A 68,944-nucleotide genomic window follows, 5' to 3' on the forward strand; every position below is an offset into this window, starting at 1 on the left:
GACACCTTTCTTGCACACACCATAGTTGTTTTATGTTAGTTTTCACCAGGTTCAGGGGTGCTGTGCGCTTTGTGTTTTGTGTTTTTTCAAATGCTGTAGGTTAGTGAGCTTTTGGTTTATTCTTGTTTTTGTTAGTACCTCTGTAAGCAGTAATCCTCCTTTTGAGGATCTCCTTTTGTTATAATTGTTTGTTGATTTCCACAGCACCCATTGGCCCATCCTCTGTTTGTGCTCCACTTGCGTTATTTCAAATAAATATCCTTTCAAACCAACAACATCTGGTTTATGTTTATGTCCCTATATCCCTAGACACCTCGGGACGTAACAACATAAATGTATATATTTTAATTAGTGCCTTTACTTATTCACCTTTGTTATAATTACCTTATTTATTTATTCTCCGTTATAATCTTCAACTTTATTAACGTTATTAATTTTTTCACATGCAATCCTGTTACGTGCATCGTGCGCATTTCGCGGGAGCTCGCATTGCCAACATTTATATACTACTCTCATGTACTTGAAACAGAAATTGTAATTCATTCCTTTCCATCCACGTCATCTGAATACCACTGATGAACACAGAAAATGAACGCCAGCTCTGCTGAGCTTTTCAGCCTCTTTGCAGCTCATTGTTATGGTTGTTTGGCCCGCAGGCTCCACTCCCATCAGCATAGTTCCCAGTTGAGGCAGATGGCTGCCCACCTGGAGTCATGGTTCTGTCTAGGTTTCTACCTGCTTGCCTCTGTCGCCAAGTGCTTGCTGATGGTGGGAATTGTTGGGTCTCTGTAAATAGTATTACAAAGAGTACAGTCTAGACCTGCTCTATATAACTGCAGTGAGATAACTTCTGTTATGAATTGGTGCTATAGAAATAAAATTGAAATGAACTGCTAAGCCCACTGTATATAACCTACTCTGCAGCAAAAAAAAAGGAGACAGACACAGTTAGAGACTAGCTGGTGAACACAGTGGAGCATTCAGGAGACCAAATCAGGCCTAAAAGAGAGTGAGGAACACAACTGCAAATGAATGTTAATGTGGCTCTATGTCTGCTCGATGTACAGACAGTGTTCAAACTGCCAAACATGTTGCCCATAACTTTGCAAAAGACTGAATATTAATCACTATATGATGTTTTCACTCCCTGTGTGGAGAAGACACCCGCCGGCAGATCATAGCAGCCTGTTATCGAACTCCGTGCTGGCTCCTGCTCTTCTCTGCTGCAGCCCCACACAGTGTGTGCAGAGAGCTGAGAGCAGAGAGCTGAACTAGAGAAGATTTAAACATCAGCAGAATGAGGTTTGGTTGTCTACACAGGGCGGCGTCTGACCTTCAAAGCGATTGCAAAATGTGGAACGAGTGAGGACAGGAAAGACCAGGCAAGAGCAGAGGAGAAAAGAGAGCGTGTTTCTTTCTTGTCACTTCCAGTTTTTCAAACATTTCCAGGTTTCCTTTGTACAAACATGTGGCACTGCTTAAAGTTCCATTATTCAAGGTATAAAGGGTGTTACTGTATATTAAAAGGCATTGTTAAGTACTGGGTAGAAAACAATTACACTGACAAAACAAACATCTGAGAAATATAATACATAGTGCTGAGTAAGACATAATTGGGCTTGAGGTTACAGACAGCACATGCATTGTACAAAACCTGCTCTAAAGCACCAGGAGCACCATACTGAGAGCAGTCGAGGTTCTTTTACTCAGCAGAAAAAGCTTTACATATCAGGTGGTGTGTGATATTCCAGGCATGTGAACAGTGGTGAGGATTCTTTTTACATTTTAAAAGCCACATATAAACACACACACACACACACACACACACACACACACACACACACACACACACACACACACACACACACACACACACACACACACACACACACAGAGCTGCTAGTGAATGTGCTGGAAATGCATAAGGATGTTTTGTGTGTGCGCATACTACACTGCACGTTCAGTGTAGAAGGGAGGAGGTACTGATGTACTTACCTTTGAACTGGTATGCATTTGTGAGCACACTGGAAATAGATCCAATATGCAGTTACTAGAATTTGGTATTTTATGCAGATACTGAATTTGACCTTTTCCCAGGAGTGGCGTAGAAAATTTAAGCGTATTCATCTGATTAGTAACAATAAATGTCAAAGATATGGTAACATCTAATGTGTTTCCAGGTGTTGGGACTACTGTATACAGTATTTGACAAAAGCCTTTAGTGTCTCAGAGGGAGCTGTGTGGAGTCTGATAAAGGTCCTCATATGATGTCACTTGAGTCAGTGTGGGCTGCAGCTGAGGCTCCATTAGCTCTACTACCTTATTCATAATGCAGCCAAATCTCCGACCAAGCTGCCAGCCTGCGGAGTTGCAATGTGGGTAATGTATGCACCAGGTTTTGACAAGGAAGAATGTGTTGAATATCTCTGGTTCTGCTGATTGACTTTTTAAAGACCTGAAGTGAGGCGGTGCAGGAGAGCAATGCTAGATCAGCTGCTGAAGGACACCTCAGGAACTGAGAAGGAGCATGGTTGACATTGTGTTTCATGAATGGGCTTCTTCACAGCACAGAGACTCGATGACAGACAAGGGGACTGGTCTGTGAGAGAATGGGAAATAAAATGTTCATCAATGCAGACAGGGTGGAAGGCATACAGTGAACGGACTGATGATCCTCTGATTCCCCTCTAACGTCTCACACTGGAGCTGCTTTTAGTGTAAAAATGCTTTATGAATTACTCTTGGCTTCTCCTAACTCGGACAGTTAGGAGAAAGTCTCATCCTTGAGATAATTGCTGAATACAGATTAAAATAGGCTGATTTATATTCTTTCAACTACATATCTTGTTGTTATTGTCACTAATTGAATTTCAGTTTTATGATTATATTTACTTTGGTGTCGTTTTATTTTATTTTTCACTCTAACATGTCCCACACACTACATGTGTCATCTCCATCTTATTCAAAAATGTTTAGGCCTACCCGATGTCATGTGTTTATTTGTTAAAAGAAGATTATCTGCCATCAAAATCCAGGACTGACCAGAGGCATTTACTACGAAACAAGTTCAACATTCCCACATATATGTTCGTTATCTGGCTTCATTAACCCTAATGGCTGCCATCAGGCTCTTTGGTCAGTACATCAACCCAGGGTTTCCCTGTTCATATAAAAGAGCCACTGTTTGCAGCAGATGACCAATGGCAGACAAGGACAGGTCTACTGGCAGTTCACATAAAAGAGCCACTGTTTGCAGCAGATGACCAATGGCAGACAAGGACAGGTCTACTGGCAGCAGAGCAGCATATTTTACAAACAGCAAACAATATTAGACAGATACGAAGATTAACACGTAATCCAGCTGAAAGCATCGCAGCTGCAGCTGCCACATGCAGGACGACTGAACATCTCCCACTGTGTGAATGTGGAAGGTATCAGGCTGATATCAGTGTGCATCATCAGGGCACCAGGAGATCTGACTAAAATTACATCTGTGTGTTCAATTAAATGAACGTGTTCCTTACATGCATGCTTTAGTAGCCTTATTCTTTCAGCTGCAGTGGCTGTGTGTCAAGTTTCTACATTAAAAGCCTTGAGGGACTGAGCAACTAACTTTAAGAACTTCTCATCATTCCAGATTAATTTATTTAATGCGCATTAAGCATAAAGCTTTATAAAGCAACAAAACCAAAAATGTGTTCATGCCATAAAAAGTGCTCAAATAGTGGTGAAACAGTTACTTAAAACTCACCTCATTAGCTGCTCAGATAGCAGTTAGGTGGGTGCTACATGAACAGTCTCTATACAAGTAATAAATCCAACCTAAAGTGATAATAAACTTATTTATATTAAACTTATTGAGCACCAAAATATAGGCTCAAATTATTCAGCCTAGCATAAAAATAAAACGGACATCACTCACAGCATAAAAGCAGCATATAAAAACAGTCTCCTACAGATGGTGACGACATTTCCCAGGATAACTGATTGGTCAGTAGGCGGTGCTTTTATATTGCTGATCTCTTATCTCCAACATGAGCTGCTCCGGAGCAGGTTAGTCATTCAGCTTCAGTTACCATGGCAACGTACCCAGTAAGAAGTGAAGCACCGTTGTAGGACTGAAAACCCAGAGTTAACCCTGACATTACCTTGTTAAGCTCACTTCATAGCACAGGCCCAGGATCTTTTTGGCACATAAGATGCTCTAGAACAGCTGCAAACTAAATCACAGGAGCAATTTTGATTGACTGAGCAACAATCATTTGTAAAACATGATGAACTATAATGTGAATAAAACGTAGTTTTCCTTAAAACCCTGTGAATTTATCACTCCATCCTCTGCTCAAGCCACATAACAGCTCTCACTTTACATAGAGCCATGACCCTAAAGTGACTTATCACACTTTTTATTCCTTTTAGTGAAAGTAAGTAGTGATTGTCCACCGGGCTCTGAGCCCTGCCAGAACATGTGATCACACAGCAGCATTCTGTGCGCGACCACTGACAGAGGACCAAAGCTGCTGCATGGTGTCAGCGGGACCTGAAAAATCGCGCCCCCGCCAACACAGCCCTGTTTGTGGTGTAAAGATCCACCTGTGAGATAATGTTAGTTGGGTAGTAGTTCTATAATGAAAAAAAAAATCACATCATCACTTGGATTTTAATGGCAGTGAACAAAATCAAATGACGTTTATTTTAAAGGCCAATAGTGTCCTGAATTACCCACTTAAAGCTGGACTACAAAGTAAACTGAAAGTGGATGAATATTGACTAGATCAACTGTGATGTAGCTATATACAGTAGGAAGTTAAATATTGATTAGGTCCCATGCTCAGCGCCTTTCACCTCACTTGACTTTAAAGCATGACATCAATGATAATGATGATATGTGAAGTGAATGAGCACAAAGGGTCATGGGAAAGTCTAAATTGTAAAACAGCTGTGACTTGATGGTAATAACTACGTCCTGTGGCTGTAAATAAACCTATTGTTGACCTACAGCAGGGAATAACACAACAGCAACAACTTTACAGCAAGAGATGTGGCAGCAGATCCAGCAGCCTGTTCTCCACAACAGCACCTCACATGATTTCACTTCCATTAGCGCTGTGCAGAGCGCTGAGGAAAGCACTACTTCAAGTGAAATTTATGTAACTGCGAGAAATCATGCCTGTCAAACTGAGATGTAAGGCACCTTTTTACAAGTGCACTTGGTCACGCATTTTCAAATAAAGTGTCTGACTCATGACCACCATACAGTATAACAAGTGGAACACCGCACATTAATGACTACAGGCCAGCTGACAGTTACAGCACCAGTCTGGAGTTACATTAATATGACTACATGAGCATTTTAAAAAGAGAGAAAAAATGAAACATGATCATATTAAAAAAAGACCTGATTATTCTCTTTAGAAAGTAACAGTCTTTTGGTTTCAAAGTAACCAGATTTTTTTGCATGATAAGGCTCAGAGAAAAAAACGTGATAAAAAAATGAAAACAGCAAAGGTTTGACTTTAGTCAGATAAATAAAAATATAAAAAGCAAATCATTTCTGTGGTATGATACATGTCACAGTATTGATCATTTGGAGTTTGTCTTTGGGGAGACCATTATTACAGATAAAATGTGACTCCTCCGCTATGATAAATAAGGTGTTTCTCTATGATAGTACCTGTAACAGTAACTATATAATATGTTGTGTCAATTCTCCGGATGCTCCATCAATAAATAACCAAGCCGAGCGATCAGAAGTTCTTGAAGATCTCTAAGTCCTTTTGAGGCACGGGAGGGTCTTTCTTCCAGTCTTCCTCTGGGTAAACATCAAAGTTAGAGGTGTCCCCCTCGTGGGAAACTTTAGGAACTATGGGAGGCTGTGAAGACAGTGAAACATTTAGTACAAGTTCAAGTGCAGGTCTGAAATAGTAAAGCTAGCTGGATGTGGAGGAACATTTTTCTCTTTACTGTTGTATCATGACCATTCTCCCTGACAAATAAACTCAACTAATATAATACTGTGTTCATGTAGATGCAATGTCCTTAATAAGGGTGATTTATTCTTTGCATGGAATTTAAATAAGACCACTTTAACAGCACTCAAATGAAATGGAATTCTAACAAAAAAGCAGCTAACAGGGCTTAAGGCGAGGAAAATGTGTGTGCCTGTAATGTGTTGATTATGCAATGGTTTAAAGCTGTGCATCTGAAAGTGTAGTTCCTCTGTTAAAACACAAAAGGGAGTCTCCACCAAAGTGAGCACTAGTTGTAGTAATGATCTAGGATAGGGTTTGGGACTAGCTAACCTTCTCATATCTGTTGAGAGCTGTACATGCCCAGTATCGAGGGTGCAGGATGTAGCGACAATAGTATAAGATGCTAAAAACATAGCCTAGGGAGCTGTAAGCTATGACCCAGATGTAATTATCTGTTTCAGAAAGAACACAAAATCTGATTGTTTCTTAATGTGCCCTCACGTTAGCTTGAAAGGTCCAAATGGCAGAAAAACGCACCGTTTCCTCAACCAGAAACCATTGTCTGGTGACTGTATCCAAGTCCAAGCAAACTTTCAAAGCCATACAGAATATCCAATACAACCATCTTTCAAACTTTTTTTTTAGCAGTGGTTCATCCGTTGGTCTCTAAACGGCATTCATCTGCTTCCATTAGCTCCTGTTACGTTATACTCCATCTTTCTACTACATGCATACGACGGACATAAGGGCGCATCTACAAATAGCATGTAAAAAAAGAAAGACATAAAGCCTGAGAGCCATGTATGGCTTTATTTTATCCACCAGACTAAATTATTTCAAAATCTTAATTTTAATTATATTTTTTTTATCGGATTTAAAACTTTTTTTTTTTTTGAAATTTGAATTCAAGATTTTTTTAATGGAAAATTTAACTGATAAGTCTACACTGTATCCTGGGAACCAGTCGAATCTGCGAGCCGGTTGAATCTGCGAGCTCATTTTCGTTTCATTCACTCTGGCAGATCTGTCTGGCCCCTCTCCCGTTCAGACAGATTTCCACCCATCCATCCAATCACAACAGTTTAACTGACTGTTTGACTGGTTGAAGCCATGCTAATATATGAATCAAGATTCTGTTTCCTGCTTCAAAAGCTTTTAGAAACACATTTTTGTGAACAGTTGCTGTAATTTCATAAAGTTTGTGACCAGGCTGCAATCTTGTTGCTCTGATTGGTTGTATGTCTATCCAATTGCATCCAGAGGCATTTTGGTCTGCACCTGCTGATGACACCCTTGGAAATTAAATATGAGCATTTCAAATTTGTCTGCCGATGCCAGGCAAGTTCCATGGACCAGTCACAAACTGCTGAATTATAAATTGAACTGATTTTCAGTCATGAAAGCAGAGACTAAATTTAACACTTCTGAAAATGTCTCTCACCTTCAGTTTCCTCAGAATAACTGCCTCCCAGTCAATTGTCTTGAACCAGCGATGCTTCTTCACATCATCAGCACCGTTCTGAAACAGAACACACGGCTGTATACAGATATATTGTCCAACACAAACACTGAGCCCCACAGCTCACACTTGCTAAACATGACAAAGCATTAAGGCACATTTACAGTGCCTTGCGAAAGTATTCGGCCCCCTTGAACTTTTCGACCTTTTGCCACATTTCAGGCTTCAAACATAAAGATATAAAACTGTAATTTTTTGTGAAGAATCAACAACAAGTGGGACACAATCATGAAGTGGAACGAAATTTATTGGATATTTCAAACCTTTTTAACAAATAAAAAACTGAAAAATTGGGCGTGCAAAATTATTCAGCCCCTTTAATTTCAGTGCAGCAAACTCTCTCCAGAAGTTCAGTGAGGATCTCTGAATGATCCAATGTGACCTAAATGACTAATGATGATAAATAGAATACACCTGTATGAAATCAAGTCTCCGTATAAATGCACCTGCTCTGTGATAGTCTCAGAGGTCCGTTTAAAGCGCAGAGAGCATCATGAAGAACAAGGAACACACCAGGCAGGTCCGAGATACTGTTGTGGAGAAGTTTAAAGCCGGATTTGGATACAAAAAGATTTCCCAAGCTTTAAACATCCCAAGGAGCACTGTGCAAGCGATAATATTGAAATGGAAGGAGTATCAGACCACTGCAAATCTACGAAGACCCGGCCGTCCCTCTAAACTTTCAGCTCTTACAAGGAGAAGACTGATCAGAGATGCAGCCAAGAGGCCCATGATCACTCTGGATGAACTGCAGAGATCTACAGCTGAGGTGGGAGACTCTGTCCATAGGACAACAATCAGTCGTATACTGCATAAATCTGGCCTTTATGGAAGAGTGGCAAGAAGAAAGCCATTTCTTAAAGATATCCATAAAAAGTCTCGTTTAAAGTTTGCCACAAGCCACCTGGGAGACACACCAAACATGTGGAAGAAGGTGCTCTGGTCAGATGAAACCAAAATCAAACTTTTTGGCAACAATGCAAAACATTATGTTTGGCGTAAAGGCAACACAGCTCATCACCCTGAACACACCATCCCCACTGTCAAACATGGTGGTGGCAGCATCATGGTTTGGGCCTGCTTTTCTTCAGCAGGGACAGGGAAGATGGTTAAAATTGATGGGAAGATGGATGGAGCCAAATACAGGACCATTCTGGAAGAAAACCTGATGGAGTCTGCAAAAGACCTGAGACTGGGACGGAGATTTGTCTTCCAACAAGACAATGATCCAAAACATAAAGCAAAATCTACACTGGAATGGTTCACAAATAAACATATCCAGGTGTTAGAATGGCCAAGTCAAAGTCCAGACCTGAATCCAATCGAGAATCTGTGGAAAGAACTGAAAACTGCTGTTCACAAACTCTCTCCATCCAACCTCACTGAGCTCGAGCTGTTTTGCAAGGAGGAATGGGCAAAAATTTCAGTCTCTCGATGTGCAAAACTGATAGAGACGTACCCCAAGCGACTTACAGCTGTAATCGCAGCAAAAGGTGGCGCTACAAAGTATTAACTTAATTCAATTCAATTCAATTCAATTTTATTTATATAGCGCCAAATCACAACAACAGTTATCTCACAGCGCTTTTCATAAAAGAGCAGGTCTAGACCGTACTCTGTGATGTTATTTACAGAAGCCCAACAGTTCCCACCAAGAGCAAGCACTAGGCGACAGAGGCAAGGAAAAACTTCCTTTTAAGAGGCAGAAACCTCGAGCAGAACCATGGCTCAGGGTGGGCGGCCATCTGCCTCGACCGGTTGGGGTGAGAGAGAGAGAGAGAGAGAGTAAGAGAGAGAGAGAGATGTAAGGAGAGAGAGATGTAAGGAGAGAGAGAGAGAGTAAGGAGAGAGAGATGTAAGGAGAGAGAGAGGGAGGGAGGCAGCCTACACAATATACACACAGAGGTACACACAGTGAAGGTAATGTTGCTATAGACTAAATGAAAAATGGTACAGATATTTATAATAGTGTTAATGGTAACCATCGTAATGTTAATGATTATAATAACAATAATAACAATAAGACTAGCAACAATAGTCGTTGCAGCAGAGGGTGTCGAGCAGGAACACGGGGGCAGCAGGTGACCCGCAGCCACAGCTCCAGACTCCACAGCTCCAGAGCCAGAAAACCTGCAGGAAGTGATAGGAGAGAGGAGAGAGACGAGAAACACAAGACTACCAGAAAGGGGAGAAGTTGTGTTAGTAACATGCAATAATGGGATAAGGTTGCATACAGAGGGAGAGAAAGTAGAGGAGAGAGGAGCTCAGTGCATCATGGGAAATCCCCCGGCAGTCTAGGCCTATAGCAGCATAACTAAGGGATGGTTCAGGACTACCTGAGCCAGCCCTAACTATAAGCTTTATCAAAGAGGAAAGTCTTAAGCCTACTCTTAAATGTGGAGATGGTGTCTGCCTCCTGAACCCAAACTGGAACCTGGTTCCACAGGAGAGGAGCTTGATAGCTGAACGCTCTGGCTCCTAGTCTACTTTTGGAGACTCTAGGAACCACAAGTAACCCTGCATTCTGGGAGCGCAGTGCTCTGGTGGGGTAGTAAGGTACTATGAGCTCTTTAAGATAAGATGGTGCCTGACCATTAAGAGCTTTGTAGGTAAGAAGAATGATTTTAAATTCTATTCTGGATTTTACTGGAAGCCAATGCAAAGAAGCTAAAACAGGAGAAATGTGATCTCTTTTCCTGGTTCCTGTCAGAACACGTGCTGCAGCATTCTGGATCAGCTGAAGAGTCTTAATGGACTTTTTCGAGCAGCCTGATAATAAGGAATTGCAGTAATCCAGCCTAGAAGTAACAAATGCATGGACTAGTTTTTCTGCATCATTTTTAGACAGGATGTTCCTGATTTTCGCAATATTACGTAGGTGAAAAAAGGCGGTCCTTGAAATTTGCTTAATGTGAGACTTAAACGACATGTCCTGATCAAAGATAACTCCAAGATTCCTCACAGTGGTGCTGGAGGCCAGGGCGATGCCATCCAGGGAAACTATATCTTTAGATAATGCGTCACGGAGGTGCTTAGGCCCCAGAGCAATAACTTCAGTTTTATCTGAGTTTAACATGAGAAAATTACAGGTCATCCAGGTTTTAACATCCTGAAGGCACATTTGAAGTTTAGCTAACTGATGAGTTTCATCTGGCTTGATCGATAGATATAACTGAGTATCATCTGCATAACAATGAAAGCTTATGGAATGTTTCCTGATAATATTGCCTAAAGGAAGCATATATAAAGTGAAGAGGATTGGTCCGAGGACAGATCCTTGAGGAACTCCATGACTAACTTTGGCATGCATGGAGGACTCATCGTTAACATGTACAAACTGAAATCGATCTGATAAATAGGACTTAAACCAGCTTAGAGCGGTTCCTTTAATGCCAATGAAATATTCCAGTCTCTGCAATAGGATCTGATGGTCAATGGTATCAAATGCAGCACTAAGATCTAATAAAACCAGTACAGAGACAAGTCCTTTGTCTGATGCAATAAGGAGGTCGTTAGTAATTTTCACCAGTGCTGTCTCTGTGCTATGATGAGCTCTAAATCCTGACTGAAAATCCTCAAATAAACTATTGCTCTGTAGAAAGTCACACAGCTGTTTAGCAACTGCTTTCTCCAGAACCTTAGAGAGAAATGGAAGGTTAGATATAGGTCTATAGTTGGCTAAAACATCCGGATCAAGTTTGGGCTTTTTCAGAAGAGGTTTAATTACAGCTACTTTAAAGTACTGTGGTACATAGCCTGTTGATAAAGATAGATTGATCATATCTAGTATAGAGGTGCTGACTAAGGGTAAACATCTTTAAGCAGCCTAGTCGGGATGGGGTCTAAGAGGCAGGTTGATGGTTTAGATGAAGAAATTATTGAAGTTAGTTGGTAAAGATTGAGGGAAGCAAAACAGTCTAAACATGTATCTGGTTCTACAGCTGTTTCTAAGGTTCCTGAGTTAAGAGATAAGTCGGTGCCAATTGAGGGCAGGTCTTGGTGAATTTTGTCTCTAATAGCTAGAATTTTATCATTAAAGAAGCTCATGAAATCGTAACTACTGAGAGCTATGGGAATACTTGGCTCAATAGAGCTGTGACTCTCTGTCAGCCTGGCTACAGTGCTGAAAAGAAACTTTGGGTTGTTCCTATTTTCCTCTATTAATGACGAGTAGTACGCTGCTCTGGCATTACGGAGGGCCTTCCTATAAGTTTTAAGACTATCTTGCCAAATTAAACGAGAATTTTCCACTTTGGTAGAACGCCAATTCCTCTCAAGTTTCCGTGATATTTGCTTTAATTTGCGAGTTTCAGTATTATACCATGGAGCTAACCGTCTTTGTTTTAGTATTTTCTTTTTTAGAGGGGCTACAGAGTCGAGTGTCATTCGCAGCGAGCCTGCAGCACTATCAACAAGATGATCGATTTGGGAGGGACTGAAATTAGCATAGGAGTCCTCCGTTACTTTGTGACTAGATAATGTATTTAGAGCTGATGGAATCGCATCCTTAAATTTAGCTATGGCACTATCAGACAGACATCTTGTATAGAAATTTTTGCCCAATGGCGAGTAGTTCAGCAATACAAACTCAAAAGTTATCAAACAGTGGTCGGATAAAGAGGGATTCTGTGGGAACACCACTAAATGTTCAATTTCAATACCATACACCAAAACAAGGTCGAGGGTGTGGTTAAAACAGTGAGTCGGTTCATGAACACTCTGAGAGAAGCCGATGGAATCTAACAGAGAGATAAACGCAGTACTAAAGCTGTCATTCTCAACATCCACATGAATATTAAAATCTCCTACAATAATAACTTTGTCCGTTTTAAGGACTAAAGTTGACAAAAACTCTGCAAATTCAGATAAGAATTCAGAGTACGGGCCAGGTGCTCGGTACACTATAACAAAAAGAATTGGTTGCAGTGATTTCCAACTTGGGTGCGAAAGACTAAGAACAAGACTTTCAAATGAGTTATAGTTTAGTTTAGGTTTAGAGCTGATTAGTAGGCTAGAGTCGAAGATAGCTGCAACTCCACCTCCTCGGCCTGTGCCTCGAGGAATGTGAGTATTAATATGACTGGGAGGGGTGGATTCATTTAGGCTAACATATTCTCCATCACCCAGCCAGGTTTCAGTAAGACCAAATAAATCAATATCATAATCTGATATTAGTTCATTTACTAGTACACCTTTAGAAGAGAGAGATCTGATGTTTAAGAGTCCACATTTAACTCTCCTATTCGTTTGCACTATTGCTCTTGTGGTTTTAATTTTTATGAGGTTTTTATGCACAGCTCCTCTTCTGTTTACCTTTTTAAATAATTTCGATGGTCGGGGGGCAGACACCGTCACTATAGGATTTTCACTAAGTAACTCCTGAAATGGAGGAGCAGAGAAGTGTGTTAGACTGCGACTCTGCGTAGGGTTTTGGGTGGGTAACTGCTGAAAAAGAAGGGCAGAGAAGTGTGTTAAACTGCGACTCTGCCTCCTGGTCTCAACTCTGGGTTGTCATGGATTTGGTCCACTAATAAACTTGGCCAGATTTCTAGAAATGAGAGCTGCTCCTTCCCAAGTGGGATGGATGCCGTCTCTCCGGATCAGACCAGGTCTTCCCCAGAAAGTCTGCCAATGATCAACAAAGCCCACATCGTTTGCTGGACACCACCTCGACAACCAGCGGCGGAATGACGACATGCGGCTATACATGTCATCACTGGTCAGATTTGGCAGGGGTCCAGAGAAAACTACGGTGTCCGATATTGTTTTTGCATATGTACACACCGACTCAACATTAATCTTAGTGACCTCCGATTGGCGTAACCGGGAGTCATTACCGCCGACGTGAATAACAATCTTACTGTATTTACGTTTATCCTTAGCCAGCAGTTTCAAATAAGACTCAATGTCGCCCGCTCTGGCCCCAGGGATGCACTTAACTATGGCCGCTGGCTTCGCTAACTTCACGTTTCTCAAAATGGAGCTGCCAATGATCAGAGTTGGTTTCTCAGCGGGTGTGTCGCTGAGTGGGGAAAATCTGTTAGAAACGTGAACAGGTTGATGATGCCCCGTGGACTTTGAATGCTTACGACTATTCCTCCTTCGGACAGTCACCCAGCCCCCCTTTCCTGGCTGCACAGGGGATGCCGGAGGACGGCTACCAGAGGCTAACTCAGGCCGTTCCGCACCGACTACCGGGGACTGGCTAGCTACAGTAGCTAAAGACTGATCTACCAAGGTGCGGAGCCGGACTTCTAAATCACTGAGCCTCGCCTCCATGTCTATAAATAAACTACACTTATTACATGTACCATTACCGCTAAAGGAGGCAGAGGAGTAACTAAACATCTGACACACCGAGCAGGAGAAAGTAGGAGAGAGAGAGGGAGAAGGAGAAGCCATCGCTAGCTGCTAAGCTAAAGTTGCTAACGGCTAAGCTAAATTACTGTAGCGTCAGTTACCAAAACTTTAGAACAACTATGAGATTGAACAGCAGTCACTAAAAGATGGAAAGAACTGTGAGTGCTTAGGCAAAATTACTGTAAAGAATAAGTGTTTAGCGAACAGTTGGCCGCTGTAATCAAACAAATGTAACTGTTATTTAGCGAGAGCAACAACACGGTACCAACACACAAGCACCGGAAACGGAAATGAGTCGACACGCTTACCGCAATACGTCAGCAGGAGCTGACTTAAGGGGGCTGAATAATTTTGCACGCCCAATTTTTCAGTTTTTTATTTGTTAAAAAAGTTTGAAATATCCAATAAATTTCGTTCCACTTCATGATTGTGTCCCACTTGTTGTTGGTTCTTCACAAAAAATTACAGTTTTATATCTTTATGTTTGAAGCCTGCAATGTGGCAAAAGGTCGAAAAGTTCAAGGGGGCCAAATACTTTCGCAAGGCACTGTATACTCCTGCGTAGGGTCTACGTGCGTACCTACGCCATAGGCTACGCACATAGCCATGCATTTATACTTGTGCATAGGTGTGTCCATCATTCTGCAATTACACCCCCAAACGCTAGTCAGCAGTAGCGCTACAGCGTCCAATGTGTTGACTTTTGCCGGCCGAGCAGGCTAACTTCTGGTTTAGTGCTTCGCTAACGTAAATGGGGGTAAAATTGTATACATGCGGCTGGTGTAGCCTTTTCAAATGTTACCGACCGAATGGATCACATTCTGGGGTTGCGACGGTCAAATATATTGATTCACTCAGTTACAGCCGACGTTTTGGACGCTAATAAATGTTACTTCAAAGCGTGGGATACTTCCAGTCGGCTCGGAGGCATTACGAGGCTACCCAGCCGACCAATCACATATGGTCCGCGTCGACTCGACGTGTAGTTACATTTTTGAGGTGGTGCACATCAGGCGATGGCGTAGCCTCTGCGTAGCCCCGTAGCCTACGCCGTCGATTTGACGCAGAAATATAAATTGCACTTTACACTGGGGCAGGTCTGTGCTCCGGTTTGTTCTGGGCTTGTGCCTGGACTTCTCGGCCCTTGACGGGTGGGTGGGTTGGTGGTGGCATGCAGCTGAGGTGGTTGATTTTGCCTCGTTGCTGGTTTGGCTGGTGTTGCACAGCGGCCGGGGGGCGTGCTGGGCATGGGGGATGTCGGCTGGCGCCGGCGGCCTTAGTTTTTTTCCAGCGGTTGGGGGGACGGCGGACTTTTATTGGCGGGTGCACGGTGACCTGTGCGGCGCGTTTGCTGCCGGGCTGGGACTTGCTGCTGGTGTTTCTCTCCGCTGGCTTTCGCTGTCGTGTTATTCCGCTTGCTCTCTCTCGTTTGCCCGACCTTGCACGCGGGATTGGCGGGGGGCTGCTGGGCATTGGGTGTCGCCATGCTCGCACAGTGTGCGCGTTGGGCTCGTCACTTGTGCATTGGTGTTGATGATTGCGTGGCATTTGGGCGTTTTGGTTGTTTGCTGTGCGGCAGTGGGGTGCTGGGTGGGTGGGGGGCGACGGTCCAGGCGCTGCTCTTCCACGGGTTACGCTTCTTGCGTTCCGTCGGCATTACGTTGTCAACTGGCATTTGGGTCGGGATCTTCCGCGTTTGCATTGTGGTGTATCTGGGAGTCTTTGTTATTAGGGCCCGAGCACGACCGTGCGAGTTCCCTATTGAATTTGTAAATATTATATATTTAGGGCCCGAGCACGACCGTGCAAGGTCCCTATTGAATTTGCTAAGATTATTAGGGCCCGAGCACGACCGTGCGAGGTCCCTATTGAATTTGCAAAGATTATATATATTTAGGGCCCGAGCACGACCGTGTGAGGTCCCTATTGAATTTGCTAAGATTATTTAGGGCCCGAGCACGACCGTGTGAGGTCCCTATTGAATTTGCTGAGATTATATATATATATATATATATATATATATATATTTAGGGCCCGAGCACGACCGTGCGAGGTCCCTATTGAATTTTCTAAGATTATTAGGGCCCGAGCACGACCGTGTGAGGTCCCTATTGAATTTGCTAAGATTATATTTAGGGCCCGAGAACGACCGTGTGAGGTCCCTATTGAATTTGCTAAGATTATTAGGGCCCGAGCACGACCGTGTGAGGTCCCTATTGAATTTGCTAAGATTACATATATATATATATTTTTTTTAGGGCCCGAGCACGACCGTGTGAGGTCCCTATTGAATTTGCTAAGATTATATTTTTTAGGGCCCGAGCACGACTGTGCGAGGTCCCTATTGAATTTGCTCAGATTATTAGGGCCCGAGCGCGACCGTGTGAGGTCCCTATTGAATTTGCTAAGATTATTATTAGGGCCCGAGCACGACCGTGTGAGGTCCAGGAATTTGCTCGGATTATTATTAGGGCCCGAGCACGACCGTGCGAGGTCCCTATTGAATTTGCTCGGATTATATATATTTTTAGGGCCCGAGCACGACCGTGTGAGGTCCCTATTGAATTTGCTCGGATTATATATATTTAGGGCCCGAGCACGACCGTGCGAGGTCCCTATTGAATCTGCTCGGATTATATATATATATATATTTTTTTTTTTTTTTTTTTTCTGCAAAGTAGGCCCAAATGACATGGCCTAAACATACTCGAAAACTCACCAAAATTTGCAAAGATGTCAGAACCGGTGAAAAATTTCGTATTCTACAAGTTTCGCACATGGGCGTGGCAAAATGACTCGCTAGCGCCACCTAGAAAATTGGAAATGATTAGCCCCTCGTTCACGTTCAACCTACATGTACGAAATTTTCTGGGGACATGTATCGTATCAAGACGCACAAAAAAGCCTCAAGAACCCATACCCTAAAGTCAACAGGAAGTCGGCCATTTTGAATTTTACGGCCATTTTTGGATGATTTACACACTTCGTACTTTAACGAACTCCTCCTAGGGATTTAGTCGGATCAACGTCAAATTTCTGCTGTGCCTTCTAAAGGCATTGACGATGAAAAGTTGTGCTATTTGCGAGTTTTCGTCAATGGGCGTGTCCGTGGCGTTGATGATTCGCTATGAAACAGGAAGTTGTTGTAACTTCAGTGTACATGCTCACATCTGGACCAAACTGTACATGTAGGATGAGAGTCCCGCCCTGAACACATGTACATGCCGACATTCACCCACAGTCATAGCGCCACCTGCTGGCAACAGAAAGTGACCTTTAACGAAGCAGCCCCCGTTGCACGTTTCACCTACGTGCACGAATTTTCTGTGGTACGTGTATCTTGTCCAGACGCACAAAAAAGTCTCTTGGAGCCATAGCCTAAACCTAATAGGAAGTCGGCCATTTTGAATTTTACGTCAAATTTTGGATGATTCACACACTTCGTACTTTAACGAACTCCTCCTAGGGATTTAGTCGGACTGACTTCAAATTTGTGCTGTGCCTTCTAAAGGCATTGAAGATGAAAAGTTGTGCTATTTGCGAGTTTTCGTCAATGGGCGTGTCCGTGGCGTGGCATCAAAGATTAACTCTTCGCCATGACACAGAAGTTGTTGTAACGTCAGTGTACATGCTCACATCTGGACCAAAGTGTACATGTAGGATGAGAGTCCCGCCCTGAACACATGTACACGCCGACATTTACCCACAGTCTTAGCGCCACCTGCTGGCAACAGGAAGTGACTTTTAACGAAGCAGCCCCCGCCGCACGTTTCACCTACGTGCACAAATTTTCTGTGGTACGTGTATCGTGTCCAGACGCACAAAAAAGTCTCTTGGAGCCATAGCCTAAACCCAACAGGAAGTCGGCCATTTTAAATTTTACGTAAAATTTTGGATGATTTACACACTTCGTACTTTAACGAATTACTCCTAGGGATTTAGTCCGACCGACTTCAAATTTGTGCTGTGCCTTCTAAAGGCATTGAAGATGAAAAGTTGTGCTATTTGCGAGTTTTCCTACCTTTCTGATAGGAAGCCTTCTTGAGGTGGTATAAAACATTTCTTCTTATATTCTGATTTGAGTTGTGGACAACTATGACCACATGAATTAAAAAAACATTTCACTGACCAAGTCAGCTATAACACAAGTCTTGTTCATCAGACTACATGCTGTACAGTATTTGTGGACAGATTTTGTCCCAGGATTTATTATGCATTTCTTCTTCTTCGTTGCATGATTTAGAATAATAAGGTGAGAAATGGGTCTATTCTGAGTTCATCCTGCACTGCAGCAGCTAATAAAGTCCATTTAATCCCCAAAACGCTTTTCTTTTAGGCAGGCTGGAGCAGAAAACAACTCACCTTTCTCAAGTTGTACAGTAATGTCTCATGTGTATGAAGGTGGATCAAACAAGCTAATCTTAAATGTCAAAGTAGAGAGGAGCCTAGTAGGCCTATTTATTTTCATTCATTACACATTATGAATAAGCTATGCAGACAGTTGTAAAGAAAGAACATCTTTTTTCTGTTCTCTACTTGTTATAGTTACACAGTATTAGGGGTGTGGGCTGTATTAAAAGTATCCACTGTTCTCCCATGCTCTAACACACAGTAACGATGAAATGTGTGCTGTTCTCACATTCTTCCTCTGTATGTACACATAAACAACAAGGCAGGGAAATATAAAAGAAATTTATTTTATTGTTTGGTTACATTATTGTTCAATGTACATGCTCACATCTGAAACAAACTTTACGTGCTTGATAACTCTCCCACCCCGCAGACATCTACACGCCAATACCGATTTATATTCATAGTGGCAAGTGCTATGTAGCTCCACATAGGGGACACAGGAAGTGACATATAACACCTTCATGCGGCGTCATAACCGCGTTGCAAATTCACAGCCGCACCGGCAGAGCTCCAGAATATGCAACTCGGCCGGCTCAAACGCGGACGCGCTTACAAGTGCGAGGGCCCGCCCAACGCTGCTTGCAGCTTTAATATTCTGATTTGAGTTGTGGACAACTATGACCACATGAATTAAAAAAATTAAACATTTCACTGCCCAAGTCAGCTATAACACAAGTCTTGTTCATTAGACTACATGGTGTACAGTATTTGTGGACAGATTTTGTCCCAGGATTTATTATGCATTTCTTCTTCTTCGTTGCATGATTTAGAATAATAAGGTGAGAAATGGGTCTGTTCTGAGTTCATCCTGCACTGCAGCAGCTAATAAAGTCCATTTAATCCCAAAAACGCTTTTCTTTTAGGCAGGCTGGAGCAGAAAACAACTCACCTTTCTCAAGTTGTACAGTAATGTCACATGTGTATGAAGGTGGATCAAACAAGCTAATCTTAAATGTCAAAGTAGAGAGGAGCCTAGTAGGCCTATTTATTTTCATTCATTACACAATATGAATAAGCTATGCAGACAGTTGTAAAGAAAGAACATCTTTTTCTTCTGTTCTCTACTTGTTATAGTTACACAGTATTAGGGTTGTGGGCTGTATTACAAGTATCCACTGTTCTCCCATGCTCTAACACACAGTAACGATGAAATGTGTGCTGTTCTCACATTCTTCCACTGTATGTACACATAAACAACAAGGCAGGGAAATACAAAAGGAATTTATTTTATTGTTCAGTGTACATGCTCACATCTGAAACAAACTTTACGTGCTTGATAACTCTCCCACCCCGCAGACATCTACACGCCAATACCGATTTATATTCATAGCGGCAAGTGCTATGTAGCTCCACATAGGGGACACAGGAAGTGACATATAACACCTTCATGAGACGTCGGAACCGCGTAGGAAATTCACAGCCGCACCGGCAGAGCTCCAGAATATGCAACTCGGCCGGCTCACGCGCGGACGCGCTACAAGTGCGAGGGCCCGCCCAACGCTGTTTGCAGCTTTAATTCGGGCCTGAGCACGACCGTGTGAGGTCCCTATTGAATTTGCTCGGATTATTTAGGGCCCGAGCACGACCGTGTGAGGTCCCTATTGAATTTGCTCGGATTATTAGGGCCCGAGCACGACCGTGCGAGGTCCCTATTGAATTTGCTCGCATTTTTTTTATTTATTTATTTTTTTCTGCAAAGTAGGCCCAAATGACATGGCCTAAACATACTCGAAAACTCACCAAAATTTGCAAACATGTCAGAACCGGTGAAAAATTTCGTATTCTACAAGTTTCGCACATGGGCGTGGCAAAATGACTCGCTAGCGCCACCTAGAAAATTGGAAAAGATTAGCCCCTCGTTCACGTTCAACCTACATGTACGAAATTTTCTGGGGACATGTATCATATCAAGACGCACAAAAAAGCCTCAAGAACCCATAACCTAAAGTCAACAGGAAGTCGGCCATTTTGAATTTTACGGCCATTTTTGGATGATTTACACACTTTGTACTTTAACGAACTCCTCCTAGGGATTTAGTCGGATCGAAGTCAAATTTCTGCTGTGCCTTCTAAAGGCATTGACGATGAAAAGTTGTGCTATTTGCGAGTTTTCGTCAAAGGGCGTGTCTGTGGCGTCGATGATTCGCTATGAAACAGGAAGTTGTTGTAACTTCAGTGTATATGCTCACATCTGGACCAAACTGTACATGTAGGATGAGAGTCCCGCCCTGAACACATGTACATGCCGACATTCACCCACAGTCATAGCGCCACCTGCTGGCAACAGAAAGTGACCTTTAACGAAGCAGCCCCCCGCCGCACGTTTCACCTACGTGCACAAATTTTCTGTGGTACGTGTATCTTGTCCAGACGCACAAAAAAGTCTCTTGGAGCCATAGCCTAAAACCAACAGGAAGTCGGCCATTTTGAATTTTACGTCAAATTTTGGATGATTTACACACTCTGTACTTTAACGAACGGGACATGTATCATATCAAGACGCACAAAAAAGCCTCAAGAAGAAAGGTCACTTCCTGTTGCCAGCAGGTGGTGCTATGACTGTGGGTGAATGTCGGCATGTACATGTGTTCAGGGCGGGACTCTCATCCTACATGTACAGTTGGGTGCAAATGTGAGCATGTACACTGAAGTCTTTTCATGGCGAATCATCGATGCCACAGACACGCCCATTGACGAAAACTCGCAAATAGCACAACTTTTCATCGTCAATGCCTTTAGAAGGCACAGTAGAAATCTGAAGTCGGTCCGACTAAATCCCTAGGAGGAGTTCGTTAAAGTACGGAGTGTGTAAATCATCCAAAAATGACCATAAAATTCAAAATGGCCGACTTCCTGTTGAGTTTAGGATATGGTTTCTTATGATACATGTCCCCAGAAAATTTCGTGCATGTAGGTTGAACGTGAACAAGGGGCTAATTTTTTCCAATTTTCTAGGTGGCGCTAGCGAGTCATGTTGCCTCTCCCATGCGCGAAACCCATAAAATACAAAAATTTTCACCACTTCTGACATATGTGCAAAGTTTGGTGAGTTTTCGGGTATGTTTAGGCCCCCAACATTGAGCTTACTTTGCAGAAAAAAGAAAAACAAAAAAAAATCTTGCTCGGTCCCTAAAAAAATAATAATCTTTACAGTTTCAATAGGGACCTAGCACAGTTCGTGCTCGGGCCCTAATAATTTATCAGTTGATTGTAATTAAACACTGTCATTATTATAGTGGCACAGTCCAGCTTCCATACATCAGCACACAGCATCAGTGTTGTGTTAATGAGCTATGTGACTGCTCTGCAGAGAAATATTGGCAGCCACAAATTTCTATCTTGTCTGGGATTATGTGGAGTTAATGACTGGGTTTAGAGAAGTATTTGTTTTATTGAGAGTACCTCTCAAGTCTCCCGCTCCTTTCGCTAATGTTAAGTGAAACGCTCCACTTCTCCAGTTTGAATGGGAATCTACACAGCCCCCATTGATGAGTGATGAAGTGGCGGGCTCCCAGTAAAACATAGATACTGTGCAAGTCTTCCAAGAGATGACAAAAAAAAATGTCTCTCAAATTCCTCAGGCTGTACACAGTGAAATTAGTCAAAATGCTTTTCTTCCGAATTTCAGGCCTTCTCTGTGAGGTTTAAGAGGAACCAATGCAATTTGGTGTTAAATTTGTATACAAGATGTCTGTCTGATAGTGCTGTAGCTAAATTTAAGGATGCGATTCCATCAGCTCTAAATTCATAATCAGATCACAAAGTAACGGAGGATTCCTATGTTAATTTCAGTCCCTCCCAAATCAATCATCTTGTTGATAGTGCTGCAGGCTCGCTGCGAATGACACTCGACTCTGTAGGTGTAAAAGAAAATAATAAAACAAAGACGGTTAGATCCATGGTATAATACTGAAACTCGCAAATTAAAGCAAATATCGCGGAAACTTGAGAGGAATTGGCGTTCCACCAAACTGGAAAATTCTCGTTTAATTTGGCAAGATAGTCTTAAAACTTATAGGAAGGCCCTCCGTAATGCCAGAGGAGCGTACTCGTCATTAATAGAGGAAAAAAGGTTTCTTTCTTTTCAGCACTGTAGCCAGGCTGACAGAGAGTCACAGCTCTATTGAGCCAAGTATTCCCATAGCTCTCAGTAGTTACGACTTCATGAGCTTCTTTAATGATAAAATTCTAACTATTAGAAACAAAATTCACCAAGACCTGCCCTCAACTGGCACCGACTTATCTCTAAACTCAGGAACCTTAGAAACAGCTGTAAAACCAGATATGTTTAGACTGCTTTGCTTCCCTCAATCTTTACCAACTAACTTCAATAATTTCTTCATCTAAAACATCAACCTGCCTCTTAGACCCTATCCCGACTAGGCTGATTAAAGAAGTTTTACCCTTAGTCCGCACTTCTATACTAGATATGATCAATCTATCTTTATCAACAGGCTATGTACCACAGTACTTTAAAGTAGCTGTAATTAAACCTCTTCTGAAAAACCCCAAACTTGATCCAGATGTTTTAGCCAACTATAGACCTATATCTAACCTTCCATTTCTCTCTAAGATCCTGGAGAAAGCAGTTGCTAAACAGCTGTGTGACTTTCTACAGAGCAATAGTTTATTTGAGGATTTTCAGTCAGGATTTAGAGTTCATAGCACAGAGACAGCACTGGTGAAAATTACTAATGACCTCCTCATTGCATCAGACAAAGGACTTGTCTCTGTACTGGTTTTACTAGATCTTAGTGCTGCATTTTTACACCATTGACCATCAGATCCTATTACAGAGACTGGGTCATTTCATTGGCATTAAAGGAATCGCTCTAAGCTGGTTTAAGTCCTATTTATTAGATCGATTTCAGTTTGTACATGTTAACGATGAGTCCTCCATGCACGCCACAGTTAGTCATGGTGTTCCACAAGGATCTGTCCTCGGACCAATCCTGTTCACTTTATATATGCTTCCTTTAGGCAATATTATCAGGAAATATTCCATAAACTTTCATTGTTATGCAGATGATACTCAGTTATATCTATCAATCAAGCCAGATGAAATTAATCAGTTAGCTAAACTTCAAATGTGCCTTCAGGATGTTAAAACCTGGATGGCCTGTAATTTTCTAATGTTAAACTGAGATAAAACTCAAGTTATTGTTCTGGGGCCCAAGCACCTCCGTGACGCATTATCTAAAGATATAGTTTCCCTGGATGGCATCGCCCTGGCCTCCAGCACCAGCTCCTCTCCTGTGGAACCAGGTTCCAGTTTGGGTTCAGTAGGCAGACACCATCTCCACATTTAAAAGTACGCTTAAGACTTTCCTCTTTGATAAAGCTTATAGTTAGGGCTGGCTCAGGTAAGTCCTGAACCATCCCTTAGTTATGCTGCTATAGGCCTAGACTGAGGATGGGGACTTCCCATGATGCACTGAGCTCCTCTCTCCTCTACTTTCTCTCCCTCTCTATGCAACCTCATCCCATTAATGCATGTAACTAACTCGACTTCTCCCCTTTCCGGTAGTCTTGTGCTTTCTCGTCCCTCTCCTCTCTCCTCCTATCACTTCCTGCAGGTGTTTCTGGCTCTGGAGCTGTGGGGTCTGGATCTGTGGTTGCGAGTCGCCCGCTGCCCCCGTGTTCCTACTCGACACCCTCTGCTAACTATTGTTACTAGTCCTATTGTAATTATAATCATTAACATTACGATTATTATCATAAACATTACTGTATTTATCTGTACCATTTTTCATTTAGTCTACAGCAACATCACCTTTACTGTCTGTACCTCTGTGTGTATATTGTGTAGGCTGCCTCCCTCCCCTCTCTCTCTCCTTCCATCCCTCTCTCTCTCTCTCTCGCCCTCTCTCTCTCTCTCCTTCACCCCCAACTGGTCGAGGCAGATGGCCGCCCACCCTGAGCCATGGTTCTGCTCGAGGTTTCTGCCTCTTAAAAGGAAGTTTTTCCTTGCCTCTGTCGCCTAGTGCTTGCTCTTGGTGGGAATTGCTGGGCTTCTGTAAATAACATCACAGAGTATGGTCTAGACCTGCTCTTTTATAAAAAGTGCTGTGAGATAACTGTTGTTGTGATTTGGCACTATATAAATCATTCACTCCAGACGAACAACCTCTAACTTTGCATATGAAGCAGCAGCTGAAGCTCTAACGGGAAGGGTGAGTATGGGATCAAATTGCTAATGGGAGAAATTCTTGTTGCTAAATTGGTTATTCGATTCTCTATTTAGAGCTGTTTATGTATGGATTTATACCAACTCCCTGAGACCTAGGTACTCTTAACTTCTTGCGCACCCCTGTTTCAGGTAAAGCTAACAATTCAACTATTAGGAGAGAACATCAAAGTAACAGCCCAGCTTTCAAATTCACTTCATGTTTCTTTACCAGTGTGACCCATCTGCTTTTAGATTTAGATAGTAGATATGAAAAAGATTTGATCCTAACAGTAGGATTGGTTATTAAATTTTCCATTAAACTTTGACAGTTTCAGTTAGATTTTTCTAAAGCTTGAAGTTGTTGTGAACTGACTCAATAACTGAGTCATGAAAACATTTCCATAACTTAATTTGGGACAAACAATATTTAAATTACAAGTCAGCGACCCTATCTTACAGAAGTGCCCACAGACATTCATACCTCCTGATGGGAGTGAAAACCCTTAAAAAGTCCAAAATGAGCCTTCAGTACATCGCTCTTCATTTCTGACTAATTGGAAGCATGTGGAGCTTCAGTCACACTGTGGGCCTTTTCCTGTCCCATCCTGCAGAAGGTATGAAATATGGTAAGCTGCCATGTGGTTCATAGAAGCAGGAAGTCTAACCAACTCACCTTCATGTTGCCTAGCCGTCTGGCTCGGTCAATGACCAGAAATTTCTTGATGAGGTCTCTGGGGGAAAAAGAAACAGTCAGTGAATCCAAAGCCGTGTGCTTCTCTCTCTCTCTCTCACACACACACACACACACACACACACACAGAAAAACTGTCAGAAAGTCCTCCCAGCACTGTCGAAATGACAAACGCATCATCACCAAAGGTAGCCTGACAGGGCTGGCTAAGTGAGTTGTGTACCTTTGACAGTCTTTTCATAGAAAAAAGTGAGCCCTTTTTTGCAGACAGGAACTTTCTCAGACTATAAACTGTGCACATGATGTAGATATCCGTGTGTGGAAAATGAGGATGATTCACAGGGGTCTTAAAATGGCTTTCCGATGAAATGTGATAGCGGCTGATGAACAGAGAGCTTTCGATAGGCTTATAAACACAGCAGCTGGGTGTTGACAAGCCAGCAATTTTTCAGTTTTGTCTAATCCTTCCTATGCCTAAAGACAAGCCTGGGGAGTGATATATCACAGAAATATTTTAATCAGCGCCAGAGTAAAATATTTGTATTTATGCCTTTTCAGAAATTTCATGAAGGAGAATTCATCTGGAAATTATAGCTGCAAGCAGTGTTGGGCGGGCCCTCGTACTTGTTGCGTGTCTGGGTGTGAGGCGGGCGCGTTGCATATTCTGGAGCTCTTCCGGTGCGGCTATGAATTTGCTACGCGCTTCGGACGCTGCATAAAGGTGTTATTCGTCACTTCCTGTGTCCCTTTTGTGGCACTACATAGCACTGTGCGCTATGATTATTAATGGATATTGGCGTGTAGATGTGTTCGGGGCGTGACCCTTCTCAAATGTGTGAAATTTGGTAGAGATATGAGCATATACAGTTAAGTTACAACAACTTCCTGTGTTACGGCAAAGCATCGAACTTTAACGCCACGGCAAGGAAACGCCGTTATACGAAAACTCTTAATGGTCAGGCACCATCTTATCTTAAAGAGCTCATAGTACCTTACTACCCCACCAGAGCACTGCACTCCCAGAATGCAGGGTTACTTGTGGTTCCTAGAGTCTCCAAAAGTAGACTAGGAGCCAGAGCGTTCAGCTATCAAGCTCCTCTCCTGTGGAACCAGGTTCCAGTTTGGGTTCAGGAGGCAGACACCATCTCCACATTTAAGAGTAGGCTTAAGACTTTCCTCTTTGATAAAGCTTATAGTTAGGGCTGGCTCAGGTAGTCCTGAACCATCCCTTAGTTATGCTGCTATAGGCCTAGACTGCCGGGGGATTTCCCATGATGCAATGAGCTCCTCTCTCCTCTACTTTCTCTCCCTCTATATGCAATCTTATCCCATTATTGCATGTTACTAACACAACTTCTCCCCTTTCTGGTAGTCTTGTGCTTTCTCGTCTCTCTCCTCTCTCCTATCACTTCCTGCAGGTTTTCTGGCTCTGGAGCTGTGGAGTCTGGAGCTGTGGCTGCGGGTCACCTGCTGCCCCTGTGTTCCTGCTCGACAACCTCTACTGCAACAACTATTGTTGCTAGTCTTATTGTTATTATTGTTATTATAATCATTAACATTACGATGGTTACCATTAACACTATTATAAATATCTGTACCATTTTTCATTTAGTCTATAGCAATATTACCTTCACTGTCTGTACCTCTGTGTGTATATTGTGTAGGCTGCCTCCCTCCCCTCTCTCTCTCTCCTTACATCTCTCTCTCCTTACATCTCTCTCTCTCTCTCTCTCTCTCTCTCTCACCCCAACCGGTCGAGGCAGATGGCCGCCCACCCTGAGCCATGGTTCTGCTCGAGGTTTCTGCCTCTTAAAAGGAAGTTTTTCCTTGCCTCTGTCGCCTAGTGCTTGCTCTTGGTGGGAACTGTTGGGCTTCTGTAAATAACATCACAGAGTATGGTCTAGACCTGCTCTTTTATGAAAAGCGCTGTGAGATAACTGTTGTTGTGATTTGGCGCTATATAAATAAAATTGAATTGAATTGAATTGAATTGAAAACTCACAAGATTCACAACATACCATCTTCAATGTGTTAAGGCTCTTCTGAGACTGTTTTGAAGCAGGTGAGGCAAATATGTTGGCAGTAGTACATAACAGCATAAAACTTGACACTTCCTGTGGCCAGCAGGTGGCGCTATGATATTGTGTGTTTATTGGCATATGGATGTGTTCAGGGTGGGACTCTCATTCTACATGTACAGTTTGGTGCAGATCTGAGCATACACACTGAAGTAATGTGTAACAGTGTTTTGATTTGATGTCATAGATGGAAAATTGGGGATGAAGGTAAGGCTTTTTGCAGCAGCTGCCTAACAGTCATTCTACTCACTGTGTGAGACTGTGTGGCACTACAAATGAACTTTGGCAGTAGATGTTGAGAGTAGGATTAGTGTCACTCATTAAAGTCCCTCTAACACATTCTTTGCAGCCCCCTAGGGAACCAAATACATCTCAAGAACTACACACAAGCTTCACACCATATAAAGACAGCAGAGAAAGACGTGGAGGTGGTGCAGAGGACATCAGGTCAGGTCATGTCAACATGTCCATAACAAGTGCTTAACAACCAACTTATTTATAACTAATCCCTTACAAGACTTTTACTGCTGGGGTCACCCTGGGACAGTTCTCCCAGTATAACTGGGAATGCTCAGCAGCTGCTGCTGGAGACACAGAACTCTTTATGCAGTCCCCTGCAAAGCCTTTCACTTCTTGATGGATGGGATGTCGAACTGTGTAAAAGTGATATAAATGGGGGAAATATTAAAAATCCTTCTGTCTGCCAGCCACGAGATAGATGGCTTTACAGTAGGAAGCTGTGGGTTTGCTGAATTATCAGGGGAAGCAGTGTGTGTCTGGCCTCTCCAGGTGCACCTGAAGCCCCTCTTTATCTCCAGGGAGCTCAATGGCCCCAAGTTAGATGTTGTAGCACTTACAGACCCCATCCACGGCCAATATGGCCCCCACAATTGTTTGCAGTATAACGTTTAATTAGTAATTTAAATGGCAGGGGGTGGGGTGCATCAGAGCCTCACAATAGGGAGGCTATATTTTCCTGACTGGCCACAGCGTATGGACATGCGGGCCAGGTTTTGGTTTAACACAAGCAACAGTGTGGCTAAAGAAAGAAGTACTGGTACCTGTCACCCCAGCACAGCCTGTTTACCCTGCTGCCTTCTGGGAAGAGATATATAAGTTTCAGCTGCCGCACCACCAAAATTTTAAACTCTAATTCATCCTCTGCACTGCTCCACTGAATATAGTATATTTCTGTTTACCATTTTTATAATTGGGGGGGGATTTCTTTTATCAATTTAATGTACTTAAACACATAAAATGATGCTCGTCCTGGACGTCCCCTTTAACCAATCAACAACCAGGATACAATACACAGAGCATTTGTCCAGTGATCATTTCCAAATATCATCCTATAATGCATTATGGACATGGGCGTCATAAAAACTTTTACCATGCTCATCACCTATGAGATTTATATGCAAGAAGAATAAGTGGACCATAGGCGGGTAAAACAATCTCTGTTCAAACGCAACGTTTTGAAAAAGTGACAGCCCCACTACATGCAAAGACTTTAAGGATTAATGTATGTCGAAAATACACACACACACACACACACACACACACACACACAGATTCCATGGCTTGTGTAATTTGACCCTGGCCTGGTGTCTGGAGCTTACTTGACATAGAAATCCAGATGGCGTGGGAATTCAAGTTTTCCGGCCAGGATCTTCTGATAGATTCCAAATGGATTGTCATCAAAGAACGGTGGGTACCTGTGGAGAGAAGTAAATGTCATCTCCCTCTGCCCCTCTGAAGCTGCACGCACACGCACACACACACACACACACGCGCACACACACACACTGTCACTGTGTGCACACTCAATTTGTGCTCTGCAAAAACAGCGTGATGCAAGGAACAGGTAAAGTATGTAAGAGCCTACACACGCTTACCAGGATCACCCCAACTAAATGGTGAGTGAACATGTAGAGAGGTCACCATTTAGAGATAGTGTGTGTGTGTGTGTGTGTGTGTGTAGCGGGACTATGATAACTTTGTGCTATAGACAGAGCAGCCTTTGTTCACAGCTATTTTGACATTTCTGTGTGTTAATCTTTCTACCATCCACAGGCCTTCTGCTGCTGCTCTCCACTGAATGCTTTCCCAGCTCTCCTGTTCTTCCCTGCGCTCTGGCCTGGACAAGTCATTAACCACAAATTAAAAATTGGGACCAGCCTCTGAATGCAATACGCATGGAGCAGATAGCCGCAAAATTGTCTTCCCTGTGAAAAGCTCCAGAGTTAGGAGATCGCGGGCATCTGGGAGCTGGCTGTGTAACGCAGACTCCACTCACATGTTTTTTGTTTCAAAAGTGGTGCTGTCATATGTGGAGAATTTGGGTCATTGTGGCAAAATAGTATGACAATTTCACATATTAAATTGATGGTCCAGTAGATGACCAAAGTAGTGCATGCAAATTGTAACTATATTTATAATATATATCAGGGCTGGGTGATATGGACCAACGCCGGCGTGTTCACTGTCGCTTTACCTGGTCTGTGTTTCTCTGCAGAATGCTAAAATGGGTCACCAACTATACCTGGGCGGCCTCCCCAGATAAAGTCTGTGTGTGGGAAACACTGGATGAACTACTGTTTTTCTTTTTACAAACCAGGTCTTCAGCAGTGTCGACTGGCACTGTGTCTCCCTCCATGTTGCTAGAGAATCTGTACGCTAGAGGGGGGGTGTGAGCAGACACAGAGGGAGTGGCAGGGCTGTGCAGTGTGGGACAGAGGTGCAAATGCTGGCAGGACTTTACGGAAAAATATATTAACTGACTCAAAATCAGACTATATTGGTATAAACTATATTGTCTAATTTCTTCTGAAATTTTGTATACCTTATAATACTGATATACCACACCTCTGAATATATATATATCTACATACAGTTGTGCTCTTAAGTTTTATAGTCATATTTTAGTAAAATATGACTCATCATGCAAAATAACTGTCTTTGATTCAAGGATAGTGATCATATGAAGACATATCTTTTTACATAATTGTTTGGCTGCCTTTTAAACAATAATGATAACAGAAATAACCCAAGGGTCATTATATGAAAACATGCTATTTTAAGTCCCTCAGAAAAAAAAAGCTCTATAAATCTTAATAAAACAATAACATAAAACAAATAAAATATTTTATAATTTAGTTTTCATAATATGTCTCATAATATAAGAATAAATTAATTTATGTTTCTTTTGTTTTTAAAAGATTTTAATCACTTTTTTTGTGCAAAGTATCTTGCGGAAATGTTGAAAATGGCCTGTCCCTCAGTATGATTTTTTTACTTCTACTTGCTATTGAGGCCAAAAAAGTCAAACTGTCATACAAAAACTTAAACCTATATAAAGCCTCAAGTGTTGTTTCATTACTCATGAAGGGGTTTTATTCTTAATATGTGTAAAATGTTGCAAAAAACAACAATTTAGTTGGGTCCCCATGTTGTTGTCAACCCCGTTACTTTTAATCAAAACACCCCTTCAAAGCTGATGGACTGTTCCAAAAGTTACATAATTTCCACGAAATGACATCACTTGCCTTTTTATGAAGTTTATGGTAAAAGTCAAGTAATTGTCACCTCCTTTAATGGATTTTTTTTGAGTTAAGTAATGTCTCACGGAGTGGGACGAGCTCAAATGTGTCAACCCTGTTACCACATAAACATATGTTAAAAAGTTATTTGTTAGAAATTTTAAATGTACATATAACATAACATTTAAGCCTCTCATGAATGATCACCATGTCATGTCATGACATTTACCACAAGGCTAGTAGTGACTGGCAATAACATTTTTCGTCAATCCTGTTACCGTCACCACTGTTACCATTTCAGCAGCATTACCTTCACTGTGTGTACCTCTGTGTGTATATTGTGTAGGCTGCCTCCCTCCCCTCTCTCTCGCTCCTTACATCTCTCTCTCCTTACATCTCTCTCTCTCTCTCCTTACATCTCTCTCTCTCTCTCTCTCTCACCCCAACCGGTCGAGGCAGATGGCCGCCCACCCTGAGCCATGGTTCTGCTCGAGGTTTCTGCCTCTTAAAAGGAAGTTTTTCCTTGCCTCTGTCGCCTAGTGCTTGCTCTTGGTGGGAACTGTTGGGCTTCTGTAAATAACATCACAGAGTACGGTCTAGACCTGCTCTTTTATGAAAAGCGCTGTGAGATAACTGTTGTTGTGATTTGGCGCTATATAAATAAAATTGAATTGAATTGAATTGAATTTCAGTGGTAACAGGGTTGACTAAGCTTTTGTGTGTGTCCTGGAATTTATAATATCAGTGAGTCTAACATTTCATTTTCATCACACTGTACATGAAAATATACTTTTCCTACCCAAAAAGTGTTAATCGAGGGCAACTGGACTTGGTTGAAGATGTTTCACCTCAAATCCAAGTGGCTTCTTCAGTTCTAATACTGGTGGGGAGTTCCAGGTATTTTACCTCTGTGGGGCCATGATCAAAGTCATTAATACCAATTGGTGGTTGGTGCTGCTGGCTATTGTAACAAAGGTAGTTTGGGTCCATGGAGTCAACTGAGGCCAATTGTAAAAAACAGTCTTTGGAATTTTCACTCTCCTGGGAAAGAGATGAAGGACAGCATTATATGTAGGGGATAACTTTGGTAGATATCCTCCTTTCTTGAGAGATGGTTTCTCTACTTTGAAGTAGAAAGCCTCCTTCACTCTTCTTTCAAACTATCAGTCCTCTCTATCCAAAATATGTATGTTGTTGTCTTCAAAAGTGTGTCCCTTATTTCCCAGATTTAGGTAAACTGCTGAGTCTTAAACTGAGATGTGTTGACCCTTCCAGTGTTGAGCCATACGTTTGATTAATGGTTTTCTGCTTTCCCCGATATACAAATCTGTGCATTCCTCACTGCATTGGACAGCATACACTATGTTGCCGTTCTTGTGTTTGGGGTGGGGTCTTTCAGGTGGACCAGTTTCTATCTTAGTGTGTGGCTGGGTTGGAAAAACACAGGGATGTGGTGTTTGTTGAAAATCCTCTTGAGTTTCTCTGACACTCCTGACATGTATGGAATGACGATGAAGCATTTTTTACCTCGTTTCTTCACCAACCACAGTATTAGAGTTTTTCCTGGATCTTGTGGTTGTTTTCACAAGGGTCCAGTTAGATTATCCACAATTAAGTTCATCCTTCAGTTTTTTGTACTCCTTCTCTTAGGTCCTGGGCACTTGTTGGTACATTATCAACTTGGTGGTGCAGAGTTTTGACAATTCCTTGCTTGTACTCTAGTGGGTGGTGATAGTTTTAAGTAAGTACTGGTCTGTGTGTGTGGGTTTCCTGTATACTCCAATTTGGAGGTTCCTGTCCTCTTCAATGTGTATGCCACACTACAAAAAAGTCATGTTGTTGTTAACTAGGGGTTAAGTGTCTTGCTCAGGGACACAATGGTGGATGTCTTACAGTGGAAATCAAACCCAGGTCTCCCACACCAGAGGCAAGCATCTTATCAATGCGCCATCACCACCCCCAGAATAGGGAAACCATCTCTCAACAGAGGAGGATATATGACACCACTTATCCCCCATTTATAATGCAGTCTTTTTATATGTTCCTAGAAGATGAAACAATTGGTGACATTTGGCCTACTGTAAAAATTCCAAAGACTGTTGTTAACATGTCTCAGTTGATAACATGGACCCTAACGACCGTTGTTACAATAGCCAGGATCACCAACCACTAATTGGTATCAATGACTTTGATTATGATCCCATAGAGGTAAAATACATGGAACTCCCCACCAGTCATTTAGAACCGAAGACACCGCTTGGATGAGAGGTGAAAAATCTTTAACCACGTCCAGTTGCCTTCGATTCAACCCTTCTCAGCTAAGAAAAGTATATTTTTATGTACCCACAGGCCCAACTATTTAATTTTTCACATTTATTTGCAATGTAATTTTAATATGTTTGAATTAAACAATTTATATACAGTTAAATCTGTAGCATCATCATAAAGTTGTATCATCTTTCATGCTAATTAGTTATTTTGAATCAAAAGTTTAAGAATGTCCCATTATAACTCCATTGCACCCATGACTGTAACTTAAACAAGCAGTATAACCTATACGGTAACTGCTGTCAACCCTGTTACCGATGTGTCAGCCCTGTTACTTGTATAATATTCTAATATAATTTGAAAAATGAAAATAAAATTGTGAATTCAACTAATGGTACAAGTTAAGTAGAAGAGACCAGTAATACACTCAAAGAAATTGGGATATTATTACTTAGTTTTCATAACTTTTTCTTAAACAGAATATGTTGTGACAGTATTAATTGTAAATGAACGTATTCATCCATGGATATAAGTAAACTAGTCAATATTCCCACTTTACAAACACTCTTATTGTAACAAGTGGTGTCTTATCTTTCATAGTATGTCATATTTGTTCTAAATATAGATTTAAAACCTTTTCAAACAGTAATATGTCGGTAACAGGGTTGACGAAACACACATATATGCAAGTTGATTATGTGAAAAAAATTTAAAAATAAGTTAGCCTCAGATGGCACGGCACATTTTTCTTAGAGCTAAGGATCTTCTTCATCCTAAAAGGGACTTAAATACATTGAAAACAGTACTTTGAAAATCAAGCATTAAAAATGTAAAATGGTATGTTATCGTATAATGACCTGATCCATGATCCTGATCAAAAGTTTACATACCCTTGAATGTTTGGCCTTGTTACGGACACACAAAGTGACACACACAGGTGAAAACGGCAATTAAAGGTTATTTCCCACACCTGTGGCTTTTTAAATTGCAATTAGTGTCTGTGTATAAATAGACCATGAGTTTGTGAGCTCTCACGTGGATGCACTGAGCATTCTAGATACTGAGCCATGGGGAGCAGAAAAGAACTGTCAAAAGACCTGCGTAACAAGGGACTGGAACTTTATAAAGATGGAAAAGGATATAAAAAGATACCCAAAGCCTTGCAAATGCCAATCAGTACTGTTCAATCAATTATTAAGAAGTGGAAAATTCTTGGATCTCTCAATACCAATCCAAGGTCAGGTAGATCAAGAAAGATTTCAGCCAAAACTGCAAGAAGAATTGTTCGGGATACAAAGAAGAACCCACAGGTAACGTCAGGAGAAATACAGGCTGCTCTGGAAAAAGATGGTGTGGTTGTTGCAAGGAGCACACTACGACAGTACTTGAACAAAAATGAGCTGCATGGTCGAGTTGCCAGAAAGAAGCCTTTACTGCACCAATGCCACAAAAAAGCCCAGTTACAATATGCCTGAAACCCCCCCGCACATACAACAACCAAAAACCCTGGTTCACAGCGAAACTCAGGCAGCTTTGTCAGACCAAGGAGGAGGCCTTCAGAAGTGGGGACAGAGTCTTGTACAACCAGGCCAGGAACACAATGACTAAAGAGGTCAAAGCTGCAAAGAGGTGCTATGCTGAAAAGCTAAATAACAGCTTTGCAGCCAACGACCCTGCGTCGTTGTGGAGAAGCCTACGGACGCTCACAAACTACAAGAGACCATCCCCCAACACTGCTGGTACTCAATGACTGGCAGACGAGCTGAATGGTTTCTACTGTAGGTTTGAAAAGCCCAGAGTCACACCTCTCCCCCACTCCAACGCCATCTTCAAACCTTCCCCCTCTGACCTCCTCCTGCCTCCTCCACCTGCACCCAACTGTGAAGAGGACGTGAACCACCTCTTCCAAAGGCAGAAGGATCAGGAAGGCTCCTGGACCTGACGGTGTCTCACCATCGTGCCTGAAAATCTGTGAGGACCAGCTGGCCCCCTTCTTCACTCAGAGCAGAAGTTCCCTCCTGCTTCAAACGCTCCACAGTCATCCCAGTCCCAAAAAACCCCTCCATCTCTGGACTAAATGACTACAGGCCTGTCGCCCTGACATCTGTAGTCATGAAGTCCTTTGAAAGACTGGTGTTGGCCCACCTGAAGGACATTACAGGCCCCCTGCTGGACCCCCTCCAGTTTGCCTACAGGGTCAGGTCAGTGGATGATGCTGTCAACTTGGGTCTGTATCACATCCTACAACACCTCGACTCTCCAGGGACATATGCAAGGATCCTGTTCATGGACTTCAGCTCAGCGTTCAACACCATCATCCCGGACATCCTGAGCACCAAACTCACCCAGCTCACTGTGCCAGCCTCCACCTGTCAGTGGATCACAGACTTCCTGACTGACAGGAGTCAGCAGGTGAGGCTGGGAAACCTCACATCCAGCACCCGGACTATCAGCACTGGCGCCCCACAGGGGTGTGTGCTCTCCCCACTGCTCTTCTCCCTCTACACCAACGACTGCACCTCAGGGGACCCATCTGTCAAACTCCTAAAGTTCGCTGACGACACAACGGTCATCGGCCTCATCCGGGACGGTGACGAGTCGGCCTACAGACGGAAGATTGATCAGCTGGCTCTCTGGTGCGGTCAGAACAACCTGGAGCTTAACACGCTCAAAACTGTGGAAATGACCGTGGACTTCAGGAGGAGCCCCCCCACTCTGCCCCCCCATCACCATGCTCAACAGCCCTGTGTCTGCTGTGGAATCCTTCAGGTTTCTGGGATCCAATATATCCCAGGACCTGAAGTTGGAGCCCAACACTGACACTATCATCAAGAAGGCCCAGCAGAGGATGTACTTACTGCGTCAGCTCAACCTGCCTAAGGACCTGCTGATCCTGTTCTACACAGCCATCATCCAGTCTGTTCTCTGCACCTCCATCACTGTCTGGTTTGGATCTGCCACCAAAAAGGACAAGGACAGACTACAACGGACAGTCAAGACTGCAGAAAAAATAATCGGTGCCAACCTGACCTCCATTCAGGACTTATACATTTCCAGAGTCAGGAAATGGGCAGGAAACATCACTGCAGATCCATCTCACCCCGGACACAACCTGTTCCAGCTCCTCCCCTCTGGTAGGCGCTACAGAGCTGTAGCATGGCTAAAACTTAGCTAATAAATTTATGAGAATTAATACCCAATTATGAATTTGAATATTCAAAAATATATTAATCCATAAAAAGCTCTCGTTTAAAAAGGGGCATCACCGGAGTTGTTATTATCCTAGAGTCTCCGGACCTCTAGGTAGCTTTTAATAATTATACAATTATTACTAATGATCAGTTAGTTAATAATCGCTAAATTATCTTAAATCAATCAGTCAGTCTCATATCTAAAGGGTCAATTCTCTTGGCAGGGACGTGGAGATAGTCAACACACACAGTTCCTTGATTACAGTGAATTTATTAACTAACTAAAGCGATATAAAAGGGTGGTTAAATACAGGGAAAATAAACAATGGCTGAACAATGAGAAATGGAAGTTCGATTGTGGGAAGCATTTGACTCATACGGCAGAGGAGAACTAATGAAAGTAAGCTATGAGTTTAGGAGTTAAAAGAAAATATTAACATTATGGGACATCCCTGACCACAGAATGTTTGTTGGATCTTACTGCTTGTCGACAGCCTGCTTTGGCCTGTTGCACGGGTCCCACACTAGCTGCCCGATCCTGGCTTTTTGCTAGGGATTCTCCGGGGTTCTCCATGTCTGAAGAAAACCTCAAGGGTTGGCCGTCCTCCGTCTGGCAATTCGGCTGTTTTCAGGTTTCCTTCTTTGCCGCTGGCGAGACCACGTGGCTTGGTCTGACCTCGGTGAAGTTGGCTCGACGAAAAAGCTTAAAAGGGAACTTGGTTGTTCCTGAATTAGACCAGTGTAACTTAACGGACTGATAACTTTAACAAAACAAAAGAAAGAAAAATGAAACAAGCACAGTTGGTGGAACTGAGGGGCAAATCGATGTCGTGGCACTTCGCGTGTGTAGCTTCAAGCGAACAAAGGCCTCGTTGTGCTGGTCGAACTCTTAGGGTGTTGCCGGGAGAAGCATCCAGAGAGCAGAGCGGAAGACCAGAGTACGAGGAGATGAGAGAGCCGAAGAGAGAGCGAACAACGTCACATGTCGCTCTTTTGTTGTCTGGGGCGTGGTTCCCCAGAGGGCAGTCCTTTGTCCCCGAGGGAGGGATTGGTGTGTAGATGTCTGGGGGGTGGGAGAGTTATCAAGCACGTAAAGTTTGGTTCAGATGTGAGCATGTACACTGCACTGCACTACACTTTTTTATGCGTCTGGACAAGATACACGTACCACAGAAAATTCATGCACGTAGGTGAAACGTGCAGCGGGGGCTGCTTCGTGGCGCTATGTGGGTGAATGTCGGCATGTACATGTGTTCAGGGCGGGACTCTCATCCTACATGTACACCAGACGCACAAAAAAGCCTCTTGGAGCGATGCCCTAAAACCAACAGGAAGTCGGCCATTTTGACTTTTACGTCAAATTTTGGATGATTTACACACCTCATACGAACGGGACATGTATCATATCAAGACGCACAAAAAAGCCTCAAGAAGAAAGGTCACTTCCTGTTGCCAGCAGGTGGTGCTATGACTGTGGGTGAATGTCGGCATGTGCATGTGTTCAGGGTGGGACTCTCATCCTACATGTACACTTTGGTCCAGATGTGAGCATGTAACTGAAGTTACAACAACTTCCTGTTTCATGGCGAATCATTGACGCCACGACACGCCCATTGACGAAAACTCGCAAATAGCACAACTTCTCATCGTCAATGCCTTTAGAAGGCACAGAAGAAATTTGAAGTCGGTCCGACTAAATCCCTAGGAGGAGTTCGTTAAATTACGAAGTGTGTAAATCATCCAAAAATGGCCGTAAAATTCAAAATGGACGACTTCCTGTTGACTTTAGGCTATGGGTTCTTGAGGCTTTTTTGTGCGTCTTGATATGTTACATGTCCCCAGAAAATTTTGTGTATGTAGGTTGAACTTGAACGAGAGGCTAATTTTTTCCAATTTTCTAGGTGGCGCTAGCGAGTCATTTTGCCATGCCCATGCGCGAAACCCATAAAATACAAAATTTTTCAGTTCTGACATGTGTGCAAAGTTTGGTGAGTTTTCGAGTATGCTCAGGTCCCCCAAATGGAGCTTACTTTGCAGAAAAAAGAAAAAAAAAGAAAAAGAAAAAAAAAAAATATATATATATATATATATATATATATAATCTTTACAAATTCAATAGGGACCTCGCACAGTCGTGCTCGGGCCCTAATAATCTTTAAAAATTCAATAGGGACCTCGCACGGTTCGTGCTCAGGCCCTAAAAATCCTTACAATTTCAATAGGGACCTCGCACGGTTCGTGCTCGGGCCCTAATTATTGGTCAGGATAAGTGGGTGACATTTATACATTAACGGCATTTCTGACGATGGTATGTAATACTTATTTCGTCCACTTGGGGGAGCTCAGGTTACATGAGGAAAGCTTAGATTAACCCAAAACAATCTTTCCTTAGGAACTGGGGAATTCAGCCTTAAAGCTGCCTCAAGCTGGATAATTAATAGAGTATAGCATGACATTTCTTTATCATCATTTCTAAAGGAATTGTGTGAGAAAGTATTGTGAACAAGTATAATATATATATATATATAGAAGATGAAGGGCTGTCCTTAATCTTGCTGAAAATAAAAACACTGCAAAAGTAACTTATTTAGATTCTTTTCAGCACTAATAACAACAGATAGCAGTTAATGCATTGGGTCTTTGTTTATTTAAAGTTCGGCTGTCCTGGATTATGTCACACTTAGGCGTGAAAGGGGGTATCCCTATGATGGGGTAATGAAACGCAGAGCAAGGTCAGTTGCCACAGTTACATGTGTGTGGGGGGGGGCAGTTTAGGATTCCCCCCCCCCAAGGAGAGTTCCGATAGGCTGTTTGTAATCTCTGGTTAATTTCCCTTTTGTCAGTTTAACAGTCAGCTTCGGAATAAAAAGGTGCCAGTTTTGCGATCAACTGCTCATGAATAGCAACTTTTCCACCCCCCTTCCGTTGAGGTCTCTTCAGCAGTCTGTTGAAAGTTGATCTTTAACCCCCCTGCAGAGGAAAAGAGGAATTTGGAGTAGCTCCAAATTTATTCAATATAAAATGCACAAATCCACACTGTTGTCCCACTACAGAGCACTGTACGCCAAAACCAACAGACTCAGGAACAGTTTCTTCCCACAAGCCATCACTCTGATGAACAGCTAATTTCTGACTCACAGTGTCAGGAACAAATCCTGTGCAATAACCCAGTAACTCTGTCTCTAGTCAGCACCTGTTCACTGGTTTCCACTTATTTATTTATTCATCATTCTCTATTTCAGCGCTGTTCATACTATGTCATATTGTATATACTGTATACCAATACACCTACCTCAGGTCATAAGGTCTTATTTATTTTTTCCAGCATCCTTTGCACTATGGTCCATCACACTGTGTATATTTGTACATGTATGTGTACTTGTATATCATATCCACCTTCAACATGTACATAATGAGAATAGTTTACTCTTGCATCCTTTGCACTCTGATTACTGAACAATTGGTCAATATGTCTATATTGTTTTGTTCATAGTGTGCATTAGTGTTGTCTGCTCTGTAGTTTGTGTCTATTTTATTTTATTATTATTAGGGCCCGAGCACGACCGTGCGAGGTCCCTATTGAATTTGCTCAGATTATTATTATTATTAGGGCCCGAGCACGACCATGCAAGGTCCCTATTGAATTTGCTCGGATTATATATATATATATTTTTTTCTGCAAAGTAGGCTCAACTGACATGGTCTAAACATACTCGAAAACTCACCAAAATTTGCAAACATGTCAGAACCGGTGAAAAATTTCGTATTCTACAAGTTTCGCACATGGGCGTGGCAAAATGACTCGCTAGCGCTACCTAGAAAATTGGAAAAGATTAGCCCCTCGTTCACGTTCAACCTACATGTACGAAATTTTCTAGGGACATGTAACATATCAAGACGCACAAAAAAGCCTCAAGAACCCATAGCCTAAAGTCAACAGGAAGTCGGCCATTTTGAATTTTACGCCCATTTTTGGATGATTTACACACTTCGTACTTTAACGAACTCCTCCTAGGGATTTAGTCGGATCGACGTCAAATTTCTGCTGTGCCTTCTAAAGGCATTGACGATGAAAAGTTGTGCTATTTGCGAGTTTTCGTCAATGGGCGTGTCCATGGCGTTGATGATTCGCTATGAAACAGGAAGTTGTTGTAACTTCAGTGTACATGCTCACATCTGGACCAAACTGTACATGTAGGATGAGAGTCCCGCCCTGAACACATGTACATGCCGACATTCACCCACAGTCATAGCGCCACCTGCTGGCAACAGAAAGTGACCTTTAACGAAGCAGCCCCCGCCGCACGTTTCACCTACGTGCACGAATTTTCTGTGGTACGTGTATCTTGTCCAGACGCACAAAAAAGTCTCTTGGAGCCATAGCCTAAACCCAACAGGAAGTCGGCCATTTTGAATTTTATGTCAAATTTTGGATGATTTACACACTTCGTACTTTAGCGAACTCCTCCTAGGGATTTAGTCCGACCGACCTCAAATTTCTGCTGTGCTTTCTAAAGGCATTGAAGATGAAAAGTTGTGCTATTTGCGAGTTTTCGTCAATGGGGGTGTCCGTGGCGTGGCGTCAAAGATCAACTCTTCGCCATGACACAGGAAGTTGTTGTAACTTCAGTGTATATGCTCACATCTGGACCAAACTGTACATGTAGGATGAGAGTCCCGCCCTGAACACATGTACATGCCGACATTCACCCACAGTCATAGCGCCACCTGCTGGCAACAGGAAGTGACTTTTAACGAAACAGCCCCCACCGCACGTTTCACCTACGTGCACAAATTTTCTGTGGTACGTGTATCTTGTCCAGACGCACAAAAAAGCCTCTTGGAGCGATGCCCTAAAATAAACAGGAAGTAGGCCATTTTGAATTTTACATAAAATTTTGGATGATTTACACACTTCGTACTTTAACGAACTCCTCCTAGGGATTTAGTCCGACCGACTTCAAATTTGTGCTGTGCCTTCTAAAGGCATTGAAGATGAAAAGTTGTGCTATTTGCGAGTTTTCGTCCGTGGCGTGGCGTCAAAGATCAAGTCTTCGCCATGACACAGGAAGATGTTGTAACTTCAGTGTACATGCTCACATCTGAACCAAACTTTACGTGCTTGATAACTCAAGGGGTCATCTTCTCTGCTATTGGTGGACCAGTCAGACAGGAGAGCTCCTACTCTGCCTGCAGACATCAACGATCTTGCCCCTCACACAGTCAGATGGCGTCCTTCAGTGCGCTGAGGTGTTTAACAACTCTGAAGACAATACTACCAGCAATGTCTTCCTTCTCTTTTCACGTAGACGCACCGACAGACAGTGCTTTCAGTTTGCTGCATGCATGGACACAGAACTGCGGTATAGTGAGAAGCACACGGTCAGCTAGCTGCAGCTAAATCTGGAGTGACCGAAGTCCATTTAATCCCAAAAACGCTTTTCTTTTAGGCAGGCTGGAGCAGAAAACAACTCACCTTTCTCAAGTTGTACAGTAATGTCACATGTGTATGAAGGTGGATCAAACAAGCTAATCTTAAATGTCAAAGTAGAGAGGAGCCTACTAGGCCTATTTATTTTCATTCATTACACAATATGAATAAGCTATGCAGACAGTTGTAAAGAAAGAACATCTTTTTCTTCTGTTCTCTACTTGTTATAGTTACACAGTATTAGGGGTGTGGGCTGTATTAAAAGTATCCACTGTTCTCCCATGCTCTAACACACAGTAACGATGAAATGTGTGCTGTTCTCACATTCTTCCTCTGTATGTACACATAAACAACAAGGCAGGGAAATATAAAAGGAATTTATTTTATTGTTTGGGTACATTATTGTTCAGTGTACATGCTCACATCTGAAACAAACTTTACGTGCTTGATAACTCTCCCACCCCGCAGACATCTACACACCAATACCGATTTATATTCATAGCGGCAAGTGCTATGTAGCTCCACATAGGGGACACAGGAAGTGACATATAACACCTTCATGCGGCGTCATAACCGTGTAGCAAATTCACAGCCGCACCGGCAGAGCTCCAGAATATGCAACTCGACCGGCTCACACGCGGACGCGCTTACAAGTGCGAGGGCCCGCCCAACACTGCTTGCAGCTTTAATTATATTATTATTTTATTATTGTATAAGTAAGCACATCGTGAGCAATGTACAATCCTGAGTCAAATTCCTCGTATGTGTACACATACCTGGCAATAAAACTGATTCTGATAAGCCTCACAGCTTCTGGCACACTGTAATTTGGAGTGACCAAAATAGAGCTTTATGGTCACAACCATAAGCGCTATGTTTGGAGAGGGGTCAACAAGGCCTATAGTGAACAGAATACCATCCCCACTGTGAAGCATGGTGGTGGCTCACTGATGTTTTGGGGGGGTGTGAGCTCTTAAGGCACAGGGAATCTTGTGTAAATTGAGGGTAAGATGAATGCAGCATGTTATCAGAAAATACTGGTAGACAATTTGCATTATTATGGGACGCTCTTGGACTTTCCAGCATGATAATGACCCTAAGCACAAGGCCAAGTTGACCGTCCAGTGGTTACAGCAGAAAAAGGTGAAGGTTCTGGAGTGGCCACCACAGTCTCCTGACCTTAATGTCATCGAGGCACTCTGGGGAGATCTCAAACGTGCGGTTCATGCAAGACGACCAAAGACTTTGCATGAACTGGAGGCATTTTGCCAAGATGAATGGGCAGCTATACCACCTACAAGAATTCGGGGCCTCATAGACAACTATTACAAAAGACTGCACGCTGTCATTGATGCTAAAGGTGGCAATACACAGTATTAAGGGTATTTAGACTTTTGAACAGGGGTCGGTTCATTCTTTGTTGCCATGTTTTGTCACCTGTCACCTCCTAAGATTAATGTTGAGTCGGTGTGTACATATGCAAAGACAATGTCGGACACCGTAGTTTTCTCTGGACCCCTGCCAAATCTGACCAGTGATGACATGTATAGCCGCATGTCGTGGAGTTGCAGCTATCTTCGACTCTAGCCTACTAATCAGCTCTAAACCTAAATGAAATTATAATTCATTTGAAAGCCTTGTTCTTAGTCTTTCACACCCAAGTTGGAAATCACTGCAACCAGTTCTTTTTGTTATACCAAGCACCTGGTCTGTACTCTGAATTCTTATCTGAATTTGCAGAGTTTTTGTCAACTTTAGTCCTTAAAACGGACAGTTATTATTGTAGGGGATTTTAATATTCATGTGGACGTTGAGAATGACGACTTCAGTACAGCGTTTATCTCTCTGTTAGATTCCATTGGCTTCTCTCAGAGTGTTCATGAAGATGACTCACTGTTTTAACTACACCCTCGACCTTGTTCTGGTATATGGTATTGAAATTGAACATTTAATAGTGTTCCCACAGAATCCCTCTTTATCTGACCACTGTTTGATAACTTCTGAGTTTGTATTGCTGAACTACACGCCATTGGGCAAAAATTTCTATACAAGATGTCTGTCAGATAGTGCTGTAGCTAAATTTAAGGATTCCATCAGCTCTAAATTCATTATCAAGTCACAAAGTAACGGAGGACTCCTATGCTAATTTCAGTCCCTCCCAAGTTGATCATCTTGTTGATAGTGCTGAATGACACTCGACTCTGTTGCCCCTCTAAAAAAGAAAATAATAACACAAAGACAGTTAGATCCATGGTATAATACTGAAACTCGCAAATTAAAGCAAATATTGCGGAAACTTGAGAGGAATTGGCGTTCCACCAAACTGGATAATACTCGTTTAATTTGGCGAGATAGTCTTAAAACTTATAGGAAGGCCCTCCGTAATGGCAGAGCAGCGTATTGTCATTAATAGAGGAAAATAGCAACAACCCCAGGTTTCTTTTCAGCACTGCAGCTTGGCTGACAGAGAGTCCCGACTAGGCTGCTTAAAGAAGTTTTACCCTTAGTCAGCACTTCTATACTAGATATGATCAATCTATCTTTATCAACAGGCTATGTACCACAGTACTTTAAAGTAGCTGTAATTAAACCTCTTCTGAAAAAGCCCAAACTTGATCCAGATGTTTTAGCCAACTATAGACCTATATCTAAGATCCTGGAGAAAGCAGTCGCCAAACAGCTGTGTGACTTTCTACAGAGCAATAGTTTATTTGAGGATTTTCAGTCAGGATTTAGAGCTCATCATAGCACAGAGACAGCACTGGTGAAAATTACTAACGACCTCCTTATTGCATCAGACAAAGGACTTGTCTCTGTACTGGTTTTATTAGATCTTAGTGCTGCTTTTGACACCAATGACCATCATATATCCTATTACAGAGACTGGAATATTTCATTGGCATTACAGGAACCGCGCTCTAAGCTGGTTTAAAGAGGTGGTATTATGCTTTTTGGCTTTTCCCCTCTCCTTTATTGAGTTATATATCTTTTTTGTGCATGTAACAGGTTTGCAAAGTGAAAAAGCCCAAAGTCCAGCCCAAAGGGAGTTCCCATTTCCCACAGAGGGCACTGCTCTGAACCGCTTGAAAACTTCACTTCCTTAACTTGTGACATCACAATGAAAACGCGTCATAAAGCTTGCCAAGCGGCTAGGCGGTCAGGCACGCCCTCAAACCAAGCTAGTCTGAGCGGAGGCCCTTTGGCTGGACTCGCCTTTGTTTGGTTTTCCATTGTAGAAATGTTGTACCTGTACCTGCTTCCAGGTACTTTTTTTCGTATCACATCACCTCCGTCAAGGTTCCAAGCGAGCTGAGGGATACTAAAACTAAGACTGCTGACTGGTCAGAGAGAATAATCACTATTCACTGCATCATCATTGCGTGCGCCAGACAGAGGCCAGCAACAGAAAGTTTTATATTTTACAGTTTTCGTATGGAATTTCATCACTAAATCCACTTCTGAGAAGTTTTGAGGTGACAAATCAGCTGTGTAGATTTCGAATATTGACAGTGATGGCTGAACAAAAATGTGCTGGAATATTGTCGGAGTTGAGGAGCTCCGCAAGTGGCTTGAAATGTTTTAACTTAAAAAAGAGAAAGCTTAGTGGATCGCTGGTGTGTGTATTGCACTGAACATTACGTCATGGCAGATGTGTGTGGCGTCGCTATGATGACAAGCTACGTACTATCTGTGGGTACTATCTGCAATGGAAAACGGAGCAGGGCCGAGTAGAGTCGAGTCTATTGATTTTACGCTATGGTAGCATTTTTCGGCAAGGCAGCATAGATCGTCAGAACACCGGCAACAGTTCAACGTTTAGTCCTGATGGTAAGATGTGGAACAATGATGTTGTGTGGTTGTGGACTTGAGAGTAACTTATACCATCTGCTAGGTTATGGTCGCAGTCTGAAGCGGCTTTGATTTGGATCACATTACCTTGTTTCTTACGATCCCCCCTTCTCTGCTTCTGATTGGCTAGTAGTCCTTACCTGGGAACTGAGCATGTGCAACTCCAAACAAAGATTTTGACTTTTGATACATCACTCTGTAGCTCAAGAGTGGAGCGTACAACACATAGGGTGAAAAGAGGAGCTGCAGCAATGTGCAGTATGAGAAAAATATGGTGTTTTTTGACAATTAAACCATGTAAACCTATTCTGGGACAACCCCTAATTAAGATTTTGAACCTGAAAATGAGTATAATACCACCTCTTTAAGTACTATTTATCAGATCGATTTCAGTTTGTTCATGTTAACGATGAATCCTCCATGCGTGCCAAAGTTAGTCATGGAGTTCCAGAAGGATCTGTGCTCGGACCAATCCTCTTCACTTTATATATGCTTCCTTTAGGCAATATTATCAGGAAATACTCCATAAACTTTCATTGTTATGCAGATGATACTCTTTATATATCTATCGATCAAGCCAGATGAAACTCATCAGTTAGCTAAACTTCAGATGTGCCTTCAGGATGTTAAAACTTGGATGACCTGTAATTTTCTAATGTTAAACTCAGATAAAACTCAAGTTATTCCCTTTCCCTTGATGTGCCTCCAGCACCACCGTGAGGTTATCTTTGATCAGGACATCGTCGTTTAAGTCTCACATTAAGAAAATTTCAAGGACTGCCTTTTTTTTCACCTACGTAATATTGCAAAATCAGGAACTTCCTGTCTAAAAATGATGCAGAAAAACTAGTCCATGCATTTGTTACTTCTAGGCTGGATTACTGCAATTCCTTATTATCAGGTTGCTCGAAAAAGTCCATTAACACTCTTCAGCTGATCCAGAATGCTGCAGCACGTGTTCTGACAGGAACCAGGAAAAGAGATCACATTTCTTCTGTCTTAGCTTCTCTGCATTGGCTTCCAGTAAAATCCAGAATAGAATTTAAAATCATTCTTCTCACTTAAAAAGCTCTTAATGGTCAGGCACCATCTTATCTTAAAGAGCTCATTGTACCTTACTACCCCACCAGAGCACTGCACTCCCAGAATGCAGGGTTACTTGTGGTTCCTAGAGTCTCCACAAGTAAAATGGGAGCCAGAGCGTTCAGCTATCAAGCTCCTCTCCTGTGGAACCAGGTTCCAGTTTGGGTTCAGGAGGCAGACACCATCTCCACATTTAAGTGTAGGCTTAAGACTTTCCTCTTTGATAAAGCTTATAGTTAGGGCTGGCTCAGGTAAGTCCTGAACCATCCCTTAGTTATGCTGCTATAGGCCTAGACTGCCGGGGGACTTCCCATGATGCGCTGAGCTCCTCTCTCCTCTACTTTCTCTCCCTCTCTATGCAACCTCATCCCATTAATGCATGTTACTAACTCGACTTCTCCCCTTTCCGGTAGTCTTGTGGTCTGGATCTGTGGTTGCGAGTCGCCCGCTGCCCCCGTGTTCCTGCTCGACACCCTCTGCTAAAACTATTGTTACTAGTCCTATTGTAATTATAATCATTAACATTACGATTATTATCATAAACATTACTGTATTTATCTGTACCATTTTTCATTTAGTCTACAGCAACATCACCTTTACTGTCTGTACCTCTGTGTGTATATTGTGTAGGCTGCCTCCCTCCCCTCTCTCTCTCCTTCAATCCCTCTCTCTCTTTCTCTCTGTTCCTCTCTTGCCCTCTCTCTCTCTCTCGCCCTCTCTCTCTCTCTCCTTCACCCCCAACCGGTCGAGGCAGATGGCCGCCACCTTGAGCCATGGTTCTGCTCGAGGTTTCTGCCTCTTAAAAGGAAGTTTTTCCTTGCCTGTCGCCTAGTGCTTGTTCATGGTGGGAACTGTTGGGTTTCTGTAAATATCATCACAGAGTACGGTCTAGACCTGCTCTTTTATGAAAAGCGCTCAGAGATAACTGTTGTTGTGATTTGGCGCTATATAAATAAAATTGAAAAGTTTTGTTTTATGATTATGCCATTCTGTTATGACCTACAGTTCAATGGGAATCCCATAAGAGATAAAAGATGTGTTTTGCCTGCTCACTCATGTTTTCTTTACACATGGTATATATATTACCAATTCTTCAAGGGTATGCAAAGTTTTGAGCAAAACTGTATATATTCAAAGGTTTGTGTATATTAACAAATGTCTATACATATATGGCATATACTGTACATTACACACAAACCGTACAGGGGCTGGAATCAGAATGATGAATTTGTTATTATGTGGATAGTAAAGGTATTTAAACAAAGCAATATTAAAAGTCGCAATGACAACTACACATACGTAAAAAATAACAAGAGGCATAAAAGCGCAGTATGTCGTTTAAAGAATAGTATTGTGGAATAAGTTAACGTGAGTGAAGTGATTAACTGGCCAGCTACGTTAAATGCAACTCGGCTGGGCAAGTTACAACTTAAAAAATAAAGCCTTTAACGTCACTTAAAATCGAAGAGGTTCAGAGTCTGATCTTCGTCTTACTGAGATTGTGGCGATATTATACGTCGCTTACACTTATATTACTTACATATTACATACACAAAAATACCACTTAACATTAGACTGATTTAACGTTAGACAGGTTGTGAACCCTGCAGGTTTTCAGACAGTTAACATTAGTAGCGGTTGCAAAAACCATGGGATATATTACACAGTTAACGTAACTAGGTTATTTTGCGATTTATGCTGCTTTTTGTTTGATGATGTGAAGCTAAAAAAAGTGGGACTATTTAAAAAAAAAAATACAAAGTATGTATGGTGTGATTTTAAATTTATTTATTCTGTATATATATATTTTTTAAATAATTTTTGTATAAATCGTTCACTATGTAGCATAAAGAGAACTACAAACTGCATTTCATCTTACAACCCTGTTTTAATATAATATATAAATTTACCTTGTACGTTGTATATTCATTTTAGCCATGCAGGTTAATAAACACAGTTGCTGAAATTTGTTTTTCTGCTGTTATTATTTACCATGATTGATTTCCTGTGTGAAGGACAGTTTGGCCTTCCTGGACTGCGCTGTACACATTGAAGAGGACAGGAGCCTGCAGATTGGTGTTTACAGAAAACCCACACACACAGACCAATACCTACTGTTCGATTCCCACCACCCACTGGAGCACAAGCTAGGGGTCATGAGAACACTGCACCACAGAGCAGAAAACATACCAACAAGCGCCCAAGCCAGAGAGAAGGAACAGAACCACCTGAAGGGGGCACTTACAGCCTGTGGATACCCTAAATGGACCTTTGTGAAAACAGCCACAAGATCCAAGAAGAACAAAACTACAGGGGAGGAGGAAAAGAAGGTCAAACGCAACAACATTGTGATTCCATATGTGTCTGGAGTATCAGAGAAACTCAGGAGAATTTTCAACAAACACAACATCCCTGTGTTTTTTAAACCCAAGAACACACTAAGACAGATGCTGGTACACCCCAAAGACCGCACACCCAAACACAAGAAAAGCAATCTAGTGTATGCGGTCCAATGCAGTGAGGAATGCACAGACCTGTATATTGGGGAGACTCAACAACCACTACACAAACGCATGGCTCAACACAGAAGGGCCAACTCCTCAGGTCAAGACTCTGCAGTCTACTTACATCTGAAGGACAGAGGACACTCGTTTGAGGACCAGCAGGTGCACATTTTAGACAGAGAAGATGGATGGTTTGAAAGAGGTGTCAAGGAAGCCATCTACACCAGGGTTGAGAAGCCGTCATTGAACAGGGGAGGGGGTCTACGCCACCACTTATCCCCCACTTACAATGCTGTCCTTTCATCACTTCCCAGGAAACTCAACAAACGTAACCTATTGGCCTCAGGTGAAGATACCAACGATGGTCGTTCAGTCTTGGCCACAGGTAGTCTTAACGACTGTAACGACTGTCGTCACAGCAACAAGGAACACTAACGAACCAGCGGTATCGATGACCCGGGCCAACGACCCCACTGAGGTTAAATAGCTGAGTTTCCCTGCCAGTCAGTCAGAACTGAAGAAGTCCTTTGGATGAGGGACGAAACGTCTTCCAGTATCTTCAACCAAGTCCAGTTGCCCTTGATTTTAACCTTCGTTGGATAACTATGACCTGGATGACTGAGAATCTTCATAGACATCTTATGAAGGGAAGACCAATTCTGTTTCTTCAGCTCTTGGCTTCCTCCCTTGGGGGTCCTGACCCCAGAGGAGAAAGCTCTACCACAGCTAACTTTTCAGAAGCAGCCACTCCATTCTTGGATCAGGACCTCTGACGAACAGCTACACAATACTGCAAGATGAAGAGAGCTCTTTGTCTGGAGAGGTACAGTAGTGCCCCTCCCTGGACACGTCTGGTGATGTGCTGAGGGCAGCAGTGTGTCCAGTCTCTGCTAGGACTGCAGCGTTTCAAAGCATGCCCTGATGAATGCTGGGAGAAGGTCACATTCCTTCCACAAAAGTTTTTGTTAGTTTGTTTTACCGGGATATAAATAGAACTGATGTAGGGGGGAGGGTAGGCTGGGCTCACTCGCAGGTGACCTTTCAGTAGGCTTGGAGAAAGGTGCTCCATTTTCAGGAGACCAGAAAATCTAAATCAGATTACTATTTAAAAATTGTCAGACAATATCAATAATCCCTCCCTGAACATATTTCTGTAGTCAGCTGAAGTCAAGATGAAAACTGATATACAGTGGGTACGGAAAGTATTCAGACCCCTTTAAATTTTTCACTCTTTGTTTCATTGCAGCCATTTTCCAAAAATCAAAAAAGTTCATTTTATTTCTCAGTAATGTACACTCAGCACCCCATCTTGACAGAAAAAAAACAAATGTAGAAATGTTTGCAAATTTATTAAAAAAGAAAAACTGAAATATCACATGGTCATAAGTATTCAGACCCTTTGCTCAGTATTTAGTAGAAGCACCCTTTTGATCTAATACAGCAATGAGTCGTTTTGGGAAAGATGCAACAAGTTTTTCACATCTGGATTTGGGTATCCTCTGCCATTCCTCCTTGCAGATCCTCTCCAGTTCTGTCAGGTTGGATGGTAAACGTTGGTGGACAGCCATTTTCAGGTCTCTCCAGAGATGCTCAATTGGGTTTAAGTCAGGGCTCTGGCTGGGCCATTCAAGAACAGCCACGGAGTTGTTGTGAAGCCACTCCTTCGTTATTTTAGCGGTGTGCTTAGGGTCATTGTCTTGTTGGAAGGTAAACCTTCGGCCCTGTCTGAGGTCCAGAGCACTCTGGAAAAGGTTTTCGTCCAGGATATCCCTGTACTTGGCCGCATTCATCTTTCCCTCGATTGCAACCAGTCGTCCTGTCCCTGCAGCTGAAAAACACCCCCACAGCATGATGCTGCCACCACCATGCTTCACTGTTGAGACTGTATTGGACAGGTGATGAGCAGTGCCTGGTTTTCTCCACACATACTGCTTAGAATTAAGGCCAAAAAGTTCTATCTTGGTCTCATCAGACCAGAGGATCTTATTTATCACCATCTTGGAGTCCTTCAGGTGTTTTTTAGCAAACTCCATGCGGGCTTTCATGTGTCTTGCACTGAGGAGAGGCTTCCGTCGGGCCACTCTGCCATAAAGCCCCGACTGGTGGATTGCTGCAGTGATGGTTGACTTACTACAACTTTCTCCCATCTCCCGACTGCATCTCTGGAGCTCAGCCACAGTGACCTTTGGGTTCTTCTTTACCTCTCTCACCAAGGCTCTTCTCCCCCGATAGCTCAGTTTGGCCGGACGGCCAGCTCTAGGAAGGGTTCTGGTCGTCCCAAACGTCTTCCATTTGAAGATTATGGAGGCCACTGTGCTCTTAGGAACCTTAAGTGCAGCAGAAATTTTTTTGTAACCTTGGCCAGATCTGTGCCTTGCCACAATTCTGTCTCTGAGCTCTTCAGGCAGTTCCTTTGACCTCATGATTCTCATTTGCTCTGACATGCACTGTGAGCTGTAAGGTCTTATATAGACAGGTGTGTGGCTTTCCTAATCAAGTCCAATCAGTATAATCAAACACAGCTGGACTCAAATGAAGGTGTAGAACCATCTCAAGGATGATCAGAAGAAATAGACAGCACCTGAGTTAAATATGAGTGTCACGGCAAAGGGTCTGAATACTTATGACCATGTGATATTTCAGTTTTTCTTTTTTAATAAATTTGCAAAAATTTCTACATTTCTGTTTTTTTCTGTCAAGATGGGGTGCTGAGTGTACATTACTGAGAAATAAAATGAACTTTTTTGATTTTTGGAAAATGGCTGCAATGAAACAAAGAGTGAAAAATTTAAAGGGGTCTGAATACTTTCCGTACCCACTGTACATTCTGTGTACCACAGTGCTCTAAAATTTAGAACTCTGGCTCCCGTACTCATTGTACTCTTCATGTTTTGGTAGACTGGCAATCACTACGTCTACGCAGACAACTTCATTTCTATATTTTTGTTTACAAGGTCATGCTGGGTAAAATCTCCTGACACAGACCTCCAGCTTCAACTACATTCCACCAGGTGGCTTACTAGGTTCCATGGGTTTGCACTGAGCAGGGGGAAAAAGCCTTCTCCTATTTTGCTCCCTGGGCTTGGAATAATCTGCAGAGCACAATTGAATGATCTAGTCCCCTTGGAACAATGTAAAGCCATGTTAAAAGTCAGTGTAACTGAGCAATGCAACTGCCTTATCTGAGCTGGGTTTAGTCCATTCCTTGTGTGTTTTGCGGTCTTCCCTGTCTGCTGTTTTATTTATTTCTATTTAAAGTGTAACTGGTGTGCTATCTTGGCTGGAGAGTGGACTCCCTTCTTTTCTCTTTACACCAGGTCACTCAGCTCAGTTATTCACTCACATGGCTTTTCCTACCACAGCTTTAGTGATGACCCTCAAATAATTCTGTCTTTCAGCCTATTTTTGCACTACCCTCATCACCACTATAACCAAGTCTTTCTGTTTGCACTATCATTTAAAACACTCTTATTAAACATATTGTATATAGTTGTGTACTATTTCTATTCACTTATTTCTCATTTCACCATTTTAATTCTACTTCATTCTAACCTTTGCACCTTATTTTAGTGTTCTAGTGTTTACTCACTACTTGAATCTGCTCACCTTGCTTTTCACATCAGTTCTTTTTTCCCCCCATACTTACACATCTCTGGTCTCTTACTGCAAACACACCAGCGTGCCCCGCCTCTTCCTGTCTCTCTCTACTTGTATGTGTCCGCACTGCTGACTTTCTCCATCAGCAGGGTGTTTTATAAAGTCACTTAAAAGACACAGAACTCCTCTTCTGGATTTTTTTTTGTTTTCACAGCAGCAGGTGCACCACATGTGCAGGAGGCTTGATAAAGACGTAGCCTGTTGAAACAATCAAAACCAACGTGGTACTGAATGACATCTGCATTGATGTGTTCACTGTCCAATGTTGCTTTCCCTGGTTCGTGCTTGTAAAATAGCCACTGTGTAATTAAAGTCTACACGAGAAACCTTGATATTGTTTTTACAGTTTTATCCGCTTCCAAGAAGTGGACAAAAATACTGTTTAAACATACTGATATTTCACAGGTATAATTTTTACCATGCTCACTTAAAGTGTTAGCATACTAACATTTGTTAATTAGCACTAAACACAAAGTCCAGCTGAGGCTGATGGGAATAGCATTAGTTCTAATGTAAATGTAAATGCTCCGTACTTGTATAGCGCCTTTCTAGTCTTTTTGACCACTCAAAGCGCTTTTACACTACATCTGCATTCACCATTCACACACATTTATACACTAAGCCTAAGTGCTCAAACAGAAACTAATATTCACACACATTCGTACACTGGCAGAACAGCCGCCAGGGGCAATTCGGGGTTCAGTATCTTGCCCAAGAACACTTCGAAATGCAGCCTGGGGGAGCCGGGATTGAACCGCCAACCTTCCGATTAATGGCCAACCCGCTCTACCACCTGAGCATGTTGAGCATGGTTCTGAAGGTATTTAGTCATTACCTTATAAACAAAGTACTGACAAACTGAAACTCTTCATTGACTGACATCAATGAGTGAAATGCTGGGTCACAGAATATCACATGGTGTGTCCTTGAAACAAAGTCAATCTTAGCCTTGAAGCCTGTTCTCCCACACTGCCAATAATTATTAATCATGAGCGATGGGAAACATTAGAATAAACCAGAGTGCTAAAATGGATCAACGTCATTGTTTTTCATCTCCAACAATGGTTCCCATTTACAGATTCATTTGTCACAGCTCTGCAGTATCCAATAAACACAATGAATAGATTTCCCACACTGAGACAATAACAGCAGTATGATTAATTGGATAATTCCTCTGTTCCATGTACACAGGCTCCTCCAGTTCCCTGCTCTCAGCACTCACTTTGTCTTGCAGGGCTGTTATGTTGGATTGCATCACTAGTGTACAGGTGTTCCTGTTAATGTGTCCATCCCCTGTGCGTCTATCAAGTTGTTTTCAGAGATGATCATCATGTTTATTCCAGTCACGTGGAGAGATGCTCAAAGCTTTCACTGTCTGGGCTTCATAGAGGAATGTTTTTGTGTGTGTGTGTGTGTTGAGAAATTCTTTCTGCAGAGTTTCTGTGATCTGTCAGACAGGGCTAACTTCTCAGATGTGTTGCACACAGCAGCAGATCTCACCCTGTTACCATCCACACAACAACAACATTGTAGATAAACTGTGTCTTGTTTTTGTGAAATGGCTAAAATCTAGATGCTCTTTAACAGCTACTTTCCCTCACTTGCTCTGGAGATGGAGAGTGCCCCCCCCCCCCCCCCCCGATGTTTTAAATGGGTTGAGTGTGGTATATCCTGTTCACTGCAGCACTTACCCAGCCAGCATTTCAAAGATGAGGATGCCCAGAGCCCACCAGTCTACTGCCCGGCCGTGACCTTTGCTTTGGATGACTTCAGGAGCCAGGTACTCGGGAGTGCCACACAGAGTCCAGGTCCTGATCAGAGAGAGAGGGACAGAAGGGGCCAAACATGTTTACAACACAGCAATGCTTAAAGGTCCTTTACTCACATTTGGAGAGAATATGCTCTATTTCCATGAGGTTTTATCTACTATCTATGAGCCACATGTTAAAGGTTGTGCTTAAATATAAGATGATGAATCCATTGGTTGAGGACTATGTATTTTGATAATCAATAAATCATTAAAGTTACTTATCAAACACAAAGCAAACATTGCCTGGGTGCAGTTTCTCCAATGTGAGAATTAGCTTGATTCTCTATTTTAATCGCTGTCGATAGAATATCTTTGGCTTTTGGATTGTTGATTGGACAACATGCACATGAAATATTCCCATGTCAGGCAGGTCGTTCCAGAAGTGAGGGGCCCTGAATGCAAAGGACTGGAATCATCAATAAAGACCTACTCTAATCTCCAATCTCAGGCTGCACTCTGGATCATAGGGGCTTAGTTGGTCAGAAAGATAGCCAGGAACCATCCTGCTACGTGCCTTAAAGATGAGAAAAACAATCTTAAAATCTATAATAAAGTGTACAGGCAACCAAAGAAGAGATGCTATGATGAAGGTTATATTGGATCTTGTGAGTTGTGTCGCTGCAGCATTCTGAAGCAGTCCAAACTGGGACAGGCTGTACTGACTCAGGCAGTACATACCTTCTATTGTCATTAAGCTTCAGGATTGAGTCTTTTTAACCTGTCACCAGCAATCATAGTCAAGCAAATAAAAATAAGTCACCATACTGAAAAATGAATCAATAGAATTAAAAGAGATTGAAATTTGGTTGTGCAAACATGTTTAGTGCTTGCTGGACTGACAATACTTTACTACACACATGCATGCTCTCTGATTATCTTGTAATGATTTTTAAATCTAACTTAACTAAAAACAAGCAAGTTAAACCTGCAAGTACAATAAACTGCCAGGAACACATACACTTCAAAAGACTTGGTAAGATGGACAATTTTTAGAGAGCATCACCACTGTAAAAGCATGTTGCTCACATTAATATGTAATGTTTAGGACCCCCCTTCTGCCTATGAAAAATAAAAGCAGCTTCCACATTGTCAGTTGTCAGTGTGTTTGACAGGTGATAAGTGATAGCCTCTGCTCACTCTGTATACATCTGTACACTACACACTGTATGTACAAACAGACTCCAGGTCACAAGGAAGACAACACCCTTGGGGAATGTGATCTACCTGTGTCACCTGACCCAACTGTGTGTTCTTTTATAGTACTATGAGGGATATAGGACCTCTGTGTGGACAAGGGGTAATAGATCTGTTTATGCCCGTCAGTACTGGCTGAACGGCCGCAGGATGAAAGTGTAATGAGGGCCAGTCCTAATCCAAGTATTAGACAGTAAGTAAAGGATGCCTGGCGAGCGTGAACAACAACAGGAAGTCTAAAGCAGATTATTTGCCTCTGGCTCTCCATCCTCCTGGCTGACAGAGCAGCGGATTGACACTGCGTAACAAACATGCACAGTGTTCTCTGTGAAAGCCACTTGTCCTCTGATGAAGAGCACTTGGCCCGGCACCAGCCTTTCATAGCCTGTCATAGATATCACCTGGGTAATGACCTCTTTCGGCCAGTTGCCATGACAACGGTAATTTGTATAGAAATGATGTTGGTCCTGGTGCAGGATGAGGAGGTTGCTGATGTCAGATGAATAAAGCGTGGGGAACAGTGGCAATGGTGGAACGCAGACACGTGTTGTTGCTCCTCATGTCATGTGTCCTCATGCAGGGCTTCAGGTTTAAACATGCTGATGATAATGTCTGCCAGCAGGGGACACTGTGGCAGCATGGGGAGGACCAGGCTGTGACGACGCTCCATCACATCCTGAACATGGAAAGTACAAGAGAGCTAGTGGCAATGAAGCGGTTGTCTTCCTATCCCAGGCAATTCTGATGCCCTCCATTTATATAAGTGAGTCACTTGCACATCAGAGAGATATCTACTCGCCATCTGTTTTGCTCTCCAAGTCCAGGGGAAAATGTAATCTTACCCCATTATGTTTACATGTCAGCGGGGGTCAAAGCAGAGCTTGGTAAAATGCTTGGGAGAAATAGTAAGGCTGCAGTGCAGATATAAAGCTGTCTCTTCTCCTCTACAGTGCACCGTTTCAATTCTGCTGAGGTCGCCGGGAGGCCTCGCTCACTGTATATCTAATTCAGACTAAAGTCGGGGGAAGTTTGTCCTTCAGTGGAACTTCTTGTGTTGGGAGGATTTCCTCAAATTCCCAGAAGAAAATATGAGCTTTTCAAGGACAGTGAACACACACAGGACATGAGCAGCTTTTGGCTTCCCCCCATTGCTCTACACTGTATTTGCCCACAGTGGTTAAATGTCTACATCTGCTATTTAAAAAGTTTATCATGTCATGAGGTAATGAGCCAAACTAATTAAATACAGAGAGAAAATAAAATGCAGCTAACCCATCCAGCAAACAGCAAGAGCTTGAGGGTTCAGTGTGTTTGAAAGAAGCTAGTCCATAAAAAGTGCCCTGTGATCACGTTTTAAGTCAGAGTGTTTCTACTGGTTCTAGGCTAGGCTCAATAGAATATCTTTGGCTTTTGGATTGTTGATTGGACAACATGCACATGAAATATTCCCATGTCAGGCAGGTCGTTCCAGAAGTGAGGGGCCCTGAATGCAAAGGACTGGAATCATCAATAAAGACCTACTCTAATCTCCAATCTCAGGCTGCACTCTGGATCATAGGGGCTTAGTTGGTCAGAAAGATAGCCGGCTCCTGGCTATCTTCCTGCTACGTGCATTAAAGATGAGAAAAACAATCTTAAAATCTATAATAAAGTGTACAGGCAACCAAAGAAGAGATGCTGTGATCACGTTTTAAGTCCGAGTGTTTCTACTTGTTCTGAATGTCCTCATGCAAACCCTGCTCCAGGTTGCAACAAACTCCCTTTCTCCAACAACTCTGTCTTTGTGTGTCTTTGCAGTCCTGACGCAATGACTCAATACAAATAAATTCACACACTTTCAGTCAGAGCCTGAGAAACAGCTGAGAAATGTAGACCCTTACTTTTCACACCTCCACACATCAGATCAACTGCTGCCAGACTCCCAATTCCATCATAAGAAAGGAATTTTTTGCTTAGTTCTGTTGGTAGTGAATATACAAATCAGATTTTTTTTTATTAATATCACAATATTGATATCGACCATACTACCTAGTTAGTTAGCTAGTTCCTCTCATCAGATGTAAAATGTTCTACTATTTTATTTTATTTTTTTAACTCTTGACATGTTCCAGCTTTTAAAGAAGGGAGAAAGTCTTACTCTCCTAAACTGAAACTGATACAAGTGGTAGTACTTGGCTCTGGAACAGGATGAAATCCAGACTACTGCAGGTCTTAGAGTTTCTTCCCAGTTCAATTCCAAGTTTAATCCGGAAATCCACACTGTGCACACACAAACTAAATCTAAGAGTAGCTTGCTAACACAGCCTGTGAGGGAATGTACAGCATGAGCTCAGACTGCTACTTTGTCATTCACTTTAAGCTGACTATCAATCAAGCATTAAACATCACGAGGTGAGAGTAGTGTCATTCAGCAGCAGCCACACAGAGAACTGTCCCACAACACAACAAAAACTCTTTTTTATGTACAAGTATCCACTTTTCTTTTCTTTTTTACAAACATTTGAAAATTTCTGGTCTTGTTATATCACCTGTAACCCAGCAGCAGTCTGATGAGGTCACACCTGTGACTAGTTTCAACTGAATGTTGTCATATTAACAGATGGTTATGCATGATAATGTGGATTAAATGCACATCTTTTTCCGTCTTCTTCTTCCATGTAATACATGTATGACTTCATTAGAATGTCTCTGCACAAAGAAAATCAGTTTAATGAATGTGAATGAGCCAATTGAGCCAATTCTCAAATCCTCTCACAGTGAAGGACAGGAAGTTAAAAGTAGTGCATGTTTTACATAAAGCTTGTGAGCAAACGAGAGTGCCTGTTTAATGGTTTTCTATGCATGTGCACTGTCAGGCTTTATTCTGGCAGATAGATTCTTTATCTACTAAACAATGTCCTGTCGTCTGAACAGAATATAAAAGCACATTTATGTAATGTGCCTCTGTCTGAATGATAAAAGCTAATTTCTTTAACAGACAGAAGAATATTATGTATGCCTTGTATGAAAAGCTCTTAACTAAAGGCTCAGGCAGAAGATGTGGTAATGAACATTTAGATAGTACCAACAAAGTCTGAACATCTTACCGGTTAGGTTCACCATTACATTAAGTACTTTTAAGGTTTATGGTATTTTCAGACGGGGAGCGAATGACTGGTGATTTATTTTTCAGAGAGAGGCAAGTGGGCAGGTAGGGAGGCGTGGGACATCTGACAGGTGGAGCAACACGCCAGCGCAGAGAGTTAAGTCTTGAAGTCTTGAACATGACTTGGCTTAGTTCCCTGAAATAAATAATTGTTTATATACCATAACAGCTATCGGGACAAACAGGAGAGCTTTCCCATGGCAGAGCACCAGCACAAGCCTGGATAGGTAACCCTACATACGGTTAAAGTTACTGGCAGGGGTACAGTAGTGTACAGAAGCTGTTTCCACGCATAGAACGCCTGCCGGAGCACTTTTCAGCCTGTGTTTTCACATGTGGAGTGCAATGACAGCTCGTGGATCCAAGCGGGTACGCAGGCGGAGTGTCACTTATTGTCGGAAAAGACCTTTCCACCCAGTCTGACTCTGACTTATGACTGCAAAGAGTAATCATTTTATTATCTTATCATCAATCAATCTCTTTATCATTTAATTCATGAGTTGTTTAGAAAATAATGAAAATGCTCATCACAAGTTCCTAGTGCCCAGATGACATCTTCAAATGTCTTTTTAGTAGGTATAAAACGCAAAGAGCCTGTTTCCAAATTTGAATCTGAAATCTGCAGCGAAGGGCGAGAGCAGTCAACCTACCCGGATTCGAACCCGGGTCTACAGGAAACCAAACATGCAACTGGACCGCAATGCCTTAGAGCCAGGATTGTTGGTTTGGTACGGCAGTCACAGCGCATACTCAACCGTAGTGACAGTACACTGTTACACTGCCTTCCCCTTTGGGAAGCGCGCACACACCACTCCTCACACACATCGGCCAACCGTACTTCTCCCATCCCAGGGTGACCTCAAGGCAAGCTATCCCACTTCTGACACCATTTGTAATGAAAGGGCGAGAGCACATAATCAACTGACTAATTGTTTCAGTTCAAATCAGATCATCACCCTGTTTCCACGAACAAGCAAGTTGTTGTTACTTTTTGTTATTATAAGTTTTAATAAACAAATGGCTTACAAATGACCCCTCCAGATCCAGAACACAAACAAGTAAGGATTTAAAGTCCAGCTGAGCACTTCTGTTCAATCAGGCCTCTCAGACTGGGACTGACCGGTCTGAACTCAAACTGAAAAAAATCATCTTTAAAATCACTTCTTAAAGTCCTTGCTGGTAAATGATTTATGAACAGATCTGTATCTCCTACATTGCATATCCTCTGTCATGTTAACTTCCAAATCACTCTGCAGTTGTGGTCATCAGAATGGGTTCTGATATCACTCACCTGTCAGAGAGCTTCTTAGCGAAGCCGAAGTCGGTCAGGCGGATGTGTCCTTCACTGTCCAGCAGGATGTTCTCAGGCTTCAGGTCGCGGTAGACGATTTCTTTGGAGTGCAGGTACTCGATGGCGCATACAATCTCAGAGGTGTAGAAGAGGCCGGTGTTGTTGCTGAAGCGCCCGCGGCTGCGTAGGTAGCTGAACAGCTCGCCGCCTGGGACGTAGTCCATTAGCATGTAGAGGAAGCGCTCGTCGTGGTAGGTCCAAAACCTGAGAAATAACAGGTCAAACAAAAAGTCTTTTTAATAAATGCTGAACACTGAGCAACTTCTTCTTGTACATGTGCATTGGAGGGTAAAATTGGTAAAGTATGGCAGTACTGTACGGGTTGGGGCGATCAGATAAAATGAGAGGCTGTATCAGTCTCAGACTCTTTATCACCCAGTGCGGTGTGGAGCAGTGTGCAACAACTATTTTAGCTGGAAGGGCACTTCAGAGGAATGAAAACTAGAGAGCTGTGTCACTGATGAAGATAGAGGAGGCTGCAGTGCTGACTGCTGGCCACAAAGACGATTACTGACTCTTTCCCACACTGCTGTTTTATCTCCACACCTTTTGCTTTTTCTGTTTTCTTACATCGATCTGCAGTCACATTTATTTCCAAATATACGCCACTGCACATACAACCATGTTCACGTTATGCACTGTGTTAATACAATCATCAAATAACTGTTCAAAGCACCATGGCTTAATCTGTCTTTTTATGCCCCTGCGCCGGTGACAGTCGTGACCACAGAGTCATCCTTTATCTGTAAGTAGCATATGTTAAACAGAAATAACACACAAATGCAGGATCTTTCTTATTCCGTACATATTGTTACACCTCCAGCTGAGCTCTAGCAAGACCTGCTTTACATTACCTGCACTTAGTTGAGTCAACACAATAATGGTGTGTGTGTGTATTTTAGGTAGAACAATGAAATGAGCTCATTATAGTTGCATTTCTGTAGTGAAAAATATGGAATGCTTCCATTGTAACAGTGCTTACAATGTTCAACACTACAAAAGCTGGTAATGACAATCCGCCATTCTCTTAGCTAAAAAGTTGACTAATGGGCTGTCAATCAATCACACATTACAGGCTATGCCCACCAACACAGCTATGTAGAAATTCAGGGTTTGGAGCTTTCTGTAGTTTGATCACACAGTGAAAATATCAGAAAGCTGGGAGGTCGCTGTCGTTTGTCTGTTAGATGAAACTCAGAACAGCAACATAATAATAATTCTTGTTTTGCAAAGTTACAACACAACTAAAGCTAACACAGTGAGCCGTTTTATTTGCTTCATTTACCATTAAGCAAGTAAAGACTGGATTGGAGCCTAACCCAAGAAGCCTCTTATTACACTGTGTACAACCTCCTCGCATTCTGTGCGCAGGAGTCCTTACCTACTAACAGGGAGGATTACATAACATTGTATAATAACATGTTGCAGACATGGCTGAGGTGAACTGAACAACTCAACACACACTGTAAAACATCTGTTTCACTGTAATAAGCCCATTGTATTTTGCTTCAGAAATACTGTTGAGATGACTCTAAACAGTATTAAACAGTACAGTTATAATTATTGTCAAGGGAGAGAAAAAAAAATATATATATATATTAAAGCTGCAAGCAGCGTTGGGCGGGCCCTCGCACTTGTAGCGCGTCCGGGTGTGAGCCGGCCGAGTTGCATATTCTGGAGCTCTGCCGGCGCGGCTGTGAATTTGCTACGCGGTTCCGACGCCGCATGAAGGTGCTATATGTCACGTCCTGTGTCCCCTATGTGGAGCTACATAGCACTTGCCGCTATGAATATAAATTGGTATTGGCGTGTAGATGTCTGCGGGGTGGGACAGTTATCAAGCACGTAAAGTTTGGTTCAGATGTGACCATGTACACTGAACAATAATGTACCCAAACAATAAAATAAATTCCTTTTATATTTCCCTGCCTTGTTGTTTATGTGTACATACAGAGGAAGAATGTGAGAACAGCACACATTTCATCGTTACTGTGTGTTAGAGCATGGGAGAACAGTGGATACTTTTAATACAGCCCACACCCCTAATACTGTGTAACTATAACAAGTAGAGAACAGAAGAAAAAGATGTTCTTTCTTTACAACTGTCTGCATAGCTTATTCATATTGTGTAATGAATGAAAATAAATAGGCCTACTAGGCTCCTCTCTACTTTGACATTTAAGATTAGCTTGTTTGATCCACCTTCATACACATGTGACATTACTGTACAACTTGAGAAAGGTGAGTTGTTTTCTGCTCCAGCCTGCCTAAAAGAAAAGCGTTTTTGGGATTAAATGGACTTTATTAGCTGCTGCAGTACAGGATGAACTCAGAACAGACCCATTTCTCACCTTATTATTCTAAATCATGCAACGAAGAAGAAGAAATGCATAATAAATCCTGGGACAAAATCTGTAGACAAATACTGTACAGCATGTAGTCTGATGAACAAGACTTGTGTTATAGCTGACTTGGGCAGTGAAATGTTTTTTTAATTCATGTGGTCATAGTTGTCCACAACTCAAATCAGAATATAAGAAGAAATGTTTTATACCACCTCAAGAAGGCTTCCTATCAGAAAGGTAGGAAGGTATTTCAAATGTACAACTGCAGTCCTGAAATCTAAGTAAAGTAATTTCCCTGACATTTTTGTGTTACTTTACTTTTAATAGACGCATGTAACAGATTTTATACTTCCTGTGAGTATAATCCAATCAATCTTATTTTCATACTGTATATCCGATGTGTAATTTGATAAATTGTGTTGTATGTCGTGCTCGCATCTCAGAGAAGACTCTGACTGCAACATGCGTCTTTGTAAAGAGAGAAACGGACAGAAAAAGTCTCTAACTCTGCCTGTCAGCTCGCTCTGCTCCGTTAAAACTGAATTTACCATACAGAATTGAATACAAGTGCACTCCAGATTTAGCGGCAGCCAGCTGACCGTGTGCTTCTCCCTATACCGCAGTTCTGTGTCCATGCATGCAGCAAACTGAAAGCACTGTCTGTCGGTGCGTCTACGTGAAAAGAGAAGGAAGACATTGCTGGTAGTATTGTCTTCAGAGTTGTTAAACACCTCAGCGCACTGAAGGAAGCCATCTGACTGTGTGAGGGGCAAGATCGTTGATGTCTGCAGGCAGAGTAGGAGCTCTCCTGTCTGACTGGTCCACCAATAGCAGAGAAGATGACCCCTTGAGACACAGCCCCTCCTCATTTGCATAATGAGGCAGAAATGCATACAAAAATTTAAAAAAGACAGGCAGAAATAAATACCATGGGTGAAAATAAATAAGGTAAATAAATACAAAGGAAGAATAAAACAGACAAAAATATTAAAACACACACATAAATAAATACATTTAAAAAATTTGTAATAAATAAAGTTGAATAAACAAATAAGGTAATTATAACAAAGGTTAATAAATAAAGGTATTATTATTATATTATATAATAATAATACTATTAAAGGCACTATTAAAGGTGTATTAAAGGCACTAATTAAAATATACATTGATGTCTCCTTGTATAATTTAATTACTACCTACATTTATTTATTTACTTTATTTTTTTGTGTATTTAATTGGATGCTTATTTATTTATTGAGCACTTATTTATTTCTGTATTTATTTCTGACTATGTCAGGATCGGTCCTCCATAGCGGGGTGGGAGAGTTATCAAGCACGTAAAGTTTGGTTCAGATGTGAGCATGTACACTGAAGTTACAACAACTTCCTGTGTCATGGCGAAGACTTGATCTCTGACGCCACGCTACGGACACACCCATTGACGAAAACTCGCAAATAGCACAACTTTTCATCTTCAATGCCTTTAGAAGGCACAGCACAAATTTGAAGTCGGTCGGACTAAATCCCTAGGAGGAGTTCGTTAAAGTACGAAGTGTGTAAATCATCCAAAATTTGACGTAAAATTCAAAATGGCCGACTTCCTGTTGATTTTAGGGCATCGCTCCAAGAGACTTTTTTATGCGGCTGGACAAGGTACACGTACCACAGAAAATTCGTGCACGTAGGTGAAACGTGCGGCGGGGGCTGCTTCGTTAAAAGTAACTTCCTTCTGCCAGCAGGTGGCGCTATGACTGTGGGTGAACGTCGGCATGTACATGTGTTCAGGGCGGGACTCTCATCCTACATGTACACTTTGGTCCAGATGTGAGCATGTACACTGAAGTTACAACAACTTCTGTGTCATGGCGAAGAATTGATATTTGACGCCACGCCACGGACACGCCCATTGACGAAAACTCGCAAATAGCACAACTTTTCATCTTCAATGCCTTTAGAAGGCACAGCAGAAATTTGAGGTCGGTCGGACCAAATCCCTAGGAGGAGTTCGTTAAAGTACGAAGTGTGTAAATCATCCAAAATTTGACGTAAAATTCAAAATGGCCGACTTCCTGTTGGGTTTAGGCTATGGCTCCAAGAGACTTTTTTGTGCGTCTGGACAAGATATACGTACCACAGAAAATTTGTGCACGTAGGTGAAAAGTGCAACGGGGGCTGCTTCGTTAAAGGTCACTTTCTGTTGCCAGCAGGTGGCGCTATGACTGTGGGCGAATGTCGGCATGTACATGTGTTCAGGGCGGGACTCTCATCCTAGATGTACAGTTTGGTCCAGATGTGAGCATGTACACTGAAGTTACAACAACTTCCTGTTTCATAGCGAATCATCGACGCCACGGACACGCCCATTGACGAAAACTCGCAAATAGCACAACTTTTCATCGTCAATGCCTTTAGAGGGCACAGCAGAAATTTGACGTCGATCCGACTAAATCCCTAGGAGGAGTTCGTTAAAGTGCAAAGTGTGTAAATCATCCAAAAATGGCCGTAAAATTCAAAATGGCCGACTTCCTGTTGACTTTAGGCTATGGGTTCTTGAGGCTTTTTTGTGCGTCTTGATATGTTACATATCCCTAGAAAATTTCGTACATGTAGGTTGAACGTGAACGAGGGGCTAATCTTTTCCAATTTTCTAGGTGGCGCTAGCGAGTCATTTTGCCACGCCCATGTGTGAAACTTGTAGAATACGAAATTTTTCACCGGTTCTGACATGTTTGTAAATTTTGGTGAGTTTTCGAGTATGTTTAGGCCATGTCAGTTGAGCCTACTTTTTAGAAAAAAAAAAAAATAAAAAAAAAATCTGAGCACCGTGCGAGGTCCCTATTACATTTGCTCGGATTATTAGGGCCCGAGCACGACCGTGCGAGGTCCCTATTGAATTTGCTCGGATTATATATATATATATTTTTTTAGGGCCCGAGCACGACCGTGTGAGGTCCCTATTGAATTTGCTCGGATTATTATTATTATTAGGGCCCGAGCACGACCGTGCGAGGTCCCTATTGAATTTGCTCGGATTATATATATATATATATATATATTTTTTTTTTCTGCAAAGTAGGCCCAAATGACATGGCCTAAACATACTCGAAAACTCACCAAAATTTGCAAACATGTCAGAACCGGTGAAAAATTTCGTATTCTACAAGTTTCGCACATGGGCGTGGCAAAATGACTCGCTAGCGCCACCTAGAAAATTGGAAATGATTAGCCCCTCGTTCACGTTCAACCTACATGTACGAAATTTTCTGGGGACATGTATCGTATCAAGACGCACAAAAAAGCCTCAAGAACCCATAGCCTAAAGTCAACAGGAAGTCGGCCATTTTGAATTTTACGGCCATTTTTGGATGATTTACACACTTCGTACTTTAACGAACTCCTCCTAGGGATTTAGTCGGATCGACGTCAAATTTCTGCTGTGCCTTCTAAAGGCATTGACGATGAAAAGTTGTGCTATTTGCGCGTTTTCGTCAATGGGCGTGTCCGTGGCGTCGATGATTCGCAATGAAACAGGAAGTTGTTGTAACTTCAGTGTACATGCTCACATCCGGACCAAACTGTACATGTAGGATGAGAGTCCCGCCCTGAACACATGTACATGCCGACATTCACCCACAGTCATAGCGCCACCTGCTGGCAACAGAAAGTGACCTTTAACGAAGCAGCCCCCGCCGCACGTTTCACCTACGTGCACGAATTTTCTGTGGTACGTGTATCTTGTCCAGACGCACAAAAAAGTCTCTTGGAGCCATAGCCTAAACCCAACAGGAAGTCGGCCATTTTGAATTTTACGTCAAATTTTGGATGATTTACACACTTCGTACTTTAACGAACTCCTCCTAGGGATTTAGTCCGACCGACCTCAAATTTGTGCTGTGCCTTCTAAAGGCATTGAAGATGAAAAGTTGTGCTATTTGCAAGTTTTCGTCAATGGGCGTGTCTGTGGCGTGGCGTCAAAGATCAGCTCTTCGCCATGACACGGAAGTTGTCGTAACTTCAGTGTACATGCTCACATCTGGACCAAACTGTACATGTAGGATGAGAGTCCCGCCCTGAACACATGTACATGCTGACATTCACCCACAGTCATAGCGCCACCTGCTGGCAACAGGAAGTGACCTTTAACGAAGCAGCCCCCGCCGCACGTTTTACCTACGTGCACGAATTTTCTGTGGTACGTGTATCTTGTCCAGACGCACAAAAAAGTCTCTTGGAGCCATAGCCTAAACCCAACAGGAAGTCGGCCATTTTGAATTTTACGTCAAATTTTGGATGATTTACACACTTCGTACTTTAACGAACTCCTCCTAGGGATTTAGTCCGACCGACTTCAAATTTGTGCTGTGCCTTCTAAAGGCATTGAAGATGAAAAGTTGTGCTCTTTGCGAGTTTTCGTCAATGGGTGTGTCCGTGGCGTGGCGTCAGAGATCAAGTCTTCGCCATGACACAGGAAGTTGTTGTAACTTCAGTGTACATGCTCACATCTGAACCAAACTTTACGTGCTTGATAACTCTCCCACCCCGTTATGGAGGACCGATCCTGACACAGTCAGAAATAAATACAGAAATAAATAAATGCTCAATAAATAAATAAGCATCCAATTAAATACACAAAAAAATAAAGTAAATAAATAAATGTAGGTAGTAATTAAATTATACAAGGAGACATAAATGTATATATTTAATTAGTGCCTTTACTTATTCACCTTTGTTATAATTACCTTATTTGTTTATTCAACTTTATTTATTACTAATTTTTTTAATGTATTTATTTATGTGTGTGTTTTAATATTTTTGTCTGTTTTATTCTTCCTTTGTATTTATTTACCTTATTTATTTTCACCCATGGTATTTATTTCTGCCTGTCTTTTTTAAATTTTTGTATGCATTTCTGCCTCATTATGCAAATGAGGAGGGGCTGTGTCTCAAGGGGTCATCTTCTCTGCTATTGGTGGACCAGTCAGACAGGAGAGCTCCTACTCTGCCTGCAGACATCAACGATCTTGCCCCTCACACAGTCAGATGGCTTCCTTCAGTGCGCTGAGGTGTTTAACAACTCTGAAGACACTACCAGCAATGTCTTCCTTCTCTTTTCACGTAGACGCTCCGACAGACAGTGCTTTCAGTTTGCTGCATGCATGGACACAGAACTGCGGTATAGGGAGAAGCACACGGTCAGCTGGCTGCAGCTAAATCTGGAGTGCACTCGTATTCAATTCTGTATGGTAAATTCAGTTTTAACGGAGCAGAGCGAGCTGACAGGCAGAGTTAGAGACTTTTTCTGTCCGTTTCTCTCTTTACAAAGACGCATGTTGCAGTCAGAGTCTTCTCTGAGATGCGAGCACGACATACAACACAATTTATCAAATTACACAACGGATATACAGTATGAAAATAAGATTGATTGGATTATACTCACAGGAAGTATAAACCTGTTACATGCGTAACACAGTAATGTCAGGGAAATTACTTTACTTAGATTAAGTACTGCAGTTGTACATTTGAAATACCTTCCTAACTTTCTGATAGGAAGCCTTCTTGAGGTGGTATAAAACATTTCTTCTTATATTCTGATTTGAGTTGTGGACAACTATGACCACATGAATTGAAAAAATTCAACATTTCACTGCCCAAGTCAGCTATAACACAAGTCTTGTTCATTAGACTACATGCTGTACAGTATTTGACTACAGATTTTGTCCCAGGATTTATTATGCATTTCTTCTTCTTCGTTGCATGATTTAGAATAATAAGGTGAGAAATGGGTCTATTCTGAGTTCATCCTGCACTGCAGCAGCTAATAAAGTCCATTTAATCCCAAAAACGCTTTTCTTTTAGTCAGGCTGGAGCAGAAAACAACTCACCTTTCTCAAGTTGTACAGTAATGTCACATGTGTATGAAGGTGGATCAAACAAGCTAATCTTAAATGTCAAAGTAGAGAGGAGCCTAGTAGGCCTATTTATTTTCATTCATTACACAATATGAATAAGCTATGCAGACAGTTGTAAAGAAAGAACATCTTTTTCTTCTGTTCTCTACTTGTTATAGTTACACAGTATTAGGGGTGTGGGCTGTATTAAAAGTATCCACTGTTCTCCCATGCTCTAACACACAGTAACGATGAAATGTGTGCTGTTCTCACATTCTTCTTCTCTATGTACACATAACAACAAGGCAGGGAAATATAAAAGGAATTTATTTTATTGTTTGGGTACATTATTGTTCAGTGTACATGCTCGCATCTGAAACAAACTTTACGTGCTTGATAACTCTCCCACCCCGCAGACATCTACACACCAATACCGATTTATATTCATAGCGGCAAGTGCTATGTAGCTCCACATAGGGGACACAGG

At 42.2% G+C, this 68,944-nt stretch overlaps 1 protein-coding gene across 1 annotated transcript; it reads right to left on the reverse strand.

Moving 5' to 3' along the window:
- Positions 1-4,641: 4,641 nt before the first annotated feature.
- Positions 4,642-60,428, reverse strand: prkx (protein kinase X-linked; the record flags this gene model as incomplete). The annotated part of the gene is given in 6 exon segments (XM_038722640.1): positions 4,642-5,873; positions 7,414-7,491; positions 25,107-25,164; positions 28,822-28,917; positions 54,416-54,535; positions 60,165-60,428. Coding segments are annotated over 6 exon segments (742 nt in total), but the record flags the coding sequence as incomplete, so codon positions are not given.
- Between the last annotated feature and the right edge of the window lie 8,516 nt (positions 60,429-68,944).

Source organism: Micropterus salmoides, unplaced genomic scaffold, assembly GCF_014851395.1.
Source record: "Micropterus salmoides isolate LMB-PRFRI ecotype aquatic unplaced genomic scaffold, ASM1485139v1 Ms_hic_scaffold_1, whole genome shotgun sequence".
Lineage (NCBI taxonomy): Eukaryota > Metazoa > Chordata > Actinopteri > Centrarchiformes > Centrarchidae > Micropterus > Micropterus salmoides.